The sequence below is a fragment of the Apodemus sylvaticus genome, chromosome 1 (assembly GCF_947179515.1).
Source record: "Apodemus sylvaticus chromosome 1, mApoSyl1.1, whole genome shotgun sequence".
Lineage (NCBI taxonomy): Eukaryota > Metazoa > Chordata > Mammalia > Rodentia > Muridae > Apodemus > Apodemus sylvaticus.
Window position 1 is genome coordinate 66,751,296 of NC_067472.1, and position 72,089 is coordinate 66,823,384.

Here is a 72,089-nt window from a genome sequence, read left to right on the forward strand (position 1 = left end):
AGTGTTCCTTCCATTTCTATTTCGTGGAATCGTTTGAAGAGTATTGGTGTTAGGTCTTCTTTGAAGGTCTGATAGAATTCTGCACTGAAACCATCTGGTCCTGTGCTTTTTTTGGTTAGAAGACTTTCTATGACCCCTTCTATTTCTTTAGGGGTTATGGGGGTGTTTAGATGATCTATTTGGTCCTGATTTAATTTTGATATTTTGTATCTGTCTAAGAAATTGTCCATTTCCTCCAGATTCTCCAGTTGTGTTGAGTATAGCCTTTTGTAGTAGGATCTGATGATTTTTTGAATTTCCTCAGTTTCTGTTTTTATATCCCCCTTTTCATTTCTAATTTTGTTAATTTGGATACTTTATCTGTGCCCTTTGGTCAGTCTGGCTAAGGGTTTATCTATCTTGTTGATTTTCTCAAAGAACCAGCTCCTGGATTTTTTGTTTCTTTGTATGGTTTTCTTTGTTTCCACTTGATTGATTTCAGCCCTGAGTTTGATGATTTCCTGTCTTCTATTCCTCCTGGATGAATTAGCTTCTTTTTGTTCCAGAGCATTCACGTGTGCCATTAAGCTGCTAGTGTATGCTCTCTCCTATTTCTTTTTGAGGCACTCAGGACTATGAGTTTTCCTCTTAGCACTGCTTTCATTGTGTCCCAAAGATTTGGGTATGTTGTGCCTTCATTTTCATTAAATTCTAAAAAGTCTCTGATTTCTTTCTTTATTTCTTCTTTGGCCAAGGTGTCATTGAGTAGAGTATTGTTCAGCCTCCATGTGTATGTGAGCTTTCTGTTGTTTTTGTTGCTATTGAAGACCACTCTTACTCCATAGTGATGTGATAGGAGGCATGAGATTAGTTCAATCTTCTTCTATTTGTTGAGGTCTGTCTTATGACCAATTATATGGTCGATTTTGGAGAAGGTACCATGAGGTGCTGAGAAAAAGGTATATTCTTTTGCTTTAGGGTGAAATGTTCTATAAATATCAGTTAAATCCAATTGGTCCAAAGCTTCAATTTGTTTTACTGTGTCCCTGTTTAGTTTCTGTTTTCCTGATCGGTTCATTGAGGAGAGTGGAGTGTTGAAGTTACCCACGATTATTGTGTTAGGTGCAATGTGTGCTTTGAGCTTTAGTAAAGTTTCTTTTACGAATGGGGGTGCCCTTGCATTTGACGCAGAGATGTTCAGAATTGAGAGTTCTTCTTGGTGGATTTTTCCTTTGACCAGCAAGAAGTGTCCTTCCGTGTCTCTTTTGATGACTTAGGTTAAAAGTCAATTTTATCTGATATTAGAATGGCTACTCTGGCTCGTTTCCCGAGACCATTGACTTGTAAGATTGTCTTCCAGCCTTTTACTCTAAGGTAGTTTTTGTCTTTGACACTAAGGTGTGTTTCCTGTATGCAGCAAAATGAAGGGTCCTGTTTCCTTATCCAGTCTGTTAGTCTATGTTTTTTTTATTGGGGAATTGAGTCCATTGATGTTAAGAGATACTAAGGAATAGTGATTATTGCTTCCTGTCATTTTTGCTGTTATTTTTATATTTGAGTGGTTATCTTTTTTTGGGTTTGATGAAAGAAGGTTACTATCTTGCTTTTTCCAGGGTGTAGTTTCCCCTCCTTGTATTGGAGTTTTTCTCCTACTATTCTTTGTAGGGCTGGGTTTGTGGAAAGATATTGTGTAAATTTGGTTTTGTCATGGAATATCTTGGTTTCTCCATCTATGGTGATTGAGAGTTTTGCTGGGTACAGTAGTCTTGGCTGACAATTGTGTTCTCTTAGAGTCTGCATGAGATCTACCCAGGATCTTCTAGCTTTCATGGTCTCTGGTGAGAAGTCTGGTGTGATTCTGATAGGTCTTCCTTTATATGTTACTCGGCCTTTTTCTCATACTGCCTTTAATATTCTTTCTTTGTTTAGTACATTTGGGGTTTTGATAGAACCCAGGTGTATTGAGAGTTTTGCTTTCTTAGAAAACTCAGTTATGTTATATGACTATGTTTTTTTTTCCTCTTTTTTTATTTGATATTTTCTTTATTTACATTTCAAATATTTTCCCATTTCCACGTCTCCCCTTTGGAAATTCCCTATTGCATCTCCCCTCCCTCTGCCTCTATGAGGGTGCTCCCCAACTCACCTACCCACTCCCATCTTTCTTTTCTGGTATTCCCCTACACTAGGGCATTGAACACCCTCAGGTCCAAGGGCCGCTCCTCTCACTGATGTCCAACAAGGCCATCCTCTGCCACATATACCGCCAGAGCCATGGGTTCCTCCATGTGTACTCTTTGATTGGTTGTCTAGTCCCCAAGAGTTCCAGGGACTCTGGCCAGTTGACACTGCTGGGGGGGGGGCTACAAACCCCCTCAGCTCCTTCAGTCCCTTCTCCAATTCTCTATTAGGGACCCCATGCTCAGTCCAATGGTGTACTGGGAGCATCTGCCTCTGTATTTGAAAGATTCTGGCATTGCCTCTAGGAGACAGTTATATCAGGCTCCTGTCAGCAAGCATTTCCCAGCATCCACAATAGTGTCAGGGTTTGGTGACTGTTTATGGGATGGAACCCTGGATGGGGCACTCTCTGGATAGCCTTTCCTTCAGTCTCTGCTCCACACTTTGTGTCCATATTTCCTCTTGTGAGTATTTTATTCCCACTTCTAAGAAGCATTGAAGAGTCCACACTTTGGCCTTCCTTCTTCTTGGACTTCGTATGGTCTGTGAATTGAATCTTGAGTATTCTGAACTTTTGGGCTAATATCCACTTATCAGTGAGTGCATACTGTGTGTGTTCTTTTGTGACTGAGTTACCTCACTCATATATACATCTATAAGATGGAGGGTTGGTAAAGATTTTTTTCCCAATCTGTTGGTTGCCATTTTGTCTTATTGACAGTGTCCTTTGACTTACAGAAACTTTGCAATTTTATGAGGTCCCATTTGTTAATTCTTGATATTAGAGCATAGGCTATTGGTGTTCTGTTCAGGAACTTTTCCCCTGTGCCCATGTGTTCGAGGCTTTCCCCCACTTTCTCTTCTATTAGATTCAGTGTATCTAGTTTTTATGTGGAGGTCCTTGATCCACTTGGTCTTGAGCTTTGTACAGAGAGATAAGGATGGATCAATTTGCATTCTTCTACATGTTGACCACCAGTTGAATCATCATCATTTGTTGAAAATTCTGTCTTTTTTCCCACTGGATGGTTTTAGCTCCTTTGTCAAAGATCAAGTGACCATAGGTGTGTGGATTCATTTCTGGGTCTTTACTTCTATTCCATTGATCTACCTGCCTGTCATTGTACCAATACCATGCATTTTTTTTTTATCACAACTGCTCTATAGTACAGCTTGAGGTCACGGATGGCGATTTCCCCCAGTTCTTTTATTGTTGAGAATAGTTTTCACTATCCTGGGTTTTTTGTTATTCCAAATAAATTTGAGAAATTGCTCTAACTTTATGAAGAATTGAGTTGGAATTTTGATGGGGGATTGCATCGAATCTGTAGATTGCTCTCAGCAAGATGGCCATTTTTACTATATTAATCCTGCCAATCCATGAGCATGAGAGATATTTCCATCTCCTGAGGTCTTCGATTTATTTCTTCAGAGGCCTGAAGTTCTTGAACAGATCTTGCACTTGTTTGGTTAGAGTCACACCAAAATATTTTATATTGTTCGTGGCTATTGTGAAGTGTGTCGTTTCCCTAATTTCTTTCTCAGTCCATTTATCCTTTGAGTATAGGAAGTCTGCTGATTTATGTGAGTTAAATTTTTATCTGGCCACTTTGTCGAAGTTGTTTATCAGCTGTAGGAGTTCATGGTGGAAATTTTGAGGTCACTTAAGTATATGATCATATCATATGCAAATAGTAATATTTTGACTTCTTCCTTTCCAATTTATATCCCTTGGACCTCCTTTTGTTGTCTAATTGCTCTAGCTGGAACTTCAAGTACTATATTTAATAGATAGGGAGAGACTGGGGAGCCTTGTCTATTCCCTGATTTTAGTGGGATTACTTCAAGTTTCTCTCTATTTAATTTGATGTTGGCTACTGGTTTGCTATATATTGCTTTCACTGTGTTTAGGTATGGGCCTTGAATTCATGATCTTTCCAACACTTAACATGAAGGGATGCTGAATTTTGTCAAATGCTTTTTCAGCATCTAATGAAATGATCATGTGGTTTGTTTCTTTGAGTTTGTGTATGTAGTGGATAGCATTGATGGATTTCCATATATTGAATCATGCCTGCATCCTTGGGATGAAGCCTACTTGATGGTGGTCAATGATCATTTTGATGTGTTCTTGGATTTGGTTTGTGAGAATTTTATTGATTATTTTTGCATTGATATTTATAAAGGAAATTGGTCTGAAGTTCTCTTTTTTTGTTGGGTCTTTGCATGGTTTTGGTATCAGCATAACTGTGACTTCATAGAATGAATTGGGTAGTGTTCCTTCTGTTTCTATTTTATGGAATAATTTGAAGAGTGTTGGTATTAGGTCTTCTTTGAAGGTCTGATAGAATTCTCCACTGAACCCATCTGGTTCTGGGTTGTGGTTTTTTTTTTTTTTGGGGGGGGGAGACTTTTAATGACTGCTTCTATTTCTTTAGGGTTTATGGGACTGTTTAGATGGTTTATCCAATCCTGAATAACTTTGATATTTGGTCTGTCTAGAAAATTGTCCATTTCATCCAGATTTTCCAGTTGTGTTGAATATAGGCTTTTGTTGTAGGATCTGATGATTTTTTAAAAATTTCCTCAGTTTCTGTTGTTATATATCTCTTTTCATTTTTGATTTTGTTAATTTGGATACTGTTTCTTTGCCCCATGGATAGTCTGGCTAAGGGTTTGTCTATCTTGTTGATTTTCTCAAAGATTTCTTGTTTTGTTGATTTTTTGTATAGCTTGTTTTGTTTCTACTTGGTTGATTTCAGCCCCGAATTTGATTACTTCCTGCTGTCTACTCCTCTTGGGTGTATTTGCTTCTTTTTGTTCTAGAGTTTTCAGGTGTGCTGTCAAGCTGCTAGTGTATGCTCTCTATAGTTTCTTTTTTGGAGGCACTCAGAGCTATGAGTTTTCCTCTTATCACTGCTTTCATTGTGTCCCATAAGTTTGGGGATGTTGTTACTTCATCTTCATTAAATTCTAAAAAGTTTTTAATTTCTCTATTTCTTCTTTGACCACATTATCATCGAGTAGGGCTTTGTTCAGTTTCCATATGTATGTTGACTTTCTGTTGTTTTTGTTGCTATTGAAGACCACCCTTAGTCCATGGTGATCTGATAGGATGCATGGGATTATTTCAGTCTTTTTATATCCGTTAAGGCCTGTTTTGTGACTGATTATATGGTTGATTTTGGAGAAGGTACCATGAGGTGCTGAGAAGAAGGTATATTATTTTGTTTTAGGATGAAATGTTCTATAGATATCTGTTAAATTCATTTGGTCTGTAACTTCTGTTAGTTTAAATGTGTGTTTGTGTTTCCATGATCTGTGTGCATTGATGGGAGTGAAGTGTTGAATTCTCCTACTATTATTGTATGAGGTACAATGTATACCTTGAGCTTTACTCTGATGTAGTGTCTGCCTTTGACACTGAGGTGCATTTCCTGCATGCAGTAAGATGCTGGCTCCTATTTACATATTCAGTCTATTAGTCTATGTCTTTTTATTGGGGAATTGAGTCCATTGATGTTAAGAGATATTAAGGAATTGTGATTGATGCTTCCTGTTATTTTTGATGTTATTTTTATTTTTATGTTTGTGTGACTCTTTTCCTTTGGGTTTGTTGAAAGGCGATTACTTTCTTGCTTTTTCTAGGGTGTCATTTCCCTCCTTGTGCTGGAATTTTCCATATTTTATCATTTGTAGGGCTGGATTTGTGGAAAGATATTGTGTAAATTTGGTTTTGTCATGGAATATCCTGGTTTCTCTATTGGTAATTGAGAGTTTTGCTGGGTATAGTAGCCTGGGCTGGCATTTATGCTCTCTTATGATCTGTGTGACATCTGCCCAGAATCTTCTAGCTCTCATAGTCTCTGGTGAGAAGTCTGGTGTAATTCTGGTAGGTCTGCCTTTTTATATTACTTGACCTTTTTCCTTTACTGCTTTTAATATTCTTTCTTTGTTTTGTGCATTTGGTGTTTTGACTTTTATGTGATGGGAGGAATTTCTTTTCTGGTCCAATCTATTTGGAGTTCTGTAGGTTTCTTATATTTTTATGAGCATCTCTTTCTTTAGGTTAGGGAAGTTTTCTTCTATAATTTTTTTGGAGATATTTACTGGCCCTTTAAGTTGGGAATCTCCACTCTCTTCTATATCTATAATCCTTAGGTTTGATCTTCTCATTGTGTCCTGGATTTCATGGATGTTTTGTGTTAGGAGCTTTTTGCATTTTGCATTTTCTTTAACTGATGTGTCAATGTTTTCTATGGTATCTTCTTCTGCACCTGAGATTCTCTCTTCTATCTTTTGTATTCTGTTGGTGATGCTTACATCTATGACTCCTGATCTCTTTCCTAGGTGTTCTATCTCCAGAGATGTCTCCCTTTGTGGTTTCTTTATTGCTTCTATTTCCATTTTTAGACCATGAATGGCTTTCTTTGGCTGTGTTTTCCTATAATTCTTTAAGGGATTTTTGTGTTTCCTCTTTGAGGGCTTCTACCTGTTTACCTCCTGTATTTCTCTTCTTTTCTTTTCTTTTCATTTCATTTCTTTTCTTTTCCTTTCCTTTCCTTTCCTTTCCTTTTCTTTTCTTTTTTTTCTTTCTTTCTTTCTTTCTTTCTTTCTTTCTTTCTTTCTTTCTTTCTTTCTTTCTTTCTTTCTTTCTTTCTTTCCTTCCTTCCTTCCTTCCTTCCTTCCTTCCTTCCTTCCTTCCTTCCTTCCTTCCTTCCTTCCTTCTTTCTTTCTTTCTTTCTTTCTTTCTTTCTTTCTTTCTTTCTTTCTTTCTTTCTTCTTTCTTTCTTTCTTTCTTTCTTTCTTTCTTTCTTTCTTTCTTCGAGACATGGTTTCTCTGTATATCCCTGGCTGTCCTGGAACTCACTGTGTAGACCAGGCTGGCCTTGAACTCAGAAAGCCGCCTGCCTCTGCCTCCCAAGTGCTGGGATTAAAGGCATGCATCAACACTGCCCGGCTCCTGTATTTCTTTGAGTTATTTATGTCCTTCTTAAAGTCCTCTATCATCATAATGAAATGTGATTTTAAACCAGAGTCTTGCTTTTCTGGTGTGTTGGGGTATCCAGGGATTGCTGTGGAGGGAGAACTGGATTCTTATGATGCCAAGTAGCTTTGGTTTCTGTTGTTTATGTTCTTGCCCTTGCCTTTCACCATCTGGTGTTAGTTGGTTTTGTTCTCTCTGACTGTAGCTTATCCCTCCTACAAGCCTGTGTGTCAATACTCCTGGGAGACCAGTTCTCTCTGGGAGGAATTTGGGTATGGAGATCTGTGACATAGGGTCAGCTATGGGTTGCAGACAGAAACTGGAAGGATCCTCTCCCAGCCTGCTCCTCAGTTCCTGTGTCCTGAGGGCTCTGGGCAGGTCTCTCTAAGCAGAAGTGGTGATCTTATCCTGTGCTCACATGCGTGTCTGCACTCCTGGGAGACCAGCTCTCTCCTGGTGGTATTTGGGTGTGGAGCTCTATGGCATAGGAACAGCTCCAGGCACCTCTGTTTTTGTTTTAATCCTAGGTGTGGAATAAGAAGCTGCTTCACTTCAGGTGACTATGAGTTGCCTTGTTCACTAGCAGGGCCTTGATTTTTGCCAGCTTCAGATAGTTTAGTTCTGGGCACTCTGGAGAGGGTATAAATGGGAGAGCCTTGAGTGGGCCTGTGGAGGGTGCAGCTCACCCTGCGGCTCCTGAGTCCTATTGTATACTGTCAATTGGTCATGAGCATAGATATGAGAAGAAGAAATTGAAAATCCTGACAACAAAGATTGGACTTGTCCCCAAGGAACCCAATGCTCCTCATCAGCAGGAAGTAGTTGAAAGAGGTCTGCCTTCTTTCCCTACTAACCTTCCTTCTCTCCCACCTAGTGTTGGGGGAGGCATTGAAAGGGATTAAGTTGGAGTAATGGTTGGAAGGGTGGTAGATATAAGAACCAAATAAAACAGCTAAACAAATACACCAATACCCAAGACTACCAACTCAGGGATGGCACCACCCATGAGATGGGCCCTTCCGCACAATCACTAATCAAGAAAATGCCCTATACCTGGATTCTTGTGGAAGAATGTTCTCAACTTCAAAGACATTTCCTCTTTTCAGTTAACCTCAGCTTGTGTCAGGTTTACATAAAATTAGGCAGCATATCTGGTTATTCTGGGACCTAAGGCGAGGCTAAGCAATCATGGTGGTCAGAGCATGTGAGCAGAGCTTCTTGCATCATAGAAGATAGACTGAGGAGGGAGGCAGAGACAGGAAATAAGATATATCTTTCCAGGGCACACTCCAGTGACCCACTTCCTCTAACGAGATCTTTTTGTTATGTCTCAATAATGCCACCAATCACTCCATTTAAGGGTTGCAGCACTTCTCATAAAACCATCAGCTGACAGTGGGGTTTCCAATACATGAGCCGTAGGGGATATATCAGAGTCAAACTGTGACAGTCCCTCACTGTCATTTCCCATGAAGGATCCTGACTTCAGGTTCCACAGCAAACCTACACAGTGGATCAGAATATGAGAAAAAGCATCACAACTGTTTAGTGAAGTTCCCTCAGGGCAGTGGATACTGCAGGACACACCAACTACAGATGCCTAAGTAACTCCTTCATCATGACAACACCAAACCCAGATGTTCCATAGACAGGATAGACTTTAGCACATACATGCTTCACACAGAAGAAAAGATTCTACTTGCTAATGCTATGCCTTCAACAGAGACCTGCTAGAGCCTTTGAAATGGCTATGTGATGGGTAACAGTAGGCAAGGAAGGACAGGTGAGGAGGCACAAGGGTTACATGCACTGTACAACTAACTAATCACCAGGTCATCAGAGATAAAGCAAAACAAAACAAAACTACTGAGAACATTACTGGGAAGTGGGAGACATTTCAACCAGGACCGTGCTTTAGGAACATAACATTTGTGCTATGGTTGTCTCAGAGGTTCAGGTTGGGGAGGTGGAAGTGGACTGTATGGAAGGTCATGATTTCTTTAGTCAGCTCCAAAATATACCTCTGAGCCCTACAGAGGTGTGTGGAGACCCGTGGCTCCCTGGGAGAGCACGTGTGTGTACTCACTTCTACAAGAAACAATATGGAGGTATACTTGGATGCTTGAGCTATTTCCCTCCAGGTTGGATGAACCTAGAAGAAAATTGGTCTTCTGTGTGGTGTTAGGACATGCAGGTCAATGTGCTGGCTCTTCTGATCTTAGGGCTATTAGGGTATGGTGAAAGTATTAGCTAGATGGATGGGACAGTCACACAGCCTCTTTGAACTCAGAGCCACATTTCTGGTGGTTTCCATGAGTCTCTTTTTACTGATGTTGGTAGTGTAGTCCAGGTATTGAGAGGCTTTCTCAAGGTCAGCTGGGCATGGCTGGGTGGCCCAGATAGAGAGTCAAAACAGCCCCTAGCTCTGCCACCGAGACCTGGCTGCCTATGGAGTGGGGCAGATGCTAGGACATCAGCCTACCAGAACTGAGGACTGAAACTCACAGCACACAGGAGACTCTAGTCAAGTGTGTGTAAATGCCAGCCATGGTGGCTCATTCCACTTGGCATCCTTCCCCTTAGCCCTGTCAGTACCTGCCCTCTGGTTTGGAAGTGTCCATTTTCAGCCTGGCCAGGGAAGGAGCTCCTCATGGGGCCACAGCTTGTTCTTGAGTTTTGTTCTCCTGTTTCCTAACTGGATGGATTTGGCCCTGAGGACACGGTCCACCCCATTCCAGGCCTGTGTGACTGGGCAGCAGAATGTAGCCTTTAATCACAAAGCCAGGCAGCTGTCGGGCACTCGATGCTCTGCTGAGCTGAAATGGCCACAGTGAAAAATGCTTATGACTCCTTGTGGGAATAATTCATAAAAGTTTAAAAAACTTTCTCCTGGCACTCTCTATGCTTTCAATTTTATATGACGGCAGACAAAAAAATGACCTCTATTCTGCTTCCGCCCCCATCTAGAGTAGCCTCAATCCTCCATCATGAGTGTGTCCCAACAGAGTCATCTGAAAGACTAAGGAAAGATGGAGGCCTTCTTCCAACTTCTGAACAATTCCCTCTGCGGTTTCATTAACTTAACGGTCAAGGACAAATTCATTAGCAGAAAGTTTCAGACTCAGAGGCCTCAGACTCCACTGTTCATGGGCAGATCTATCAGAATAAACAAATGATAAGGACTTAAGAAAGTACCCTATCCTCAGAGTGAATGCCACTGTCTCCATTGAGGGCAATGTCATGTGGAACAGGGACAAACAGAACAAGGCTGTAGGTAGCATGCGAGAGCCTTATGGTGATTAATGCTCACCCAGAGGGCAGATGGCAGTCATGTCACTTCTGCATTTGCAGTGGAGTCAGATGATGAGGCTCTGCTGGACCACCAAGACCAAAGCTAAAACTGAGTTCACTGGGAGGGGGGGCGCAGTTTTCCCTACAGATATCCAGGTCATAGGGAGATCTGTAGTTGGGGGTGATCTGTAAGAGTCCAGGTGCCTCATCAGCTGAGGTCTAACGTAAGCCATCCTGTAGCTGAGGTTATAGAATGATGTTTTCAAAGAGGCTATGAATGTCCCAGAGCTGTGGCATTCCCTGTTTTACAAGGGAAATAAAAGCTTGTAGGTTGGTTGGTCTCAGCTTAGAGAGCTTGCTCTTCAACATCCAACTTCAGAGGATCATAGAGACTGAAGCTGGACTTGAAGTGTAATCATTTTTAAGGGGAGAGGAAGGGGCTGGTAGCCAGAACACCTGAGAGGTATTGGAGCCTGGAGAGCAAGGGAAGAGTCCCTCATACCTCGCCTAGTGTCCTTAAAGGAGCCAGGCCTGTCACAGTTTCTCTGAGTTCAGTGAGACCCCTTTCCACCCTGGTCCACATGACTCCAGCTTTAAAAAATTGGTCGTTTGCTCCACTGGGTTGGTGTTCATTTGTACAAACCTCATGGTGACCCTGGCAATGGGCTTCCATTGAACATTATCTACATGCTGTGGGATCCTCAAGAGGAGACCTAATGGCCGGCAGCTCACAGAAGCGGAAAGCAGAAAATAAGTGGAGGTTAAAGTCCAACAGGAGCAATAGTTGGGAATGAAGTGCCCTGGGCTCTTAACAGTGTCATTTGTAAGTAACACACCCAAAGTATGGGTACTCAGTGTATATAACCAGTGGGTGGCTGTATGCACATGCCTTTGAGATCATCGTAAGAACCAGGGAAGGATCCACTTGTCACCTCCCAGTGCTACCCTTAACTGTATTAGCTCGAGTAGGAATATTTCATTTGAGAGCTCCTCTCTTAAAATTATATAGTACCATACACAGAGCGTTTCCAGCTACATACAGACAGCTGTAGGTCTGTCTGTACACAGGTGTCTACCGAACCATGTGCTCATATCGATGGCAGCACTGTCCCCAGCACTGTGGATACAGAGGTAAACTGCCTGTGACTTCTGAGAAAGCAACCTAGAGGAGAACCAGCATGAGGCTTGTTGAGACAGTAGGCCATTTCCTGTGTCTCTTACATGTTTTACCCTACAAACAAACCTGCAGTGATATACATATATCACTGCACAATAACACTATATATATATATATATATATGTGTGTGTGTGTGTGTGTGTGTGTGTGTATGTGTGTGTGTGTGTGTGTGTGTGTAAAATCACAATCTCCAGCCTCCAGTATCTTAAGAGATGAGATAGAGATAGAGAATGAGAGAGAGAGAGAGACAAGGAGACAGAGAGAGACGGGAAGACACATACACACAGGTAGGATATATATATATATCCTACCTGTGTGTATGTATCCTTAATATATATATATATATATATATATATATTAAGGAAAGGTCTCTTTAGTGGTTCCTAGGGAGGACTTTGAAGGCAGACAGGGCAGATGTGATCCTTAAATATGGGTGCATCTCAGTCTTGCACTGTGAATGTACTATCTTACATGGGCAGGAGGGAGCTTGCAGAGTTAAGACCTCCGAATGAGATGTCATCTCATATTACATAGGTAGACTCCATGTTACCAGATGATGGAAAAGAGGCCACAGAGATGGGACAGAAAGAAGACTGGGGAAGAGAGGGAGGGAGGGAGGGAGAGGTGGAAGAGGAGGGGATAGACAGGGAGAGAGAGAGCAAGACAGAGAGAAAGGGGGAGGGAGAGACAGAAACAGAGAGAAAGAGAGACAGAGAGAGTGAGAGAGACAAAAAGAGAGTGAGAGAGAAAGAGACAGAGTGGGAGAGAGTTGACAGAATGAGAAAGAGACAGAGAGGAAGAGACAGGAAGACTGAGAGAGTGTGAGAGAGAGATAGTGAGAGGGAGACAAGGAGACGAGAGAGAGAGAGAGAGAGAGAGAGAGAGAGAGAGAGAGGTGTTGTAGGATATTTGATCACCTCAGATTGTGTTATTTACTGATATTTTCTAGTTGTGTAACTCAGTACTTACTGCACATCTTTAATCCCTCTGACTAGAATACAAACAAGATCTCAGTACACACCTTTAATCCCAAACAATGGATGTAAAGTTAGTTTGTAGAAGGAAGTACCAATGTTTGAAAGTGATGTCTAGTTGAGAGGCAGAAAGTGATGAATCAGAGAAAGATTTGACAGAATAGGATCTGCTCAGCTCTCATGAGGAGAGAGGAAAGGGAAGCTACTTGAGTGGCAGTGCAGAGAAGGAGAGAGGGCAGTTTTACTGGGAGAGTTTTACAGAGACAGGTTGAAGAGAGAACAAGTCAGAAGCAGGTAAAGACAGAATAAACCAGACAATGAGGAGGAGCCAGAAAATCGATCAGATTGCTAGAGTTAGTTTGAGGCCAAACTGAGCAACACATCTGAGGCCAAGAGTGAGAAGCCAGACTGCGTGAGTCAGATTGGAGAGGAGTTTGAGCCAGAACAGCTGAGTTGAACGAGCCAGCCAGAGATCAGAAAGAAAAGGAAAGGGTGAGCTTATTCAGCAGTAAGTCTCAGAGTCTGGAAACATTCTAGGCCTAGATAAGATTGTGTAGAGGCTAGAAGCTTCCGGGACCAAGCCAAGGTTAGCAGACCAAGGCAATGAGCCTTGGAGATGACAATTGCATCAGGAGAATAAAAGTTACTTTTACAGAAAGCCAAGTAGGGAGAGTAGAGACACATGGAAGAGGGAGGGGCAGGTGGGTATATTTCCTGTTTGCTCTCTAGATCATAAGGCCATAGGTCAGAGGTGACAAGCTCACAGTGGAACATGATGTTTGGACAAATCTATTTTTCTATATAATCCAAAATCTGTAAGAGCCTGCCTGCTGGGAGTTAGTACGAGGGAAGCCTTAGGACTGGTTTAGGATAACTGTTTACAAGCGTCTCGGTGATGATTCATACATCACAATTCTCTGTTGTTTTGTCCAAATAAGAATCTAATGAGAAAGCCAAACACTGGTAGAGGTGAGAGAGATGTGAAAATTACACAAATCCCCAAAGCGTGCCATGAGTATCAAGCATAGGAGTTTATTTTAAAAGGCAATTGTGTCTATTATTTGTTCAATGTTTATTACCATTTTTAATCTATATTCATTACAGGGTGTGCTTGGAACAATAGTCTCCAGTGTCCTGAGTCCTCATTTCTACCGGGGAGGAGCTGGAGGGAGGACTCTGAGTCAGGTTTAGCCTTTAAAGTATCTCAAAAAAAAAATCCTGGCGTGTTGTATGCAGCCTATTCTTTACCCTGGGCAAATACGATTGTGTCATCAACAAGAAGAGCATCCGGGATGTCCTGCCTGTGGGTCAGGTGGGAGACTAAAAACTAGGTCTTGGATTGGGAACATGGCTCAGGGTTGCAGAGATGTCCCCTTGGCCAGGGCAGTGTGTCTTTATAGTGGGCTGATGTCTGACCCTGACAGTCCTGATGGTTATGACCAGGCCTTCATGGGGTTTGGTGGCTTTGACAGCTCTGTACAGCAGCTGGCTTCTTCCAGAGCATGTTGCTGCCTCCTCTTTGGCTCAGATATTCTGATGAACACACTGCATGAAAACCCACTACCACTCTTCTCTCTGGAGGTCCCACCAGTGAACCATGGTACAGAACCCGGAGAGGGCTCATCTGTGTTTGGTCTTGTCCTGAAGACGTGTATGTTAGTGTTTCCCAAGGATGTGCTGTAGAAAGCCAGAGAGAATGCAGGTTTAGGTAACTTCTGGAGCCCAAACCATGCAGCACTCTACAGAATGGCACTTATTGCTCTAACTTTGTCCTGACTCCAGGCACAGGGTCATTAGAATCTAATACCAGGGCCCAGCATCCAAGGGCAGCCTCAGCAGCTGGGTGGAGCCTGTCTAGGGAAGTCTACAGAAGTTGGCACATGAACCACAGTATTGGGTTGGGAGGTATCTTTTAACATGGCAGCAGTGTTGCCATGAGGTTGCTAGGTCCAGTGGTTCTCAACCTTCCTAATGCTGCAACCTTTTAACACAATTCTTCATGTTGTGGTGACCCCAACCATAAAATTATTTTGTTGCTATTTTATAACTGAAATTGTGCTACTGTTATGAATCATAGTGTAAATATGTGACATGCAGGATATCTGATATGCAAGTCCTCTGAAAGGGTCATTTGACCTCCAAAGGGGTCTCAACCCACAGGTTGAGAAACACTGCTCTAGTCAGATGATTTTTTTTTTGGCATGAGCAGGACCAGATGTCCCAGAGGAAAAATAAAAACAAATTCATTCTGAAATGATTCAGTCCTCCCCAGGAAAGGATTGGAATTTCTGTGCATGCCAATGACCAGTCCAAGCCATCAAATGTGAAATGTTTCCCACAAGCTTAAGTTTTTAATACTTGGTGCCCCAATGGTGGCACTTTTTGAGAAGACTGTGAATAAGAGTTAGAGCCCTGCTGAAGGAAGTGGGTCACTGGGTCGGGGGAGTATGTGTATGGTGTGCGTAGGGGACAGGAGGTTTTGTAGCTGGGCCTCACCCTGTGTTTGCTCTTTGCTTCCTGGGTATGGATGCAGCTTCCTGCTCCTGCCTGGCCTTCCCTCCAGTAACACACTGTATCCCCTCAAACTGTGAGCCAGAATAAGCTGCTTGTTGTCAGGTATTTTGTTATAGTAACAAGAGAAGTAGTCAGCATACATATGCTAAATCCTTCAGGCCTCTGGAAACTCAGTGGCTGAAATTCATAACCAAAGCTAGCAAACTGACATAAGACTATTTGTGAGATTAGGTGCCCAGACAGAGCTACAGACCTGTTGTTATGCTATGCCTCCTCTTTTTGTTTCCTGGAAACCTCCTAAGCTCAGTTCTTGTAGAGCCAGCCCACAGGGCAGGGCAGAAAGTCTTTGACTCAGGTAGGGAAGGGTACTAGAAGACAGTTCAATCCTGGGCTGAGGCTCCTTTCCTAAGCTACTGACCTTCTCTTTGGATCACAAATGTGGGCTGATTTGTGGGAGATTCTTCATGACACCTGAGCATGGCCCTCAGGGCTCCTCTGCCAGGACTTATGAAGAGACCTGACTGATTTGTGAGGAAGAGCACACCGACATGAAGAATGGATAGGAATCTGATAGTGCTTGTCTTTAGTCTAATCCATTATAGTTGCAAAGGTGTATGTACAGAATGGGGTGTGGTTGCCAACTTCTGATATTTCCCAAACCTCTGGTGCCATCCTTAGCAAGTAAGATCTGAATTTTTCCTGGGAATATTTTTAAAATATAAATTGAATCTTCTTCAAAAATGCAGAAACAGGCCAGCCTCCAGGTGCCCCAGAGGCCAAGCCATATTGTCACTTCAGGGCCAGGACAGCATGCAGTATTTGCACAGGAAGAGGGAGAACATCTCCAGCCTGAGAACATGGTTATCTAGAAGTGAAACAAGAGAATACCTGAGATGCATAAGAGCAGGCGGGTATGGATGCCGCTGTCCGTGCCAGGGCTTCTGAGGTCTGTGGTCCTATTGAGAAGGCAGGAAGAGGGATGCTCTGTGACCACATCACATCACGCATTTTAAGAGATGTGTAGTGGAAGGAGGAGTGGGTGGTGGGCAGGGTTAGCCAAAATCTCAAACGTCATAAGAAGGTAGGGCAGAAGAGGGCAGATGTTCCAGTCTGGAGAGAGCCTAATGCCAACAGTGCCCATGGAGGCAGTGAGGCCAAAGACCCTGCAGGACAAGTCTGAGGCCTTGCAGCTCGTGAGAAGAGGAGTGTGAAGCCAGACCTGGTTCAGTCTGTTCTCAGGGGACACTGGCTGGGACTTCCCAGGTCCATGAAGAGTGTTCTCTGAGTGGGCAGAGATACAGCATGCCACTTGCCAATGGAAATAGCAGGAGGAAGAGACAAAAAGGGACAGAGCAAGCAGATATCTCCTGCAGGGAATATTCCAGATTAAGACTGTAGCAGATACCCACTGTAGTAACTTAGGTGCTATGACAACTGGTCTTGGTTGTCAACTTGACTACATTTGGAATGATCTAAAACCCAAGATGCTGGGTACTCCTGAAGGACTATCTTAATCAGATTGATTGGAGCAGGAGGACACACCCTAAATCTTGGTGGCTTCTTTAGATTGTAGTTCAGATACAAGGACACAGAAGAAGAAAACCTCTTTTTGCCTGTTTCTCCTCGCTCTCACTGGCAAGTCTGTCTGCCCTATTGCTAAGACATCTTCACTGAGATTAGGACCCACTTCTTTGGGATTCTAGCATAGAAGATCAACAGTTCTCCAGGAATCCTTCAGGTTTTTGTCACCAGATTGGAATGACTGAGACATCCAGCCTCATGGACTGAATGACTACGAACTCCCGACCTCTCCAAGGCGAGGCAGCCATTGTGGGATTACTCAGATTGCATCTTGTAAACCAATCTAATAACCCATCCTTCTCTCTCAATCCTATTAATTCTGTTCCTTTAGGAAGCCCTTCCTAATGTAGGTTTCATTTATGGTTACACCCTGAGCAGACAGATCTCAGGCCTGTAATATGCAGTGGGAGCGGTACAGCCACTAGCCACTTGTAACCACCTAAATGTAATCTGGTAAGCCATATAAAGGTTGCCTGGCCACCGAGCTGCAGCTGACCTGGGATACCATGGTGGATAATGCACATCTGGCCACTAGAGAAGGAGGTGCAGTTTTGAGGCTCTGGTACAAAGGAGCCAGTACCACGGGCTTGCCGAGTGAGCTGTGATTCTGTATAATTCAATTATGATAAGAGTTGGGATGTAGTGTGATTAAGAATCAGACCGGGGAGGTATAGGAGAAAATTAAAACAGCTGTTAATTTAATTTGAGTCCATATTCTTGGAGAACTGATAGTAAATTGAGAATCCTAATTAATCTCACTTCTCACATTTTTCACATGAGCAGACTGACAGTATTTAATAGTGGCTAGAATCCGGCACTTCCTCTTGGCTGGGGGCCCAATAGCTCTTGCGCTCTAGGTGTGGAGCCTGTAGAGAATTTTGCACAAGTCCAGGCGGGGATATCTCTAGATCTGCTCAGAAGTGTCCCTGTCCCTCCCTCTTGGCAAAATTCCATCCCATGCCCAGACTTTCTAAATTTCAGAGGGACTTTGTGGCTAGTGTACCAGTCTCCAGTGTTTCATCACAAATCTTTTCCCCTTGGCTATTTGGCAGCCTGCATAGTTTTCTTCAAACAGTAGACCATGGCTGTGTACTGTAGCCAATGTGATAAGACAGGAAACAGGAAAGATAATGCCACCAAGTGGGAGAAAAACAACATGCTTGTAGGTACCATGATGGAACACCCAGAGAGCTCTGGGGAATTAGGTGAAAAATCTATCCCAGACCCCAGAGTCACGCTCAGCCTTTTGGCCCAACTCTTTCCTATCTTTCTATCTAGCACTTTTTAGTGGTAGCAAATTCTCCAGCACTGCCTAGAGCTGAGTTTGGGATCCCCTTGGCCATGTATCCTTGGATGCCGTCCCAGGTTCAGGTGCCTGAACAATAGGGTGCCTTGCATCTCCAGAGGCATTTAGTTCTCTCTTGTTCTGGCTTTCCACTCTGCAGTTTGGCTCTATCCCAACCCAGAAGGCAGCTGCTTCTGGTCCCCTCTTCCTATACTGTCCTGTGCCTGTCATGTAAGCAAACCTGAGATAGTTGCCTTTGTCTCTATCCTGCCCCCACTTTCAGTCCCTTCACAAGGCAGGTCAGTGAGGACTTTCCATGCCTGTCCACCCTTTGCTTATCCTTACCTCCCTTGATTGGCCCACAGGAGTAGATCGCACTGACCAGGACCGTCTACCAGTGCCCTAGGTCACAAAGCAATGGACACAGGGCCTGGTCCAGAGTATGGTCTAGATGCCAAACCCCTATAGATGTGACATCCCTGGATACAGAGCCCCATGACTGGAAAGAGACCTTTTAGCTGTTGCTTCCTTTCACAGATGGGGGTTCAGAGGACAGGAGACAGAAGTGTGCATCCTCTGGCTTCTGGCACTTCCCTGGATTAGGGTTGGTTTTGGACATAATGCAAACAATGCAGGCCTGCAGGCATGACATATGAAGACTAGAACCTCCTTAGCTGAAGCCGAAGGATACTTTTCCTGGGATATGCTCTGAAAGAGAAGGATCTGCACTTAGATGAACTAATCAGTTTTTGCATTTTAAACAGGTATCTTCTAAACGCAAGCAGCTGCCTGACCTGGCCATTCTGACACAGGCCCCCACTACTTGCTCACTGTCATCAGAGCCACAGCCACAGCCATAGCCAGAAGATTTAGTAGTATGTGCACCTAAATTACTTTGCTCTTGGAGTGATTCTAGCTTCAGAGCTGTTCTGTCTTCTAGAGCTGCAGGAGTCATTAACAAGTCCCGTAGTTTGTGTGAGTCAATAGCTCATAGCCTTCTTTTTCTTTGTGTTGGGGTGGAGAGGGAAATTTGGTGTAGACATCAATGGAAGAACTCAGACACTGGGCAGGTCTCCCAGCTGGAGCTGCGGCTCTGCCTGTGACTAGCTCGGAGGCTGGCCACAGGTCCTTGAATCACAGAATTGGCTAAATGATTCCTGACTGTTACTCATTGCATTTTAATAGCTTAATATCTTTGTTTAGGCAATGGAGTTCTGAAGGCCAGGGCTGGCTGAGACAGGCCTTGGCTGGATTGAGTGTGTACTCTAGGCAAGGAAACAGAGAAACTGTTTAGAACCTGAGGTCCACAGATGCCTGCTGGTAACTTATCACAAATGGACCAGGCTGAGCTAAGGACTGTAACATTTCTTTCACTCAAAAGCAAGGGAATAGTCAGAAACCACTGAACATTAGAGTAAAACACCATCCAGCTAAACAGCCAACAGGCAAGCTGCTCTCACCTTTGAAACTCATAGCCTCGATTTCTTGTGGTCCTCATGAATTCACTCAGCCTAGCTCCAAAGACATTTTTTCACAGTATGTAATATGTCTCCTGATTTTTCCAAAGCAGCATCCTGAAGTACCTACAACACAGGTTTTTAAGCAGCATCCTAAAGTACACACAACACACATGTTTTTCTGCAACAGTGAATCTTGTTTGCAAATGAGATTTTGCATTTCATGGTGTGCTGTTCAGCACCGTACCCCCTTTTGCCTTCCTTCTTGGCCTGGCCTCCTCCTTGCCCTCCTCCCGGGACACCCACAGTATGAATGGTCAGGCCCTGAGCACTGGGTTCCCTGGCTTCTTTGCATTTTATCAGCACTTTCTTCTGTCCCTTTAAGGAACAAAAGAATCTCCTTCTCAGGTGAAAGATTTGAGATGGTGCACATAGTAACTACAACTATTTTAATCAGAAGCCATAAAAATAATATTGAAAAAAATGGTGCTGAAATTTTCAGCTGACATATGAATGTGCTGGGATCTCAGCACAAGATTTGCCTCCATGTCTTGCCTAGCTTTGGCTGGTGACTGGCATGCCTTGTGGGAGGCTTTGGTTGGGGCCTATCTTTGGGTGCCCTGTGGCTGTCCTTCTTTGGGACCTGGCTTTCTGTCTTCAGTTGCCATGTTCTCCCTCTTGCTGTGTAGATGGAGTACGAGGTCAGTGTCCAGGTCCCTCCTGACAGTGAACTAGTGATTCACTTTCTCTTGCTAAGTAACAGTTTCCAATTCTATTTTGGAATTTCAAAGAGTGAGCAAAGCCCTGAATATTTAGGTGTTGGGACCCACCTGAAGGATTGTTTAGGGAGCCTGGCTCACTTCTTTTAACGGGCCATGCTGGCAGCTAGGTGCGCCATGAGACTTGCATGGAGTGCTTGGCATCTGTGTTCACTGGTGCCACAGCAGCTAGAGCTGAACAGCTACAAGAGGCTGGCATGGATCCCTTTAGGCCCTACCAGCCTGCCTCAGTTTACCACACTTTTAAAATAGTGAGTGAGGATGTATTATTTCATCTGCAGGGAGGAGGTCCTAGCTGGTGGGTGGAGGAGCCCTGTAGGGCACAGGCAGTGTTTGGCTAGAAGGCTAGGAGATGACAGGCAGAGCCATGGCCACAGATCAGGCTGGATGACTTGGTTTGGGAAGCTGGTTCTCGGCATATGCAGTAAGCAGATGGGAAAGGAGCTTTTGCCCCCAAGTAACTGTTGAATGAGAACAGCTGTAATGGCGGGTTAAGGGATGTGCCAATGGGCAGCCCTAGGTGGGAGGACATGGTCGGCATGCTGGTTAAGTGTGCCCCACACCAGGTGTGGTCTGTCTGTCCCCTAGATAATCTGTGAGGATCAGGACACAGATTGGGAGGCAGTTCCCAGAGCATTTCCCACCCCCATCCTCTTTCTGGCTTGCACGGCAGAGTGATGTTCCCTGCCCTGAAATTTCTATTTCCCATCTTCAAGTTCTTATGTTTATACTTTACAACTATGGTAATTAACTTGTAATATTTATAATAGCTGTTTCAGAACCTCATTGCCATAGTTCATTTTAAATTCTTGTCATGTGTACTACACTATGTTTGCCCCATACCCTGTGTACCTGAGGCCCCGTTCTAATGGGAGCACCACCCACTCCACTCCTGTGGGAGTTGTTGGAGCTATAGCATTCTGGTGGGTCTTCAGACTCAGGGGGAACTAGCCATGCACATTCAGCTCTCTCCGCAGCCTGCCTGGATAACCTGCACTCCCGCTGCCTTCCTGATGTTCTACCCTATGCTTCTGTCTGCCCTCCTGATGTTCTATGCTGTGCTTCTGTCTGCGTTCCTGATGTTCTACCCTACGCTTCTGTCTGCGCTGCCTCTTTCAAAGCCAGATGGCTGGACTTGTGTGAGACCCCTTGGCTCTGCTCCCTACAACAGACCCTAGGCTATGAGCTGGGAACTCATAGGCCCCCCACTACAGAGGCTTCCAGCTGTGAGCTGAGGAACCCCAGGGCTCCCCATCACAGCTTTACTTCTTCCTAGGATCACATTGATTTGATACCTGCTGTCCAGTACTTTGAGAGCTGTTATTTCATATATTTAATTGGGTTTTCTTACTGGTTTCCACAAGGAGGTCAGTTCCCATAGCAATTGATCCCTTAAGGCTAAGGAAGAAGCCGAGTGAGGCTTTGTTATTTGGTTTATGACTGCCCACTTTGCTTTTTTGGGGGAAGAGGGGAACAGAAGGATCTCATATAGCTTAGACTGACTGGAACCTGTTATGTCCCTACTATGTGCTGTTCAAAAAAAAAAAACTATGTACAAGGTAAAATCAACCAATCTCATTCAACCTCATGTGTGTGTGTGTGTGTGTGTGTGTGTGTACTTGTCATTTTTTTCTTCTTGTTTTTGGAGATAGGAAGTTATCCCAGGGTGGCTTCAAACTCAATACATAACTGAAGATCTTAAGCTGATTTTCTGCCTCCACCTACCATTACAGACATGTGTTAACATGCCTGGTTTTATGTGATGCTGGGATGGAACCTATAGCTGCAGGAATGTTAGGCAAGCACTGTATTAACTGAGCTATATCCCTAGCCCTACTATGTGCTCATGTTAAAGGACAAAGAACTCAGTGCCAAGGGTACTGGCTTCTACTGAGCTTCTCTTCCTGCAGTAGATAGCCTGCTTCTATCTGTGGAAAAGGTCTTGCACCAGGTGGCCAGACCTCATTGTCATTGCACTAGATCACATTGACTGAGTGACTTCTTGGTGGTACATAAAAGTGTATGAATGCACCTGTGTGTGTGTGTGTACATGAATGTGCATGTATGTGTGTATCTCTGTGTGAGTGGGGTATGATCTAGGGGATAGGTATTTGTTTAGATATACCTAGCCTGATGTAGGACTCACACAGAACAAATATACTACTTGCTGCAAAGCCTCTTCCCTCCCAGGGCATCTCAGCTTAACTCCTAGATGCCCCTCATGCAGCTGAATGTCTGCACAAGCTTTCTGCCCCTTTAGTGTTTTTCAGCAAAGGAGGCCTCTTAGAGGAGGAGATTAGCATCACTGTAGGAACACAAAGCTCTTTATTGGAAGATCACCTTGCCAGTAATGGAGACTTTAAGTTGAGTGGGTTGACCTACATAAGGAAGTCCCAGCTCCTCATTGTGATTGTGCTGCTTCAGGGCTGTGAGAATTGCAAGGGAAGATTAAAGTGGAACCTTCACCTGCAATCACCTCCCACAGACAGGTCGGATTGCAGAGCATGGGCATTTGCAGCCCCTAAACATTAGGGTGATAAGCTGGTAAGCCCAAGGAGCCTGGCAGCATTTGGTGGGGTCGTAGGTGCCTGGGGAGAATCTGGCTGTTCTTAGGCAGGAGAGTGCCAATCACCAGGATAAGTGAGGGGTCAGCATCGACCAGCAATCTCTTAATTTCTATTAGTGTCAAACAAAATGCCGAGATCAGCTTTAGACAGTTGATATAGCCATGTGCATTGTGCATCATGCTGTCTCACAGCCTGGCAGATCAGGGCCGTGCTTAGCCAGGAAAGAGCGCAAAACAGAGACAGATGCTGGTGCCACAGCTCTGAGGAGACTTCTGTTCCCTCCAAGCACTGCCAGCATCCCTAAAGTCACATGGCACATGGCTGGTGGAGTGTTATGGTGAGCTCGCACATGACAGCTGCATGTGGCTTGGGTTGTGGTGGGATACTCCATGTTGACAAGTAAGAGCCTGGGGTCCTTGGGGGCTAGACTTTGGTGAGGTCCTTAGGGTAAGGACAGAGTCCACAGTCATGCTTTAGGTTCTTGGATAAGGGAATCAGTATCCCTGACCTCAAGCAATACTACAGAGCAATAGTGTTAAAAACTGCATGGTATTGGTACAGTGACAGGCAGGAGGATCAATGGAACAGGATTGAAGATCCAGAAATGAACCCACACACCTATGGCCACTTGATCCTCGACAAAGAGGCTGAAAACATCCAATGGAAAAAAGATAGCCTTTTCAACAAATGGTGCTGGTTCAACTGGAGGTCAGCATGCAGAAGAATGCGAATTGATCCATCCTTGTCTCCTTGTACTAAGCTCAAATCCAAATGGATCAAGGACCTCCACATAAAGCCAGACACTCTGAAGCTAATAGAAAAGAAACTGGGGAAGACCCTTGAGGACATCGGTACAGGGAGAAAGTTTCTGAACAGAACACCAATAGCGTATGCTCTAAGAGCAAGAATTGACAAATGGGACCTCATAAGGTTACAGAGTTTCTGTAAGGCAAAGGACACCATCAAGAGGACAGATCGGCAACCAACAAATTGGGAAAAGATCTTCACCAATCCTACATCAGATAGAGGGCTAATATCCAATATATATAAAGAACTCAAGAAGTTAGACTCCAGAAAACCGAACAACCCTATTAAAAAATGGGGTACAGAGTTAAACAAAGAATTCTCACCTGAAGAACTTCGGATGGCGGAGAAGCATCTTAAAAAATGCTCCACTTCATTAGTCATTAGGGAAATGCAAATCAAAACAACCCTAAGATTTCATCTTACACCAGTCAGAATGGCTAAGATTAAAAATTCAGGAGACAGCAGGTGTTGGAGAGGGTGCAGAGAAAGAGGAACACTCCTCCACTGCTGGTGGGGTTGCAAATTGGTACAACCACTCTGGAAATCAGTCTGGCGGTTCCTCCGAAAACTGGGCACCTCACTTCCAGAAGATCCTGCTATACCACTCCTGGGCATATACCCAGAGGATTCCCCACCATGTAATAAGGATACATGCTCTACTATGTTCATAGCAGCCCTATTTATAATTGCCAGATGCTGGAAAGAACCCAGGTATCCCTCAACAGAAGAGTGGATACAAAAAATGTGGTATATCTACACAATGGAGTACTATTCAGCCATTAGAAACAATGAATTCATGAAATTCTTAGGCAAATGGATGGAGCTAGAGAACATCATACTAAGTGAGGTAACCCAGACTCAAAAGGTGAATCATGGTATGCACTCACTAATAAGTGGTTATTAACCTAGAAAACTGGAATACCCAAAACATAATCCACACATCAAATGAGATACAAGAAGAAAGCAGGAGTGGTCCCTGGTTCTGGAAAGACTCAGTGAAACAGTATTTGGCAAAACCAGAACGGGGAACTGGGAAGGGGTGGGAGGGAGGACAGGGGAAGAGAAGGGGGCTTACGGGACTTTCGGGGAGTGGGGGGGGGCTAGAAAAGGGGAAATCATTTGAAATGTAAATAAATTATATCGAATAAAAAAAAACATTTATTGATAAAAAAAAAAAAAAGAAAAGATGGGTATTTAGAGCAGCTGTGAACTTTCCTTGTACTTTGTGTGAAACAAGAGTAAGAGGGATATGAAAATTATATCCATTCATCCATCCACCTACCCACCCATCCATTCACCTACCCATCTATCCATCCATTCACCTACCCATCTATCCATCCACCTACCCATCCATCCACCCACCTACCCATCCATTTATCCATCTATCCATCCATCCTATCTATCCACCCATCTACCCATTTTTCCATCCATCCATCCATCCATCCATCCATCCATCCATCCTCCCACCTACCCACCCATCCATCCATTCACCTATCCATCCATCTATCCTTTCATCCATCCACCCACCTACCCATACATTTATCCATCCATCCATCCTATCTATCCATCCATCTACCCATCTTTCCATCCATCCATCCATCCATCCATCCATCCATCCATCCTCCCACCTACCCACCCACCCATCCATTCACCTATCCATCCATCTATCCTTTCATCCACCCACCCACCTACCCACTCACCCATCCTTCCATTCACTCACCCACATACCCACCCAGTTACTCATGCATCCATCCACCAACCCATTCATTCACCCACTCATCTATTCATCATCCATCCATCAATCTACCTATCCACTCATCTACTTTCTTACCCATCTAGCTACACATCCATCCATTTGCTTACCCATCCATCCACATTGCCATCTATCCCCTTACTATCCTATCTACCTACCCAAGTCCTCACCCATGTACCCATCCTCCCAACAGTCTACCTATTCATCCATCCTCTCACTCATGTACTGATCCACCTACCTACCCATCTACTCATCTCTTCACTTATTCACCAGTCCACCTACCCACCTACTCACCCACCCATACACCTACCCTATACCTATTTATCCATCTTCACTCATCTATCCATCTTCCTACCTACCCACATAGCCATTCACCTCCCCCCATCCATCTATCTATATACATTTACACCTACCTACTCACACCTACTCACACATTCACTAGATTTTCATGATTTTTTTTTTACAATGCTGTGGACTGAGCTAGGGCCTTTCGAAACCCTGTACTCTACCACTGAATCACTCCAGACCTTTTCATGATTCTTCCTGGATCTCTGCACATAGCAAGTGTGTGCTACTCCCCAGGACTAAACATGTAACCAAAAGGAGTTAAACAGGAAAGAGTGGGTTTCTCGCTTCACAAGAGCAATGATTTTTGTCTTTTCACAGCAAATAACAAACAAACACAAAACAATTGTCCAAAGGCCAATGTGATGGGACTAGGCAGGGCCTGAGTAGTAACTAGAGTTAGATGAGTTCAGAAGGTGCTACCTGTGTGTCCTTAAGGAAAGGTACACCAGAGAGCATCTCCTCCCACCCCTACAAGAGGTCAGTGGCATACAGTGGGAAGGTGGGAACTTATAAATCAAGAGAAAGGGTGCCCAGAGTGACAGCTACTTGGTTTTGGACTTACCAAGCCCCAGAGCAGCTAGAAATAAGTGCCTGGTATGTAAGCATACTATTCGTAATTTGTCACCACAGCCAAGACAGAGTGATATGACCAAATCCAGGACAAAATATGAAGGATTTCTGTTTCCTAGAGCAAAAATTAAATGGTGCAGTCTGGCAAAGGCCTTTGTCGACAGGTGAATGCGCAGCTCAGTTTGAAATCAGATTTCAAACAGCATCAAAGAGATAAACCTGTGGCTTTTATCTTGTTAGTGAGCTTTCTAGCTAGTCATTCAAGTACACAGAAGCATGGCCCCATCTTTCATGGAACAGGGCGTCTCTCCAAGAACTCCTGCGTTTATGGCCACCCAGTCCTGTTGTGAAAGTTCTTGAGCCTCATTTCAGAGCCTATCTAACTTCACTTGTCTTTCCATGTGGGTTTTCTCTTTTTGTTTACCATTCACAGATCAGTGGTTTCCTGATGAGGAGAATGGCGTGATCTCACTCTGGATGCTGAAACGACCATCCTCACCCCCCAGATTCTGACAGCACCAGCAACTCCAGCATAGAACTTTAAGCTTCAATACTACTGCTCTGCAGATTCAGGGAGCAGAAAGGCTCACAGAGGTCAGCTAGCCCTGCACCTCCTGTTAGCAGCGAGGAGACAATCTTTGAAGAAGAAGCTTCTCAAGGGACCCTGGAAGGTCTTCTGGCCCTGGAATTCTGCAGGTGGGACACTCCAGGCTTTGACTCAGACCTTTGGTGCTAGGGCATGGGTAGAGGGAAGCAGGGCGTCAGGCCTGGCTCTATTTCTAAGAAAAGAAGTCCTGTGTGGCTCCTGGGTGTTCTAGGGCCAGTGGCTGAACACCTGCAGCCTGTTTGTTGCAGCTCTTTCTGAAGATGCCAGAGGTTCACTTCCGGTGTCTACGCCCATCAAATTGCACTGTGGTAAGGCTGAAGCTCCCTGAAGGTCTCTGTGCTGATGCATCAATGCTGACCCAGAGGATAAAGCACTCACTGAGCCCCACCTGCAGCAGGCTGTTGGCTACAGAAGGGGAGGACACTCTCTGCATTGCCTTTCTTCTAGAAATCACTTAAAGTCATGCAAGATTAAGCCCTGCATTCCATGCTCTAAATAAAACTCCCTTTTAACATTTTCTTCTTCTACGTCTGGCACTAATGATGCCAGAGCCAGGGATTTAAGCATGCCAGTTATCTGCCAACTACATATCTTCCTCTTTATTATTCAATCGTCTGATGACTTCTGAAGATGGATGGCTTACAGGGGGACAAGAAAAAGGCAGAAGGCGAAGCTCCCCATTTCTTCATAGTTACATGCAGTAAAGGGATGGTAGAAATGGTGGCAAAGGTCATGAGAAGTCCCTGAGCTCTAGTGAGGATGATGACTGGGAAAGCATAAAAAGCTGGGCCTACTGAGGCTCTGAGAACATCTCTGGACAGCCAGTGTCTGGACCCCTGGCCCTAGGACTGTCCAGGCGGGGCTCCTGGTTGTTTCATCCTATTAGTTTATTTTGATTTTTTTTTACCCACTGTAGATCTCTGGTGATCCATTAATAGTCTTATTTGTTATTAGTAAATGACACAAGCTGGTATCAGGTCTGCAGACGGGAACTGTGAACACTCATGTACAGGACTGGGTGTGAACACAATTTCTCTGTTTCTCATTGCCCCGGGATAAATATCTCAAGGTACAGTCCCTGGGCTATGGAGTGATGGGAATTGTATTTCTAGGAAATTGTCAGAGTTCCCCTTTCATAGCCATACCAGCAATGGTGAAATGACTTAGTGTCTCAGCATCCTCCCAAGCACTGGTTATTGTTGTAATAACTGGATTTATTTTACTGTGGATTTCATGTGCACCCCTGTGTTAGTCACCCATCTCTACATGCATTATTTGCTCTGTGATCTTTTGGCTGCCACATTCTCTCTCATCTTCATTGGTAAAGTGACCATTCATATCTGAAGCCCTCTGCCAGTGGGGCAGTAAACACTGAACTTGTCCATTTGTCTAGACTATCTGGTGAGCTCTGGGGATCTGTGTGTCTCAGTTTCCCCAGTGTTGGGACTACAGGTGTGCCTTACTTCACCCAGCCTTTTATGTAGGTGCTGGGGATCTTAGATTAGGTCTTCATCCTTGCACAACATGCAGTTTATTAACTAAACCATCTTCCCAGCCCCCTATATTGTGATTTAGATGTAATGTCAAATAGCTGTGCTTGAGCGGCTGGAAAGTTGGCTCAGTAGTTAAGAACATATGCTGTTCTGACAGAGGACCCAAGCTTGGTTCCTAGCACACATATTGGGCAGCTCATAATTGCCTGACAACTCCATTTCCATTAGACTTCAATGCCCTTGTTTGAACTCTGTGACCACCTGTACTTACATATATGCACGTATTCACTCAACATATACACACAATTTAAAAAGAATTCATTGCCTGACTTTAGATACTTTAAAATGTCTTATATGTTTAATATAATTATTGTGTAGTTTTACATCCAGGTTGAGCATGTATTTTTAGTTAAGCCAGAATCTGACTTTGTTTCTGTCTCTGTCTCTGTCTCTCTCTCTCTCCTTCTCATCCCCCTTTGTCAATTTCTCCAGTAGTTTGTTGAAAAGTTCTTTTTTTCATTGACTTGATTTTGGTCCTTTGTTATAAATCAGAAGAACATATACTTGTGGATTGGACTCCATCCTCAGTTCTCTATTTGCTCCTTTGACCTATGCATCAGTCCCTTTGTAGGCACCACAAACTCTGGGCTGCTGTAGCTACACAAAAGTTTAAATATTGGTGGGCTGAGTTCTGTCATTTAATTCAGTTTTCTTTTAAACCTATTTTAGTTCCTTGTATATTTTTTCCGTACATTTCAAATGGATGTGTTTAAATCTACAAAAATAGCTGTGCTTTTTTAAAAATAAAAATTGTGTTAAATGTATTAATTTAAAGAGAAGTGACATATTTATTGCTGAGTGTTTGAATCTCAGAACATGAATGCTTCCTCTTATTTACATCTCCGTTGACTTTTTTTGTAGGTTTTTTTGTTTTATTTTGTTTGTTTTTGTTTGAGACAAGGCCTCTCTGTGTAGCTTTGGCAGTCCTGGAACTTTCTATGTAGACCATGCTGACTTTGAACCTCCTGCCTCTGCCTCCACCACCATGCCAGACAGCATTTTGAAGTTTTTGACACCATGAAGATGTATATGCTTTTGAAGGCATGTTCACTGTAGAGTTTCATTTTTGTAATATTTGAGATATGCAGTAGCCCTGTGATTTTAGTCATGCTGTCCATGGTATCACATGTGTCAGTGGAAATACAATGGAGTTTTGTGTGTCAGCCTTGTATTTTCATTGAATCATCAATTATTCCTGAGAGTTTTTTCCTTTAGTATAATTTGTGACATTTTTTTTTAAATACAAGCAACCATGGCACTGTGCAAGCAGAGATATCTCTATTTCTTCATTTCTACTCTACATTTAAAAAATCATGTTCTTGGGCTGACTAGATGGCCTGGTGGTGAAGGTGCCTGTTGCCAAGCCAGGTGGCCTAAGGTCAAGTCCCAGCCTCCTCCAGGTGGAAGGAGAGAACTGACTCATTCAAGGTGGTCTATGACTTCCACCTGAATGCTCTGACTTGCACACAGCTGTGACTTGGAATGCTGGCACTGTGTGGAGTCCCCATGGTGAGGGGACACAGATTTTGCTCCTCCTATGAGCCTTGACTTGTTAGACGTAGATTTATTTTTACTAGTATTCTTGAAGCTAATTCTTATCTTTAACTTGCTCTTACTGAGAGCTCTCCTCCTTCTCATCTGCACCCCACCCCTTCCGATCTTGGGTGAGTTTTAAATTTTGTCAAATGTTTTTTCTTGTATCAAATGATACAATCATGGTTTTCTGTCTTTATTTTGTCAACACAATATTACATTTACTGATCTCTAAAGTCGGGCCAGTGGTTTTTGCTTTCATTCTGGTTTCTTTTTAGCTCCACCTCTGTGTCAACGAGTGTCACATTCAGTGATAGGGCTGCCCGTTCCGGAGGCAAGTTCTGTCTCCATGCTCTTTTGAATCTGGAATTTTTGTCACTTCTGGTATTGGAAAGCTCTCAGAGTTGGTAACAGGCAACTGTTAGGTGTTCCACTGTGACAGATGAGCCCCTGGTCAAGGGAGGGCCAAAGCCTTTTTGTTTTAGCACTTGAACATCTTTGCCACTATGGGAAACCCAGAAAGGACAGCTCTAGAACCTTCTACCCAGGGAAAATATTATGTATAGTGGAAATGACCTGTCTCCCTTTGGTTCTTTGACACAGACGAATGCACTTACATGTTTCCAGCCCCATTTCGTTCATCCTTGGCCCTAGATCTTGTGAGACTGGAGGAACATCTCCATCCATCTGAAGTGCTGAGCATCATCTTCTAGTCTAAACTGGGTCTATGGAAGCACTGCTCAAGTCTCTGCACTTTGGTGTTCTAGGCTGTTCTCCTGAACATTTTGCCTTGACCATGCCCCTCAGCCTGGTACCTCCCTGGGCATTGGTGGATCTCACATTCTTCTCTGGTTTCTGGTTTTCTACACACTCTGATCCTGTGATTCAGAATGCTACTGTGGTGACCATATCTGGCCATCTCCCTCCCAAGCTTCAGTTTTTTAGCTCAGTGTCAGTATCAACCTCAGGCAGTCCACTTCTATGTAGGTGCCACACTGTAGTCCTGACCTGGGGAGTCCTTGTCACATCCTGGATGCTGGTGCCTCCTTGTCTCTGTGAGTGTATGAGCTGCTGATGTTTTGGGTAAAGTCCTGGAATCTAGTGCATGAGACCCACAGATGGCCTTAGAGGACTAGAGGACGGGGCTATTCATGATTTCCTTATACACGAGCTGAAGTGCCAAGTGGGTTAACCTCTCTTCCTCTCACTAACAGAGGTCACAGTGTTATCTTTATAGAATATTTGAGAGCAAAGCATAACGTGAGTTTCGGGGGCAGTTTAAAAGGAAATTATGTATTAAAAAAGGAAAGTAACTTTTGAGGAGAAACACCCACTGGGGAAAAGCAGTTCTTAAGAGCCTCAGAAGTAATTGAGCCGCAAATTACACCTTCCAGATGGTGTGAGCACACAGCAAATTCAGGGCAGAATCGACCCCAGAAAAGACAAGGAGGCCCTAGCTCGAGAAAGCTACAGAGCTAGACGAGTAATTATCCATAAACATTGTCAGGGGTGACCAGGAAGCTGCAGGTTTCCCTAATCTGAGAAATGTTCAAAACAAGGACCAAGTACTTATCTGCTGTGGTTCTGTTCCCACAAGACATGAATATTCATGGACAAATCTGTTTTTTAAACCAGACCACTTTCCCCAGTCACACATGAGCTAACACAGACACATGTCATCCTGACTGGGCTGGAATGGGGGAGGGGTGGCACGGAGCCCCTCCCCTAGCACATGCAAAGTAGCCTCTGAGAGTGGAGTGTCTAGAGAATGATGTGCTTTGTGATTCCAGGTTACTTTCTGGTGTTTGTCCCTATGTGTGCTAACTGATGACGTGTGCTAACTGCCTGTTTCCTCCTATATAAAACATGAAGTGCTGGGTGCACAAGCTGGACTCCAGGACTCAGGGAGGAAAAACCAACACGTCAATGGTTGGCCAATTTGGGCCTCCTGCTTGACAGATCTTTACATAATCTTGGTCGATATCACATAGCCTTGGTCATTCTGTGTCATTATCCTGAGTGGCCTCTAGCCTGCATTCCCTCTTGTACCCTGGGCATGAGACACAGTGAATTGGTGATTATCACCTGGTGAGAGAAGCCAGGCTGGGAGCAGAAAGGAGAAGCACATACACACAGCATAGTATGCACACACATACACACACACACACATACACACACACACACATCCATACAGCGCACACATATATACACACATATCCACACAGCACGCCACACATACATACACACACATATCCACACAGCATACCACACATACATACACACACATATCCACACAGCACACCACACATACATACACACATATATCCACACAGCACATACATACATACACACACACACACACACACACACACACACATATCCATACAGCGCACACATATATACACACACATATCCACACAGCACACCACACATACATACACACACATATCCACACAGCACACACACACACACACACACACACACACACACAGGGCCTGAGATCTGGGTATCATAAAGGGTCTTGGCTTGCTTGTTTATGATATAGGCTCAGAGATGGGCTCTGTGATGGCGGATCTTGGTTGTCAACTAGATACACATCTGGAAAAAGGGAACCCCAGTTGAAGCATTGCTTCCATCAAATGGCCTGTGAGCATGTCTATGGGACATTTTCTTGATTGATTAACTTGATTGATATAAGTGAGTGGTATCATCCTTAGGGCTGGGGCTTTATAAGAAAGATAGCTGAATGTGGGCCTGAGAACAAGCCAGTTAACAGCCTTTCTCTATGTGTTTCTGCATCAAGCTCTAGCATTGAGTTCCTGCTTTGCTTCTTTCAATGATGGACTGAAACCTGGAAGATGAAATAAACAATTTCCTCCCTGATTCTCTTTTGGTCATGATGTTTGCCACAGCAACAGAAAGCAAATGAGGACACAGTTGGCACATGAAAGCACACAGGTCTGCAGAGCATGTAGAGCTTTAGCTAGAGAGCTGGGTACCACAGTGCCCCGACCCCAGGGACTCAGCCCAGTAAGGGAGAAAGCATTTCATGTGAGGGGCTAATGCTGTGCCTCCCCCTGCCCTGCTTCTTCTCCAAGAAACTGAGCTCAGTTGACCCTCAGAACATTTGCATGAAGTGGCTTCCCAAAGTCATCACCTGGTTCGGTTTAGACTGAAATGGTTCTGGCCTGCATTTCGTGGTTCCCCTGTGTCTGGCCTCTCTAGGCAGCAGTCATAAAACATGGATACCTGCCTTGGTTTTCCAGCCTCTTGGACTCTCTTCCCTGAGAGCAACAGCTCAGGTGAAGAAGTGTTCATGTGCAGTTCCCTGTAATGATCATAGAGCCCAGGGACAGCATGTCCTCTGCTGACTTCCTGCTTCTATATCCCTGTGTGCTCTAGAATTCCTGGGACCACAGCCTCAGCACAGCTCCACCACCCTAGGGATGGTATGAGAGGTCCAAGAGAGAAAGTGGATGGTGTCTCAGAACAGTGTGATGGGGCATTGCAGCTAGGGCTTTCTACCTCTCCACTGGCTTGGTTCTTTCCTGAAGCCTGCAGTCCCCACTGACCACAATGATTGGCTCACTCTCCCACCAGGTTCCCGTGCAGCTGAGTCTGATAAGAGCAATGGGGCTCAGACTGTGAACTTCCAGTGGATTCTGATGAGAGCTGTGCATGTGCTTATGAGCATGTGTGGGTGCTGTTTGCAGAAGCATGTGCATGCTCTGGTGGGTGTGTATGTGTTGTGCTGATGTATGTTTGTAAGCATTATCTACACCAGCATATGCATGCTCCAGTGGGCACATATGGGTTATGAAGGTATGTGTGTGTATGTTGGTGTGAGTTCTGTGTGTGCAAGTACTTTTGTGTGTGTGTATGCTATGCTGTGTTTATATGCCATGTGCAAAAGTGTGGGTATATTTGCTTTTGTGTGTGTGTGTGCACACGCTGTATGTCTTTGGGTGTTTGCTCCTCTATGAGGGACTATGCATGTGCTTGTTGTGTCTGTGCTGTGTGCATCATTAGCAGGCCTCTCTGTGTGAAAGGGTATGATCACTGTAGCAGCTGGAGTCCCTGGTCTACTTATAGACCTCTGATATGGCCATTGCACTGTAGACTGGGGGTCCCAGGATGATGCTGTTTAGGGAGGGATTGTAGTCAGCTTGGCATCTCCACATGCACTGGTGTGTGCATGTCTATTATCTCATCTGAGTACAAAATCTAGAACACATAATCTTTGCCAGAACACATGTAATCACCATTTCATAGATTATAAAGGGTACCTGGAAAGACCAGCAAATGTGATCAAACAAGACACCCACTGAATACCTGATACCCAATGCCTATTAACTGGTCTCCTTAATGGGAGGTTGAAAGTTAATTTCATGTCATCCTCAGTTAAAATAAAGTCAGTGTAAAAGAGCTGGATCCTCTGAATTCAAAGTCTGACCCTGTCCAGGCTCTCTTCTGGCATTCACTGATCTGAGCAAGGCTTTCAATCACTTCTTGATCCAGGCCCCAGGTACTCATGATGCAAGGCTCAGCTGCAACAATTTAGGCATAGGTATCACAATGACTCCTGCGGATGACCTTTTAAGAGTTCCAAGGCTTGCTTGTTCAGGATTTGACACACCTCAGCTCCTTAGGTCTACAGTAGTCTAATCCATGGGTGGCACAGGGTCCCTCTACATGGGTCAAGTTTCAGACCTGAAGTCATCTTGCTGAGAAATGAAGTTTCAGGACCCAAGAAGTGACTGAAAGCCTTGCTTGGATCAGTGGATGCCAGAGGGAGCCTGGCATCCCTCCGGCTAACTGGTGAATGCTGGGCTCTGCTTTGGAAGACAGGGCCTCAGATGCTGCCCTTGCTCTGATGTCAATGGGGGTGGGAGGACTCTGGGCTTCTTAGCACACTGTCTGGAATGAGACAGGCAAGTGCTCACATCCACTTTCTGGAGTAGATGAGAAACAACATGCAAATTGAGATGTGGCTGTGCTCCTGAAAACTAGGCAGTTTATCTCTGAGTGGGGAGGTGTGTAAGTGGAGCAGACAGTCTGAGCCTTGGGATTACGGTCAGACTGACTCCAAGAAGTTGGCACCCGCCATTGCTGTCACTGTCTTTACTGTCAGACACTGGATTCCAACTATGAAAATGAACAGACCTCTCTCCCTGTGTTGGTAAGCTGCTTTTCAGGTATTTGTGCCCCAAGGCACCCTGAAGTCATTCCTTGAACCTGGGTCCCTCAAGGCTTCCTCCCCCAAAGGCTGATTCTCCATACAGCTGCCTTCTCCTCAGAGCTTCACAAAGGCAGTTTCCACCACTTGGGTTTATAGAAGCCTAAATGAGGGCCCGGGTAATAGACAGGGAGGAGCACAGAATGAACCTTGAACCTTGTTTTCAAAGTTGGGATTCAAATCAGGCTGAATTTGAAGGGCATTGTGCATGGCGTCATAACTCCAAATTAGTGATGAAGGGAGAACAGGCAGGGAGATGGATGCCCCTGCAGTCAAAGTAAAGCATGCTGATTGGCCCAGCTGAGAAGAATAGGGGTTTTTATCTCCTCCTTACAGCAAACAGCCCATTAATAGAGAAGCGTTTACTGTCACTTCCTGAGGAATAAAGACATTAAAGATGCTTGATACTTAAAATTATGTTTACGTTGTCTGTGAAAATGTGATAAGTACACCCCATAAAAGCAGCAGAGAACTCGCCTTCCACTAAGTTGCAAATTCAGAGCTTCATCTGGAAGGAGCCCCTCCTGTGTTGTCAAGATGTGTTTCCTGGGAGATGGCCCCAGCCAGATTGTAGAGCTGGCGTCCCTGGCAGGGGCACCAGGATCACTGCCCTATGATGACTGGCTGGCTACTGTCCATGTAGAGTGGACCCTGTCTTCAATTCTGCCTCCATCACCAGTGTGTGTTCTGGTCAGCAGAGTAGAAGAAGAATCTTGCCTTGTCTTATGTTGCCAGCTGCAGCCTAATTACTGGGTCTAATTTGGTAACAGGCAAGTGCAAATTGATGCCAGGCAGCGACAAGGGTCAGGAAGGAGGCACTGATGGTAGCTGGGAGCACAAGCTGGAGGTGGCTTTGCCATCTGTATGCAGATTTGCTGATGCAGATGAGTCAGAGGGAGAGAAGGGACCTTGGCTGTCTCCTTTGAGTCTCCTTCAAGTCTCAAGTGATCAAAATGCAAATTGCTATAAACAAGGAGATAGAAGTGCCCCCTCCCCCCCTGCACTTTCCTGCTGCAGGAGCCAAGACAGTGCATTGGGTCCTCTCTGTTCCAGGCTATCAGGAAGGCTATCCAGAGTGCAGCTGGAGAGAAGTAGCGATCTAGGCTGTCACTGAAAGGGGACACAGGCTCTGAGATACCACTCATGGTCACAGGTTCTGTAAGCTAACTATACTTTTCCACTGTTCACTCGCTTTTTTATTCCTAAGAGGCTTAGCCAAGCTTCTCTTTAGAGTGATGACATTGACAGTCCTCTGTATTTGCTCATTCCCCCTTAAGTGAGGCTATCAAATTATGAAACAAGATGGCATGTGGTCTGGGCTGCTAGGGTGGACACAGCATCCTGTCTGAGCGCTTGGCATGCCCGTTTGCATAGGATTGGGGTTAAGGCATACCATCATTTACCAGTCTGATATTGCCTTGCACCTGCCATCTGCTCCCATGCCCATAGTGTGTGAGGATGGAGGGAATTCACTCCTTTTTGAAGCATTTGAAGATGCCGTGGACCTTGGCCTTTCTCTGAGGTCTGATGGGTATTTGTTCTCTGAGATGCTACCCCATGACCCTGGCTGAGGGTTGGCCGATGATGCCGAGAAGCCACTGAAAGTCTGGTGGTCCTGAAATCTGTGGGGATTGGGAACATGTTAAAGAACTCTCTAGACCTCTGGTAAACAGCGAACCCTCAGGGGAGGCAGGTCTGGAAACAGGTGTTATATACCACCTGTGAGCACTGGCTTGCTGAGACACAGCAGCCGGATAGGGCAGCTGTCACTTGAGGCTTGCTCCTGTGGGTTCTGGGAGCCCAGGTCTCAGCATCCCCATAGGGTGCAGACTCAGTCCCTGATAAAGTATAGGCACTGGGGTAGAGGCCCAGAAAGGAGGCTTCATCTAGCTTTAGAACACGCTGGGGAGGCAAGGCTCAAGGAGAAAGGAACGGGGTGAGGTGCTCACTGACAGTCCAGCGGAACCCACCAACTTTTGACCCCTTGCTTCCTGGAAGCAGGCACCTCCGAGACCCAGGGGCAGGGCAAAGTTGGAGATATGCTTCCTTTGGGCATCACATTCTTTGTAAGGCTACTAGGGTGTGACTTATTGATCTTTTCCTTGAATTAATCTTTACAAAGACAATATTTAAATAAAAATCCTAAATGTACAATGACAAGTGATAAAGCTAATTGAGCATAATAAGAAGGCCTTTTATTAGCCACTGAGACGGTCTGGGGTAACTTCTCAGATAGGAAAATAATGAAAGATCAATACTGCTGGTGGACGGAACCCGATGTGACTATATAAATCAAGGGGACTTCCTGAAAGGAGGGTATTTTACACGTGTGAGGTGAATTAATCTAAGTGTCAATAAGGAAAACAATTACAAAATGGAAGCTAGCCAGCCCATCCTGCAGGAGAGGGGTGCACACAGGCCTTGAGGAGTCTCTTTTCTCCTTGTGCAGGTACAAGTGTCTCAAAGTGCATATCCCAGCCAAGGTCTGTAGCAGTAGCAAAGTAATTATTGCATATGCTCAGGAAACTTACCCCCATCTTAGTCATTGTCACTGTCCCTAACAAATGACAGTGTGTGGGAAGTTTAAAAATCCCTGTGGTTTTCCATGTAAATGGCTGATAATTAGTGCTCACTTAGAGATTTCAAAGATGTTTCAAGTGGTAATTATTCGAGATCTGGGCTACTTGACATGCGGTCATATGTTACTCTGTTGATTTATCGTTTACTAGCACTTATGTTGTATTAATATTCCAAGTATGAGAGTCATCAAGCATATACAAATCCTAATTTGTAATGTGTAGAAAGGAAAACACCACCCAAGAGGCTCAGCAATAACCCAGATGTGGCATCCAGGCTTAGAGAAATACTGTGGGCAGAGAGGTCTACCCCGTGCCATGGGGCTGAAAAATCAGACCTGAAATCGATGACCAGAATGGGAGACAGCTAGGGACCCTTCAGGATGATCTTGCAGTGGGCAACAGAGAGCCGGAGCCACTTTCTTGGATGGTCAAATGCTGCTCCTGTTTCAGAGGGAAAGACATTCAGAAAGTCTCCAATGTCATTCCCGATGCAGCTCAGTTGATGATAGCTGGCCAGGCAGTGGTCATCAGGGCATTTCCAACACGTTTCTTGCCTTTGTGAAAGTAGAGCAGTCTTAATAGTAGGATCCTGGGCTTAATCTAATAAAAACAAAAATTGCCTGGGTGTACCTCTCTGATTAGTCTTTTCTAATTTCTCTACTTGATTTTAAGAGACCATTAAGGGCAGGAAAGCATGACCTGGAGAGGAGAACTCTGTCCTGACACTGGTAGCCTGTGGATGCTCAGTGCCCAGGTTTTCTTGTTACTGTGATAAAAACACCTTAATGGAAGTCACCTAAGGAAGAAAGGGTTTATTTTGGCTCTTAGGTCTAGGTTATAGTGTGCTCCCATAGTGTGCTCCTGTGGAGAAGTCGGAGCAGCAGGAGTCTGAAGAGGCTAATCACGTTCTACCCACAGTCAAGAAGCCGAGTGATGAATGCATGCTGCTGCTCGATTCTTCTCTAGTCAGGGATCTCAGCCAGGACCTGGGGCTGCTTGTGGTGAGCATATCTTCTCATGCCAGTTCACTTGGTTAAGACAATCCACCTCAGTCCCTAGGCACCCAGAGAGGACCATCTCCCAGGAGATTCTAGAGCTGACAGCTAATGTTAACCATCTGAACGTGTGTACACATTCACATGCATGCTAACACTGAGGTGTCTTCCTATGCAAGCACGGGGGTATTTGTTGCAGATAGATGTCATCCACTTGTGTGTGGGCAGCTTACACAAGGAGAGGACAGGGACAGAAGCAGATTCACAGCTATTGCACATGACATAGACGCCCTGCCTCAAGTCCCTACAAGGACAAACTGTCCTTTATGCCACCTATCCTTAGAGGACTGATGGTCCACCTCATCACCAAATCCCGAAAGACTCCCCTTGGATTCTCTCTGTCTCCACCTCCTTGAGCTGTCGCCATCTTACATCAAGCTGTCTATCAAATGCCAAGGACACTACATTTTGAGATGGACAGTTGATAAAGTTACACAAAGATACAGAAACAGCCACTGTGTCTCCATGGGCTAGAGAACTGTGATATTTGAATATTGCGTTTATTCTGTGAAAGTTTTGCAGTGCGGGCGTGTTTTATGAAGGTGTAGGGTGCTGCTGAGGATATAGTTTAGTCAAATGTAAGCAGATGATTTGTTTTCCCCTTATTCTTACTCCCCTCAAGCATTTATTACATGTCAGTGAGATCCTTCAAAGTCCCTGCCTTGGAAAATAAATAGAAAGTTGTTCTCTGCTTTTCTGGGGGAATGTATCGGTCAGTGTGGACAAGGGTATAGCTGTGATACTGGCCGTGAGATACCCAAGAAGATATGCAGGGAAGGCACTTGGCAGAGGCTCACTGCCTCCTCCAAGGGAGACTTCAGGAAGAAGCTTTCCAGATGACCATTGCTCCCTGGCACACCTTGGAGGTGGTGGAGTCCCAAGGCGGCAAGGCAAGATAAAAGTAGTTCCCATGTCCATCTGAGTTCATGGGCCTCACGGACAACAGGTCTGTGCATAGGGTGCTCATCCATGGGAAGGAAACCATCTTAAAATTACAGTTGAATTGTTACTCCGTATATTCCTCTGTAGTCTGTGGAAACCTCAGGCTCATGAATTTACATGGTCTTGTCATTTTGAGTGATTATACAGTTGTCTCCAGATAGATGAACACTTCTGTCATTGAAAACATTGTATGTAATATGTAGGACTCCTTTTATTTTTTTAAAATTTGAGAAAGGGTCTAACTATATATGTTGGACTTGTGGCCATCTTCTGCCTCAACCTCCTGAGTGCAGACATTATAGGTGTATACCATGATGCTGGGGTCTGCTCTGGAAATTTCAAACATATTGAAAGCTGCCAGGGACCCTGGGTCTTCTTATTAGTAACAGCCTGGTTGACCTCTGGAACATTCCAGAAATTCCAGCTCACTTTCAGGGCAGAATATGGAAGGAAATACTTCAAATGCAAGGCACACTTATGTCTTACCCCAAAGACACTGTCATATCAGGGTCAAGGGGAATGCTCCTATTGACACGCCCAGTTGGATCAGAGCCCAGTGTTAGACTGTTCTATCCACTGCTAATCTCAAATGGTTCGGTGTAAAAGCTAGGATAGACCCATCTGAGATAAGTCCTGCCGCACGGGTCTTCTGATGTTTAACTAGGCAGAACAAACTATCAGCCAAGTCGGTGATCATGCAGTTCCCTTCCTGTCAGGGCATGGGATGGGCACCTAATAGCAAAGCAGCTTCCTCTCTGTCCTTGCTGCTTACCTCAGCCCCACCCTGTCAAAGTTACCAGGGTCGAATAATCATTTGTTCAATGCAAGTGACAGATACCACCAGGCCATGAAAGTATGTGCCATAGATGCTCTGCCTCTAAACCCTACAAGGACATGCCACCCCTTACCCCACCCCTCAAAACAAAACAACACCCATCCTTAGAGGACAGGATTCTGTATAGAACAAGGCATTCCATTTCTCACAAACCCTATGCTCCCGATTGCCTCCACCAAGGTCAAGCTGCCATCATCACAAGCTGAAGAGGTATGTGTTTACTGATCTCAGGAGTGGAATGTGTGGAATCCTACCTGCCTTGTGAAATGAATGCCCTCTGATTTCTCTTTTCAAACAGCCTTACAAGTAGAGATGTTGTGACTGTAGCTGGCTAAAGCATGAAATGTGTGCTTTGTAAAGCAACAGCATCAAGGATGGTCTGAAGAGGAAAGTAGGTTCCAGACCCATTAGAGAGATAGATGAGGACCAAATGGCTTCCTTCTTCCCATTGCAGTCCATGGGTATAGTCCACAGGTGTAGTCCACAGGTGCAGTCAATGGGTACAGTCCACAGGTGTAATTCCCAGGTGTAGTCCATGGGTGCAGTTCCCAGGTGTGATCTACTGGTGCAGTCCACAGGTGCAATCCACCGGTGCAGTCCACAGGTACAATCCATGAGTGCTGTCTACAAACGTAGTTCTCTGGTAAAGTCTTTAGTGTCCAATTTTGCACAGTCTGCATATCTGCTTCCAGTGTTCTGATGTTCCCTCCCACATGCAGCCTTTTCAGTGGGGGCGGTCAGTGGGAATTGTCAAGTGAGGATGTGTATAGAAGACTTCATGCCTAGGGGCTGATTTAGCTTTGTGGCTGTGTTCAACTAAAGTGTTTAGAATAAGTCACCTTCGCTTTTATTTTATAAAATGTTCCACCTCTTCTACATGGCATGCACTTACTTTCTCCTAAGAACACAGTGCAGTCCCTAAGCAGGCCTCCTTCACTCCTGAGGCCCTGTGGAGTCCATAGAGGTCAATGTATCTATCTCCTGCTGTGGTTCTTATGAGAAGGTCTGGACACCAAAAGGGTGAAGCCCAGGAAAAAGTGCAACAACAAGGCTTTGCAAGTGGGTCTGGCGTTTGCTGGGCTGGGGCTCAGGGTCTTTTGAGGACACTGTTAGCTTCACTCTGAAGGCAGGCATGACTCAGGGGTGGCAAGAAGAGTGAGGCCAGAGGTAGGAGGAGCTGTTCAGGGTGATCAAATTTACTTGTATTATTTTAGAGCAGTCCAACCTTCCAGAAGTTTTCCAGCCTCTCATCCCTTTAACACACAGGCCTGGCTGGAGGGCCAGGAGCAATGACTTGTCTCTGCTAAGCATGCAGAAATGCTAAGCCATGTATGCCGGAGGTTCACCACTCATCTAGATCAGCACTGCCCACCCTCTGTCTCGGGTGGGTTGGTGGACCGTGACCAGTTTAGCCACTGGAACCCGTCAGACCCATGGCTCTGTCCACTCAGAACACCCCCAAAAGAAAGATCCTACACAGCCTGCTTCCTGAAACATAGCTGTACCACTGTACTCTGTATAAGACTGTATCATGCTGTCAGAGCCTAAAATACAACACAATGCCAAGTATAATAAGAGAATTATGCAGATGACTGAAGGAGCACCAGCACACACTGTATAGCTAAGGAGGAGGGCCACATGGCTATGTCTCCATTGGCATGGAGAGTCAACCTCCACTTCAGGGGAAACCAGCCATGGTAGGGAGCATCTGTAAATAGTACTCAGGAGACAGAAGGGAAAGGAACTTAAGTTCCAGACCAGCCTGGTCTTCAAGATTCTGTTTTTTAAAAATGAAATTTAGTTTACTATTATTATCTGTGTGGGGTTTGTCTGCATGTATGTCTGTGTATCCTGTGCATGGTTGTTGCCTGTAAAGGTCAGGAGAGGCTGTTAGATCCACTGGAACTAGAATTATAAGCTGTTGTAAGCTGCCAGTTGAACCTAAGTTCACTAGAAGAGTAGTCAATGTTTGTGACTATGGATACACACACACACACACACACACTCATACATGTACACACATATACACACATATACACTCATACACACACATACACATACATGCACAGTCACACACAGACACACACATGCACTCATACATGAACACACACACAAACACACACACAAACACACAAAAATCAATTGAATAAAATGTTTCTGTATTCCTAATATTGTAAGTTCTCCATTGGGAAAAAATTTTAGGCCAGTCTTTATGTGGGACAGCAGCCTGGTTTATTTCTTATTTTATAACAGAACAGGTAAAATTATCCAATAAATACTCACTGAATTGAATCAAAGGATACCCAAGCATCACCACCCAGCCTCTGTATCCTGAATACAATTTTAAAAATTATCCAGTCAACAGATTTTTGTGAAAAATACACACATCACATGCGCCCTTTACAATTCCCAAAATAGCTTAGTCAGCAAACACTGAAGCGTCCACAGAGTAGGGGATACAGTGTGTTTCCTCCACTTTCAGCTCTGCGTACTGAGGCATCCTTGCTGACTGGTTTAAGGCAAGAGACTGTTTCAGTCCCTCATGGTGGGGGTCTCCTAGTGGTAGGTGCATCAGTCTGGCACCGTAGACAAATGGACAGGTGATCTTACTTGTACAGTGAGATTGTGTTGTGGGCTGTAAGGGGTCTGAGCGGCTGTGACAAAGTCAGGGTGTTCCAAGCAAAATCCCTCATGCATGCCTGGTCCGGGAAGACCTGTCTGTGATTGCTGTTCTCTTTAGCACAGCAAACAAAATGTTCACAATTCATAAATGGTGACAAGAAAATAAATTATTGCATATTTCTATTTTCTGGGCAGACTTATTTTTGATTTTTTTGAGAGCACGTTTTGTTTGTTTGTTTGTTTGCTTGCTTTTTCCTCTATGAAGACATGTATAGAAGTGCACTCCTTTCATCTCTATGGGAACATAAGCTATTGTGAGAAAATGTAGGAGAACAAGCAGACTCATTCTATCTAGAGCTACAAGCAGGCTGTGATGATTCTAACAAACCCATTGGATGTGGTCTCGAGGAGATGCTCTTAAGCTTCTAGTGAGCCTTGCAGGAGCCTTTGAAGGATACTGAGGGCGATATTGTACTCCAGGCATAGGTTACACATTTCAAGTGCTAGTGGTATTTGGAGAGTGACAGCTGTTCAGCAACTGCAGGGCAAAGGAAGCTAGAGCCTTGAGGAAATAAGGAAATAGGTATGTCTGCAGAACGTTGATGTGGACATCCCCTACCCCTGTGCTGTGCAGGAAAATAGGAGATGCTTGTGGAGTGGTGGATGGTGGTGTTTGAAAGGTGAAGGTGGTGTGTAGGGCCCTTTAGGGTACCTGGCCACACAGGATCCTGGGACTCCTTATGGAGTTGTTAAGATTGATGCAGGCATTCACTTTCTAAGGCACATGTTCATGCCATTACTTCAGTTCTCATGAAACTGCTTTTCTGCATAGACAGGTAAGTTCAGGTCTTTGGTTTTCACCTCTGGATTGAATCTAGGTCTACCTCCTGCTTGTCTCCAGCTGCTTTTTATCCCAGCCTGTCTGGGCAGTATCCATGACTGATTCTTTGTTTGTTCTCACATGGGTTGTGACTTTTTGCAACATTATTAACACAGTTTATTGGAAAGCAGTTGTGGTGCTGAGGGCCATTGAATGTTTGATAGTGAGGGTGGGTTTCTATGTCGGCAGCAAGTTTGATTTACCTCCAGTCAGTCAATGCTGCTGTTTTTGCCTACTTGCCTGGGAGTCACAGGGTCACAGGCATGCTCTGAGGACTGAGTCAGTTCAACCATCTTCTATGTTAGGAAAACCAACTGGAGACTCCAAGTGTATGTGTGAGCTGAGAGGGCTTGCCTGCACAGAATGAACTGTACACCTTGTACTGCATATGTGATCCCCAAAGAGGATGAGAACTCTCCTACTACCCTGATGGGTACCATGCTTCAAGGATCTATAGGAAGCCAGGTTAGAGAAGGCAAAGGGACTCACCTGAGTTCTGTGTTCCTAGATTGTGCTAGACCTATGAACTACCCTGAGAGAAACTCCTGTGTTGTGTCAGCATGATCCAGGGAGGATGCAGCATGATCCAGGGGGACCTGGTGTGATTAAAGCCTGTGTTCTCATCCCATGAGTCTTCCTTGGGCATTGAGTACTTGACCAGCCTCTTAGAAACATGACATCACAATTGTTCTTTCCATGCATGATTGGCAGTCTCAACAGCCAGTGGGAAGCCTTTCCTCTTGCAACTCCTCTTCTCTGGTTTTCAGAGCTTTCCATGCTGAGGGGACAGAGAAAATTGGATGCTGAAGATAAGGTAGTTGTACTCCTTCTTGGTAAAAAGCTGTGTTTTCAAAGACTGATGGATTAGAATCATAGTGAGGTTTGTGTGTGTGTGTGTGTGTGTGTGTGTGTAGGGGGATTTGGAATGTTTCAGGTCCAGAGGCTAATTATCTTTAACCACCTCCCCTGCCAATAGCCAGCCAGTCCTGTTCACCTCTGTGTCAGAATTGACATACTGTAGCTAATAGATAAAAACCTTTTTGGAATCTATTAACTTAGCAGACCACTCGTTTCCATTAATCCCAACGCTAAGAATGTCAATATATAGCATCTGAGGTCTATAGGTTTTGCAGTAACTGCCTCTTTGATGATTTTTCTGATATATTTTAAAACTGCCTTGATTATGACTTTATGTGGCCCTTTACAATAAAACTTCATTAAACTGCTTCCATGTAGGACATGGAACCTTGGATAACCCAGTTCTGTCTCCTAGGCCACAGTCACCCACGACTGGCTTCATAATTAAGTATCTTTTATTCTCTCTGGGACAAGAGCCATGTTTTTTGTGTTGACACTTGAAACACTGCCCCCAGCTGCTACAGGGAAAACAGAAACACTGGCCAGTGGTAAGACATAGCCATATCAGGTTTCCATATTCATAGTTTCTATAAATGGTATGTAGGATTGACATAGTTGATTGTAAAAGAAGTGATTATCCAAATGATTAATATTTCAAAATGTCACAAACACTCTCTAAAATAAAATAAGCAAATCTGTTAAGTTCCAATTTATAATTTTTTGGGAAAGCTTCCTCTGTCATCTAGCATCAGATCTTTGGTAGTAGGTGGTCAGGAGGCAGTGATGGAGACAGGCTAGAGCTGGGCACTGGGTCGGCATGTGGTTTTTTTTTTCTTTCTTTCTTTTTATTTATTTATTTTTCAGATCTTTGAACCACAGAAAACAGGTCTCTCAGTAAGTGGTAACGTGCATTGTTTTCTCCTCCAGCTCTGCCTTTTGGAAAGAGACTCTAGAGCTCCCGCCCCCACCCCCACCCCCTCAGACTGGCTTAGCCAAGCTCTGCCATTGTGACTGTTTCTGTGACTGTTTACGGTGCTCACTGTCCAAAGAGATTAATTAAAAATGTGCAGACTTCACATCTCCCACACTGGGAAGGCATTTTTGCATTCACTGTCTGTTCCCTTTCAGCGCTTGCCCAAGGCCTCCTGCTCCACATGTGTCTGAGGTGAGGTGGGAGTGGGAGGGTGGGGGGGTCACTCACAAGCAGGAGGGGAGCAGCAGGATGAGTAGCTTCTGTTTTCACCCCAAGCAGTGGACTGAGGCTCTCTTAGCACCACCCACTAAACCTGCCTGAATAGGTGTGTGGTTGTTGTCGTTGGCAGCCACAGGAACACAATGATTCCTTCATAGGCCTGGGTGAGCACTCCATTACTATTCTGTAGCTGTTAGGAGAACTTTGTGTCCAGTGTGGCAGCACATATTTTTAATCCTAGTATTAGGGAAGCAGGGGCAAGTGGATCTCTGAGTTCAAGGTTAGCATGGTCTACGTAGCTAGTTCTAGGTCAGCCAAAATGAGACCCCGGGGAGGGGAACTTCGTGCTATGGACTGCATGTAGCCCAGGAATGCCAAGAAATTACTACTTATAAAAAGTAAAAGTGTCCTGTGCTTTGCATACACTGACTGTGCATTTTAAGTGTTGGCCCCATGAAAATGTTCATCGTTGACAATAAGGAGAGCCCTGTTTCTAGCAGTTTCCCCGGGCAGCTTTACCGAGCTGATCCCTACCTGGGTTGCAAGGCTTCACCTTTCCCTGTAGGAGCAGGCAGCCCCTGTCCTGGACTCTGAATAGCCTCCCTGTGTTTCATGACCTTGCCTGGATATTTGGAGGGATCTCATCTTTACTAATAGCCTGCGGTCTGTGGTAAACAGATTCTACGGAGCCCTGAACTCATCTTGTGGTGCTCATCCTTCTTGTCATTGGTCCTCTCTCCCTACCCCATGACCTGCTTCCAGCCTACAGAGTTTGGTGGGGTTGTTGGGAAGGGCTGCACAAAAGGTCTGCCTGCCTACTCCTGCAGCACAGGTTACCTGTCTGCCTGCCGCGTGCGCAGGTTGCGCAGGCTGCGGGGATGCAGTGGAGATGGGGGCCGCAATGAGATACACCAGGCCAAACAGTTCCACGTGGGACTTTATTTAAGATGGGAAAGGGGTAGTGGGCAGGAAGGAAGAAGAGAAAGAAAGAAAAGAGGTAGGGGGAAAAACGCTGCCATGTTATATACGGGTGATAACATAATTACAGGTAAATGTGGGCCATTGAATTCTGGGTATACGCATGCGAGGCCTTGGCAACAGACCTATACATTGTCTTAATTGTCGCTTGTATGACGTCACAGGCCTCGCAGGTCTCAGTACCTACATGCACAGTTATCATATTGTGTGAGGGGCCCTCTGATAGAAGCTCTGAGATTTTCCCATGGACTTGGTGACAGTGGGCATGGAGGGAACCAATGGTGGGGACCTAAGGAGAGATTTGGGGACATGGGACTGGCTTCAGCCAGCAGGGTTGGATGTAGAAGGTCTTGGTGAGGAAGTAGGAACTTGGGCACTCCGAGTCTGGAAGGCCATTCCTCTGACAAGTCTGGAGAACGCTTGCCTGCCCCAGGTTAACTCCAGCAAGACCTGAGTGGAGAGCCAGACATGCTGAGTGAGACCAGGCTCCTGGCCAACTCCTGGCAGAAGCTGGTTCAGGCTGCCAAGTGTGGTGATTCTGTTTGGCCTGGAAAGCCAGCACTCCTCCCTGAGGGAGCATTAATACAGACAGGGGACAGTGCACCTTGCAACCAGACTGAGGTATTGAGCAGGCTTTTTGTTCATCCACTAGACAATGGAGCTGTCCCAGTGCCACATGGGCAGGCCTCTGGGTCCCAGCTTCACTGCTTTGGAAGAGTCACTGCATCTCCTCCATAGCTCCGTTCATTGTCATGTAATTGAGCTGCTGAGACCCTGAGCCACAGAAAGAGGCACCTGAAGCTCCCAGTACCTCGCTGCCATTACTTGTCTCAGGTATCTCTGGAATCTGCTGGGCAGCATGGTAAGGTAAGTGCAGGGAAAATGTCCCTCCCTGCAAGAGAGCAAGCCACAGGGTTCTTCAACCACGCCCTGCTCTTCTAGGCTTGCTCAGTCCTGACTATGGGGGAGGGGTTATCCTTCCTCACTGGTCACTCTCTGCATCCAAGCTGATTTCCCAGCAGGCCTTTCACTAGGCTAAGGTGACTTGAGGCAATGGAATTGTGGACTTAGATGTTTAGCTCACACTGAGGAGTCTCATGCCAAACATTGGTTAACATTTCTCTGCATGGAACGCAAATTGAGAGTCAGTGTCCCTGCATGACAGACCACCTTCTGCCTTTCCTCACATCCCAAACTTTAGGCTGACCTCTGAGGACATCATTGAGGGTGGGTTTGAAGGATTTTCTCACTGTGGATTCAGATATCAACATCATGGCTTCTGCATGGCACTGTAGTGATTGGTATTGACCAAGCATAAGGCTCACAAGTGCTACTTTGGATATTGTAGACCCTACATCCGATAGAGGGCTAATATCCAATATATACAAAGAACACAAGAAGTTAGACCCCAGGGAACCAAATAACCTTATTAAAAATGGGGTACAGACCTAAACAAAGAATTTTTGCCTGAAGAGATTTGGATGGCCGAGAAGCACCTTAAGAAATGCTCAACCTCATTAGCCATTAGGGAAATGCAAATCAAAACAGCTTTGAGATTTCACCTCACACCAGTCAGAATGGCTAAGGTTAAAAACTCAGGAGACAGCAGGTGTTGGTGAGGATGTGGAGAAAGAGGAATACTCCTTCACTGCTAGTGGGATTGTAAGATGGTACAACCACTATGGAAATCAGTCTGGCGGTTCCTAAGAAAACTGGACATGATACTTACAGAGGACCCTGCTATACCTCTCCTGGGCATATACCCAGAGGATTCCCCAGCATGCAATAAGGACACATGCTCCACTATGTTCATAGCAGCCTTATTTATAATAGCCAGAAGCTGGAAAGAACCCAGATATCCTTCAGTGGAGGAATGGATACAGAAAATGTGGTATATATACACAATGGAATACTATTCAGCAATTAAAAACAATGAATTCATGAATTTTTTAGGCAAATGGATGGAATTGGAAAATATCATCCTAAGTGAGGTAACACAATCACAAAAGAATACACATGGAATGCAATCATTGATAAGTGGATATTAATTAGCCCTGAAGCTCTGAATACTGAAGATACAATTAGCATATCAAATGATTCCCATGAAGAAGGAAGGAGAGGGCACTAATCCTGGAAAGGCTTGATCCAGCATTGTAGGGGAGTACCAGGACAGAGAAAAGGGAGGGGGAAAGATAGGAGAATGGGTGGAGAGAAGAGGACTTATGGGTCATATGGGGGGGGACTTGGAAAGGGGAAAGCTTTTAGAATGCAAACAAAGAATATAGAAAAATTTTTAAAAAAGAACAAATGGGAAAGGCAAATGGCTCTTGGCCTGGACAGAGATGAAGGTCGCAGGAGTTGGGACTTATTTGTAAGTGTGTGGCATTCTAGGGACATGGGGACAGATTTTGTGTGCAAACACTAGCCTGTGAAATCAGGGCCAGCAGTTCACAGTAACCAATGTCTAAGACCCTTGCTTAGCAGCATGTGGGGCTCATGCAGGCCTGGTAGAGCTGGGTGAATGCACATGTGTTTGCTAAATGTCCATGTCACAGTGAACTTAGGACACCATCACTAGACTCACCCCTGTGACAGTAGCTTCCATTCTGCTTGACTCTTGGGAACATGGTTCTTGATGTTGCTGAGGTGACAAGGGCGTTCATTATACCTGGCTTCTGACTCCCAGAGGAGTGACTCACATTCTGTATGCAGCCCCCTCCCCTTGCATCCACTGCTTGCTAGAGACAGGAAAGCTTCCCATGGCACAGTCCTGTGGACTCCTTGATCACTGGTAATGCAGGGACATGTACTTCCTGCACAGTCCTTTCAGTTATCACCCAACTCTTAGTGACAGAGAAAAGTCATACTAGAAATCCACCTCTCAAAACATTTCAAAGCAAGGACCCTTTATCCTTCACCATAATCCTCACTGGTGGTGACTAGAGTGGAGAAAGAGACATACAGCTCTAACTGGTTCTCCTTCAACACCGTGGGATACACACAGAATGGGTACTATGTATTAAGTCAACAATCATCCCCCAAAATAGTGTCCAAAAGGAACAGTGTAGAGTACCTCTCTCTGTATGGCTTCTTACTGGTAACCAAACCCCATGGGTGAAGACCTGAGCTGGGATGGAAGTGGGGCATGGCCATCCTGGCAGGGAGGCTGATCTGGGATGTAATTGTTCTGATTGGGTGACTGGACTAGTAGTGAGTGTACTGGTGTTATAGGGATGAGGTGAGGGCATCCTGGTAGAATGACAGGGATGGGTCTGTCCCTGTTACAGCCATATGTCTTATTAGATTCAACATTCTTCTGTTCCTAGGATTGTCTCTTCCAAGAGTGGGAGCCATTGCCAGGAAGGCTTCTCATGTGATATCTTTAGGTAGCTGGTGTCCCATTAATAGCTATTTCAGGAGCCAGCTGTGAAGATGAACTGCAGATCTGATGACAACTCAGAAGGTATATTCTTCCCCTAGGCAGCTACCAAGAGGAGTCTTTCTGGGCATGCATAACAAACGCCCATACCCACGGAGCAGGCTCCTCTCACTCACTTGCTGACTCTTATACCTCTTGAAAGAAGTGAAGTCACAGTGGGCAGCAGTTGATGTCCTCCATCCCCACCCAAAAGGTGCTGGACCCAATTTTCTAGTTCTCAAGCATCCAGAAGGTGGCTGAGGGTTCATGCTACCTCCTGAGCTGGGGGTATGAATTTCTGGGATGCGAGTGCTCCAAGAGAGCTAGTGGATGTCCACTGGAAAGTTTTGGATACAGTCTTTGTGTTGGGGAGTTGGTCCAACTTGAGGATTTTCAAGTACTGCTCAGGAGCACACAACTCATTATTTTCCTTTTACCAGTCAATTTGTGGTCAGTGGCCAGTCCAGCAAATTCTCTCCACCTTGCACTACAGTATCTTATCTAACTGTGGGGAAGGAAGGGCAGCTAGTAGGTCCAGGGTCTCCAAGTAAAAAAAAAAAGCTGAGATCTAGAAAGACCAAGGCACAGGTGGTCCCAGGCAGGATACTGGAGAGGAAATAGTCAACCACAGAAAAATGTCAGAGGCTTCTAGAGGAGACCCTCAGGTCTTTAGCTGACTATCAACCAATGTTCATATATACCAGAAAACCACCCAGGCCAGAGAACTGCAACAAAGGGAGAGACTCTCATTACACTGTAGTATCCATCCTTTCCCTCCAGAACAGATCCCTTCTTGTTGCACAAGGCATCTTGGTACCTCAGGGTTTGGCAAATCAGTGTTAGGCAGAATGCTGCTGTTGCTGCCTGGCAAGACTTAAAATCAAGAATTGAAAGGACAAAATTGTTTCTAAGCAGCTGAGCTTTCTCTCTCACCAGGCAGCTAGGTTATCTGGAAGAACACAGGCACACGCCGACCCAAGAAATGAAAGCACAATGTTCCATATGCAGTAAGGATTGTCATCCATACACAGAAACAGGAAAAATGGCCCTACGTGATGAAGAAGACATCAACAAAAATGCTGTCTCATAAATGACACATGGTATAATTGGCAGACAGACATTAAAATAGCCACTACAACTCTGCTTTGTGTCTGTGAAGCTAGGGGAAGTTTGAACACATTAAGTAAGGGCAGAAAGACATGAAATGTCCCAATACAAACCTCTAGAGTGAAGACTGCAGGTTCATGTAAAAATTAGTGGTGAGTGTTAGGGAAGAATAGCAAGTACCCTGCATAGTAAGACACTGTGTCCCAGATAGTCATTAGTTAAGAGACACCAGTGTCTAGTAGTAGCAATCAGTACATTTCTGAACTTGAATTTTATCAATAGAAATTATAAAAAATGACACAGATTAGAGCATGACAAACAATCTAATGAACTTGTAATTAGAATGACAATGGAGTGGAGAGGCACGGCAAAGGGGTAAGGAAATGTGGGTGATAACCATCCAATTGTGGAAACTAACAGATCCAAGAAAGTCAACAAACTGCAACCACAAGAGATAACAAAGAGACACAGAAAATGCATGATAGTAGGTATGCAGTAATAAAATTGTACAAATCAGTGATGAGTAAACTTAAAAGCGAACAAAGGAACAATCTAAGAGCAACAGCAGAGTTCTCACCAGAAACAATGGAAGCAGAAAACAGTGGAAGAAAAAGTTAAAGTACTAAGTAAAAGAGAAATGCTGACCTAGAATTCTTCACTAATGGATACGACAAATAATTTTCCAGATGCAAAAGTTGGCTGTTCATCATTACCAGAAGAGACAGGCAATGATAAACAGTAAAAGGAATAAAGATAATAATGCCAGAAGGAAACCTCAGTTTCCAGAGTCCTGAAGATGGATAAAAATGCAAAGACATTTTATGCATTTTAGTTAAATACCTTTAAAGGACAGTTGATTGCTTAAAGCAAAAGACACACACTGCAGAAGTTACAGGCTATATAGGAACAATAACAACAACAACAACAGCACACACACACACACACACACACACACTGAGGCATAGGCCATAAAAAGTGTGCTGTTTGTACTGTGGCTGTACTTGACACAGGTTGGAGTTATCACAGAGAAAGGAGCTTCAGTTGGAGAAGTGCCTCCATGAGATCCAGGTGTGGGGCACTTTCTCAATTAGTGATCAAGTGGGGAGGGCCCCTTGTGGGTGGTACCACCTTTGGGCTGGTGTTCCTGGGTTCAATAAGAGAGCAGGCTGAGCAAGCCAGGGGAAGCAAGCCAGTAAGGAACATCCCTCCATGCCCTCTGCATCAGCTCCTGCTTCCTGACCTGAGTTCCAGTCCTGACTTCCTTTAGTGATGAACTGCAATGTGGAAGTGTAAGCTCAATAAACCCTTTCCTCCCCAACTTGTTTCTTGGTCATGATGTTTGTGCAGGAATAGAAACCCTGACTAAGACACTGTTATTCATGGCTTGCTCTCCATGGCTTGCTCAATCTGCTTTCTTAGAGAACTCATGATGATCAGCCTAGAAAAGGCTCCTCCCAACATGGCCTGGGCATTCCCTCAACAATCACTAAGCAAGAAAATGCCCTACACCTTGATCTTATGGAGACAATTTCTTAATTGATGTTTGCTGTCAAAGAAAACAGTGAATCCAAAACAACATCACATCCCTGAGGAATTTGCAGAAATTAGTGGTACCATCAAGGACTTGAAAGATGTAGGAGTGGTGGTTCCTGCCACATCTCCCCTTATCTCTCCTATTTGGCCAGTGCAGAAGACAGATGGATCTTGGAGAATGAGAGCTGACTATTGAAAACTCAATCAGATAGTGACTGCAGCTGCTATACCAGATGTAGTGCCTTTACTTGAACTAATTAATACATCTCCTGGTATACGTACTGAATATCTCTCTCTCTCTCTCTCTCTCTCTCTCTCTCTCTCTCTCTCTCTCTCTCTCTCTCTCTCTCTCTGTCTCTCTCTCTCACACACACTCTCTCTTACACATACACTCTCTCTCATACACACACACACACACAAGCACTTAAAATAATCAAGAAGTGATTTAAAACAATTTAAAAATCACTTAAAAATAAAGAAGTAAAATCTAGAAGGGACACTTGCTTTGAGGTAGGATGGCCATCTCCCTCATGTTGATTTTGGTGTGGTGGGTCTATAAACATTTGAAAGCTTATTAAATCGTACCTTTAAGTGTGAGCAATTCTTGGACTGCCAATTATACTACAGGACACCAGGGACTTGTGAGGCTTGCTTATTAATTTATAAAAAAAATGGAAATCAATATGTGGCCAGTTCCTTCCAACACATAAATTCTTCTATCCAAACTGTTTACATATCCCAGAGGTGAAGGAACAGAGGACTTGGGACTCTGCTCTCTCTTGGAGCAGCCGAGGACAGTGGAGTGGTAGGGATGTGTCTTGAGTAAGAGGGCATCTGGCTGGTCACAGTGTGGCACAGCCTTAAGACTGGTCAGAAGCATGCTTGGATACCTATTGTTCTTGCTGTTCTGTGATCCACTAATGGTGAAGGCCATCCTGGCCTGTCCATCACTGCATAGGTCACCCTGGAACTGAAGGGAGAAATAGGAAGGCTCGCCAGACAATTTACGTAGAAATTGCTGTCTGTGATTTATGGTTTTAATTAAGAGCTTTTTAAGCTTTAATTAAAAAGGTACATGAGCACTCAGTATTTAAGAAAAATGCCTTTGTGTTTGGGTCGATAGAAAAACATAAAATAAAATGAGATACATATTTCTAGTCAGAAGCTTCACATAAGAAAGCTATGTACATAATTAAGAAGTAAATTTAAACTGATTTGGGCATAAAGGCCTTATAATGGGAGAAGGTGGCTGAGGGGATATTTTATCCTTTATTGCAATATAGCTGGATATCAGATTCCACGCATTAGTGAGGTTACTTCCCAGGATGGGATCAAATTGAACACATGACCAGCACATGAGGATATTATCAATGACAACCTGTAAGCCCTTGGTAGGTGTAGCTCTCCATATGCTGGGGCCCAGTGACTTTGCATTGCCCTCATCTTTGTTTTCCTTTACTTTAGCTGGCTTCTCAGGTAGGAGAGTTCCAGTGAGCACATCAGGGTAAAGTCTACCTTTACATAGAGTCATGCGTATCTACTCTGCAGACAAGCTCATGGATGTGGGGTTCAGGAAGAAGAAGCAGCAATGCTGGGGAAAGGCACTCATCATGCACTTAGCCATTGGCGAACTTTGCAGAGGTCAGATCTCTAGGCCTAAAGGATGCCACAACCTTGCTTGATATGGAGCGAGGTGTGCCACCATGGGGCCACATGCCCTAGATTGCAGAGTGCAGAATCCTGGGACAATAGCATGAGACAGGGAGATTCTGTTTGTGGAAATACCTGTACTCTGGACTATAGGCATACATTTTTTGTAGGCATATATTTTATACTTTAATAAACGTTCAACCTCTCCTCTTGCCTACCACCCATCAGAGGTAGTGGAAGAGAAAAGTTATTTGGATATGGGGGAAGTAGACCTGTTTAGCAATAGTTCTTTGGGGGCTGAGCTCAATCTTTTTGTTAGCAGTTCAGTTCTGTAGCAAACATCAAATACAAATCAGTAGCCACAATCCAGTCCTCTTGGCAGACAGACACCACAAATGAACCAGCAGTTTCAGTCCAGTCCTCTTGGCAGGCAAGGCTTGCCAACCAGCCTGAGGTCACAGAAGCAGCAAGAAACCACAAGACCCTTATGAGCAGTCCTTTGGTAAGTTTCTTTCAATGGAAGTATTTCCACAAGTGGAGCTCAATAATGCTATGTAAGATGAACCAATGCATGTATGTTGTTAGTAAAGACGAGTGAGGTGGAGCGAACCTAACTAGTGCTCCCTCTTCTGCTGTCTGTGGGGTCATGTTTATACTCCTCCATCACGTGTCCTTTCACGCATTTGTTCTAGCAAAACATCCTTTCACCTGTGTCTGCTTCAGGAAAACGTTCTTTCACATGTCTACTTTAGCAATGTTTTTTTTTTTTTTTCTGGAAGGGCTCAGACTCTCAGCCTATCCACTCCACCATGATACTTTGTCATGCTAAAACAACATGAGAAAAGAGAAAAATATGACCAGACCCCATGTATCCTCAAGATCTGTCCAAATATCTCTTTGCAGGCTAGTTTCTGAGATCTCACCCTGGCACCTAGCCTCACCGTGGGACCTTGCCTCAATACAGGGCCATTTGAAACATAGCATAGCTGATTCTTGAATCGTTCATTTCTTGAATCTGTATTACAGTGTAAGTCACTTAAGAGGGGTTGCCATGTAACTCAGTGGTCATTTGGGGGTGTTCATCCCAAATTCCTCCCAATGGTATCTCTGATGAAAACTCAAAAGCATCCTGAGGAGGCAGAGGACATCATCCAGTTCAGAAATGTGGAAGGACATATTTGTTGCAGTTATCGACTCCCAGGCCACGCATCGAACGGGAGACATAAACTGTCAGGCGCTTTAATCACGGAGCAGCTGGGAACTCAGTTTGTTTTTCAAATCACATTTGTGATGATGGGTAGACGATAAACAGCAGCTCCTAAACAGAAATGTGGTGTTTCCACAGCTAAGGGGGGAAAAGATGGCAACAGCAGACATATCCGTGTTCTTCTGTGTTTGATGCTATAGCACACCAGACACTCTGGGTTTTAACAATTTCAGCTATTCCTCATCTGTCTGATGGGATGGAAACCACAGAGCCTTCCTCTCATGGGTGTTCTAGGGCAGTGGGAGCAGATACTGGGCTGGTCACCATGTTTAGTCATCTCAGGAATGTGGCTTCATGTGTTAGCATGATCCCCAATCTCTCTCCCTTTTCCTTGTTAAGACCTGAAACATCAAACCTAGTGGAACCCGTCCCTGACTCAGGACACGGGAGAGAGAATCCTCATGCCGTGCAAACCAGCTGACCATCAGCCACATGTTCCTATTTGGATCAAACTGAACATGATCACAGCCTCAGCCAGTCGCTTCCCTCACCATGTGGGAATCCTGATTTCCTTCATGCTGGAGTCCCTGGGGTTACTGAGACTTAGAGTCTCACAGCAAGTGATCTGCCTGCCATGGTCTGTTTTCAGAGACTAACAGGACAAGGGTTCATGAAGGTGGTGGCCAGGGGGGTGAGGCCTGAGGTAGGCTTTTCATTCAGAGCTTTACCTCACTGGAGCATAGAAAGGCTAGACACATTGGTTTCTCAACCTTGAGACCCCTTGGAATTTACATATCAGATTTCCCATAAATCAGATATTTACATGACAAGTTTTAATGATAGCAAAAATCACAGTTGTGAGGTATCAATGAAATAATTTTATGGTTGTGGATCACCACATCATGAGAAGGCATATTAAAGGATCACAGCACTGGGAAGGTTGAGAACCACTGGGCTAGAGAGACAAGCCTGACCCTATGACCCACAAGGCACTACAGCTCTTTTATGAACCATGTGTGTAAGATCTCATTTGTGTTCACAGTTAGGTCACATGCTGCCCACGAGAGTGACAAACTTTTGTGAGGTTGGTTACAATGCTGCACAGGTGGCCCCAGGTATGGCATTTTCTTACGTCCCAAGTCTTAGACCTGTGAGCTCATGACATGAATACCTACCCTGTGGCAGGCAGAAATGCACTGCCTGAGGATTTTTGGCTGCTGGTCACCTCTCCAGCATGTTCCACCCAGATCTTCTTGTCAGCAGCATCCTGTGTGTCTCCACCCCCAGGCAGGAGTCTCATTCACTTCCAGATCTTAGCTTACCAGGCTCCACATCAGGGAAGTGAGACCCCTACTGATTCCTTGTCTCCCTTCCCTGGAGATGTCCTGCCTGCTTGCCCATACTCATGCTGTAACTGTCCACCATAGAAGATGGGTCCCCATGCACAGAGCCTTAGCTCTTCCTTCTTGTGTCCCAAACTCTGAGGGGTCTGGCTCTGGCTTTTTCTCTTCTTTCAAATCTGCTCCAGACTTCTTCATGTCCACCACAATCTAGTCATTAGATGTTGCTTTCTGGTTCTTTTAGTGTCTTTCTCTGTCTAGAATGTGTCTTCCCCAGAATCCCCACCCTCTGCTTCTTTCCAGACTGGCCCTGCCCAGCCTGTACTCTCTAAGAGGACAAATTCCTTCCTCCTGTGAACTTAGAGGTTTTCACTCAGCCTACAGGAAATAGCTTCTGCCTGGACAAGAAGCATTCACTGGTCAAGGTCATGGAAAGTCTCCTATAGTCAGCATAGAATTTTCTAGACGTGGGAATTAAGAACCCAGGTAACAGAAGAAGAAAAAAAAGGGCCTTTGTTCCTCTGCTGCTGTCTGATACCCAGTTCCCATGGCAACAACAATAGTTGAGGAAGAGATGGATATGAGAGCTGGTGACTGTACCCCTACCCATCACAGGACACAATGCAGCAGTTTCTACATTTGGAAGAGGGACCCTCCTCTTTAGAAGCAATGCAAACCCGCTCATAAATAAAAGTTTTAATTTCTAAGATAGCAGTGGTAACATTATACTTTAATTTAAAATGTACCAGGCTCTTTGCCTAGTTCTCTGATTGAATGTGGAATGTGCCTGATGTTCAGAAAGGAACCCTGCACCCTGCTCCCGTGAGTCCCTGCAGGACAAAGCTCTGCACTTTACAGGATGTGCTCAAGCTCTTGAGTCATCTTTCCAGTCCTTGCTCTGTCTGTTTTGCTTTTTTTTCTATTGCCTAACAGTGTGCTCTCTGATTACCTGCATTCATCCTCTGGCTTCCTGACTTCTCTGTTTTCTCCTTCATATGCCCTTGCCTCTCCCCCTTTTTAGAGGAGGAAAGAGATGACAGAGGACATATGTTTTCAGGTGGGCACAGCTGTGCGAGCAGGAGTGTCCCTTGCAGCTCATGCAGGAAACCTGATCTTTCTAAGGAATGGACATCTCCATTTTTGTCCAGCTTTGTGTCCAGTTTGTGCCGGTCCATCTGGCTGATTGCCTCCTGTGTGGTAATGGGATGAGGGGGTGGGTAAGAGATCAAGAAACCCAAGGGGCTAGGGGACCTCTTCCCCCAGTGGCTTCAGACCCTGAGGATGCCCGTCTAAGCTCTCACCAGGTGTCATGAGGAGGTGTGCCCATGCAGAGAAATGATGGCAACTAGGGCGGCTAATAACCGTTGATTCTTCTGAAAGATGCCCCTTCACACCTCTAATTATAGAATACATCACACATGATGAAATGGTTACCTTTAACTGTTGTAACATATTTTACACATGTGTGAAGCATTTCTCCATTTCTAAAGACTTCTACTGTGAAACAGGTAGAGGTCATGTTATCCTGACTGGAGCCTGTTACCTTTCCCCAGATTTTCTACCTCTTTATTCATATCTGTTCTTCATTTGTAGATTTCTCTGGCTTTTATTTTCTAAGTTCATGGAGTCTTCCTTCAGCAGTGTCAAATTCACCACTTCACTGGTCTTGTGAACTCCATTTGGAGCTCATTTTTCATGTGTTGAATTCATACCTAAGCTTTTTTAGACTTGGTTTGATTTTTTTCCTCTTTGCATTTGATCATTTCCTATTTTCATATCACTGGCTCTTTTCAGAGAAAGCAGTCAAGATGATTTTGAGGAATAGTGTAGATTGTATTTCTATACTAGACGCGGAACATCCATGTTCACCATCCCAAGAACAAATATATCAGCAGATGGATCATGGAGCAAACTTCCTTGACCTGAAATCAACCCATGCTTACATTAGAATTTGTCTGTAGTAACCAGTGGATGAAAGACAGTGTCATCCAGGCAGTTTTTTTCAGTGGTCAGGTTAGGGGAGAGGGAATTAGTGATTTACACAAACAAAGCAGACCCTTATTTCACTTTGCAAGGCTGAAAGAAATCATTACACTCTAAACATGAAAGTGCCATGCTACAAGACTGTCTTGAGGGCACAGTGTTGAGAAAAGCACAAAGAATTTGAGAAATATGAATGTCTCCTCTACCCACCCATCCTCAGCCCACACCAACTAAACCACAGAGGGGTGGAGAAAGGAAAACATTTCTGAATGGAAAAATCATAATGCATACTGTGCATGTGTAATGGCTGACAAACAGTAGAGACCACAGGAGAAAGGTCTTTTGCAAGGATAAAACACACAAACCCATGAGTGATTTTTACCACATTGTGGAATCAGGGGCTGGAGATCAAGAGACATCTAGAAACTGTGGACGGGTGAGACCTGCCAGGGTTCTGAAGGGAATTCTGAAGGTATAGCATCCATGTTTGCTTATGTACCCCTCCCAGGTATCACCCAAGGTTCTGCCGAGATGTGTGACTCAAGACTCTTATCATGTAGTCCCAAGATTCTAAGCAGGTGAGGCCCACCACCAATACTCTGCTCAGGCTATGATCCACTTCACTGGGGCCCAGAACTATTTGGTCAGTGTTGTCTGGGGTTCTACCACATGAAGGTCAGGGCTTTGCATAGTTGATGACAGGGCTCCACAATGTGTGGTTCAGCTCCTTCTCTAGGGCATGACCAGGGATTCACAGGAGTATAGAAAAACAGAGTTTTGGAAGAAATGAAGGCCAAGGACACTTTGTGTCTGTGTCTGCTTAGATGAGATACCTTCAAGTGCCTGGGGCATGGTGTCAGCCTTTGTGGATAATCTCGAGTTGAGTTGAAAATTGATATGGAAATATAAGGACCTAGAAGGGCCAAAACAATTTTGAAAAAGAGCAAATTTGATGAGTTACAGTGGCTGAAATCAAACTTAATATGAAACTTATCAGTAGTGTGGGTGGTATTAGCATAAGAATAGACACAGAAGCATGGAATAAGATGAAGGGTCCGGAAATAGAATTACACATGTATGGCTTTGTGGCTTTCCTACAAAGGCACCAAGACAATTCAATGGAGAAAGAATGTTCTTTTTAACAATTGCTTTTGAAAAATCGGAATATCTGTATGAAAATGGAAACTCAACGCTTACCTTATACTGTATATAAAATTTAACTCAAAATAGATCATAGATTAAATTAAAACTTCTCGAAAAATCTGTAAAAAAATAATTGCCATATTTGGGTTAGGAAATGATTTCTTATGTCGAACAAGTAAAGACTAAACCAGAAATGCAAAAGAAATAGAAAAATTAGACTTCCTGAACAATAAAGTGTTCACTACTTAAAATATTCTAGGAAGAACAATAGCAAGGCCAGCCATGACTGGGGCGAGGCTACATCAGAACATGTGTCTGATAAGGAGACAGCATACAGGGTCAATGAAGAGCTCTTGCAAGTCAGTAATAATGACAGAAATGCACTGATAAAGTTGGAAAAGGACTTGAACAGACCTGTGCACATGTAGCTGGCAAGTGTGCGGGTGATGCCTGGTGTCATCACACGAGCTCGAATTAATGCAAATTATTCATGAATACAAATTAGTGATGCCGTTTACTCATCCACATCAGTGGATCAACAGACAGATGAAATGAACCGACTGTACTTCACATTCCGTGCAGCAGCAGTGGAGGTGAGGGTCACCCCAGTTGACTGCTGAGTGTAATGGCTGACTTCATGCCCTCAGGCTAAGGTGAAAGGGACACTAATAAATACACAGTGGTGTTTGTTAGCAAGTAGAAAAGGTTTGAATGTGTTTTATGGAGATGTACAAATGAAAAATATATGTGGGCTGGGGAGATGACTCCACTGGTAAAATGCTTAGCCTTACAGGCACAAGAAGCCAAGTTGGATCACCAGAACCCACATAATGAAACCCAGGTGCAGTGACACATGCTTGTCAACCCAGAGCCAGGGAGATGTTGATGAGAAATCTCTGGGGCTCCTGGCCAGACAGTTTACCTTGTTTGCTCAGCTCCATGCCAGTGAGAGACCCTCTCTTAAAATAACCAAGTGAGCAGGGTCTGAGGAATGCTAGCTGAGGTTACCTTCTGTTCTCTATGGGCACATGTGCACACACATATACACTCACCGGCACACATACATGTACCTGGGTGCACACACACACATGTACTGACATAAGCACACACACACACACACACACACACACACACAGAGAGAGAGAGAGAGAGAGAGAGAGAGAGAGAGAGAGAGAGAGAGGGATAACATTAGTAATGTCTCTTTCTTTGAGACAAATAAAAAAAGCCATAGAATATTTGTTGACTGAAGACAACAAAGAAAAGGCCTCGGTAGTGGAGAAACCTGATGGATTCCACTGTGACCAAGGAGCAAAGCACAGGTTCAGGTAGCCATCATGTGCCATGTGCTTCTCATTAGTGTACACTAAGGGCACATGGCACTTCCTGGTATCTCTTCCAAAATTACACTGCACGGGAGACATGGAATGGACTCTAACTGGGCAAGGGTATCTTACAAAATAAATGGACTGTACTTTCGCAAAACGTCAAGGTCAAGAGAACAAAACAAATGGTGAGGGAGCCTTCATTAATGAAACCAGATCGATGCATCGGTAAACACATCTCACGATGCAGGGTTAGATGCTGGGAGGATTTTCTTATGGTATATAACATTAATGTGAGAATCAGTAGATTTTGAGTAAGATCTGGAAATTAGATAATAATACAGTAGCAATGTCAGTTTCCTGATCCCGATCATTGTGCTGTGGTTACACAAGCAGATATGCTTTTACTTCAGGAAATACACACTGAGTTATTAACGGCTGAAAAGACTTTATTCAAAAAAATCTATTCTCTTACAGGTGAGGAAAAATATCGTGAGAGAGAACAACGAGGCAAATATGGTAATTTGGAACATTTGGGGAGATTTGAATGAAGGCAAACAGGAAGAATCTTTATTGATTGGGCAACTAAGTTTGGAGCTATTTCAAAAGAAAATATAAATAAGATAAAAAAATGTAGACAGATCAAAGTGTACAGATGTATCCTCCCTTCTGCATTTATCTTTTAAAAGGCCCTTTGTTGCTGCTGCAGATGAGGCTGAGGGTAGAGCTGTCCTGCTGTGACCATCAGTTCCGTTCTGTGGGGACCGTGCTCCACAAGCCTTCTGAACACACATATGAGATGTGTCAAGACTGTTTTGGATCATGTTTCATAACAGCAAAGACTTGGTGGTAATTAAGTGTCCAGTTGGGTGAGGTCACACATACAGTGTGCTAGGTTTTAACAGCTCACTAACACATACATCAGAGAAAGTGGATGGTTACAAACTACATCCACTAAGACACAGAATTACACATAATCCCATGGAGTTGCAATAGTTCCAGAACATTCTGTGTGACATAAAAGACAGGATGTAGACATTTTCTAAGTGCTTGTGAATTCACATCTTTCTATGGAATGGGACAGGGTGGGTAGGAGTGACACTGCTTTTAGTACAGTTAAAAGGAAATAGGAGTGAGTGGAAAGGAGATTTTGAGAACCTGGATATTTCATGGCAAATAATATTAATTCAATGATTGACAACCTGAAATAATGGGGCAGATATTGAGATAGTGAGATGCGTCACTCTGTGTGGAGAGTATGCAAGCCCCAGTTCTTCTGATGGCTCTACTTTTCAGTGTGTTAGGGCCATTTGCTGAGTCTCAAGGACAGCTTTGTTTGGCCTGTGCCTTCCATCTGGTTCATATGCTGAGGTCCTCTGTTTTTACTGGGGTCAGCTCAGCTGCAGGAGGAGGCCAGGCAAGTTATCATCCAGTGTCCTGAATAGAGGGGCTTCATGAGGCTCAAAACTTTCAGTTACAGCATTGGAAAGTCCCAGCAAATTAGGGTGAGCCAGTCATTCCCAGAAGACCATGAAACTCAATGTCAGGTGATAAAACACCTCAACAGCAGCTCAGAGAAGAAAGGGTCCGTTTGGCTTATACTTCCTCATCACAGTCCATCACTACAGGAAGTCAGGGCAATAACTCAAGGCAGGAACCTAGAGACAGGAGCTGGAGCAGAGGTCATGGAGGAGTGCTGCTTACTGCCTTGTTCTTCATGACTCACACAGTTTGCTTTCTTATACAACTCAGAACCACCTGCCCAGGGCTGGCACTACCCACCAGGGGCTGCCCCTTCCTCCTTCTCCCTTCCCCCTCCCCCATCAACCATTAATCAAGAAAATGCCCTACAGATACAGACATGCCTAGAGGGACTCTGATGGAGGTACTGTTTTTCCTTAAATGAGATTTCTCTTCCAAGATAATGTCTAGGTCTATACCAAGTTGACAAAACCCAATAGTCAGTGTCCTTGGTCTTCCTCCTTTCTCAAGCAGATATGCTTTAAGCTGGTTGTGACACCTCACTGGAGAAAGCAGCCCTCAGCACACCTGCCTTCCTAGTTCCTCTTTCTCCTGCTCAGCCCTCGGGCCTCGAGTGACAAAGCAGTCTAGCTGTAGCTTGCCCAGGCCACAGGCCCATCTCTGAATGTCCTGTGATTACTTAGCTGGCAAATAGCACCAGCTCCCTGCTTCTTTTGAGTGTGCTGGTTTGTGCTGTGAGTTCTGAGCCTAAGGTACCATCAGCTCTGGCATGCTAAGGATGGTGCTGCCAGCTGCATCAACTTGGTTGATGATTCTTTTGTATACAGGGACCAGAATAGAGTGTTGTGGGGGAGGGGTTGGGATGGGGGAGGAGGAGGAAAGAGGAGAGGGAGGGAGGGGGGAGGAAGCTCTCTGCTTAGACATGTGCCTCATTATCCAAGGATGAAGGGCCAAGACACCCAACTTTCACATAAGGGTCTGCCCTGGAGGGCATACTTTGCCTGGTCTTGGAGGGAAATATTTCCAGTTGTCTAAAGGAACAACAGGAAGCAGGGTTCTGCCTTATGCCCTGAGCATGCCAGCTGGAAATATTCGTGACCATCATTTGTTGTTTGTCCCTACCTTGATATTACACCAAGAGAACATGTCCCCCTTCCTTGGTGCTGAGGCTTGTGGATGCTGGTACTTCTCTGCATGAGAGTGAGGGTGGGGGTGGGGTAGAAATGGCTTATTTCCTGTTAAGAAAGAACTCCGAGTTAGCTTGCTCAGGAAGGGTTTGGCATGTTCCATTACAAAGAACAGTAAGCACAGCTTGAGACATTTTATGAAAACCTCTCACTAAAGTGCAGTAAATATTTCTGTTCAGAGCATTTCATTTGTCTGAGAGTGCTTTGTATTCATCGATGACCCAGGGAGCCCGTACTTCAATGCTATCAGGTTTAATAGGTTGTAAACTAAAGACAGCAAAACTAAGGCTACATGAAACAATTGGGAATGAGCCAAGCAGGTGTGTAATTGACCTTGGCATGACTTTGAACACCTAACTTTCATTCAGAAGAGCATCTTTGGTTGTTGCTCTGTGTGTGGCTAGCTATAGGTAATGCTGCTGCATCTGCTGGAAGACACTCGGTTAACAGTGTCATTTCCATGATTAGGGTAAGCCGCTTGCCAGCCATTTCTAAGTAATGAAATACATGGGGTTCAAAATAAATTTTACCAAAACATCCATGGTGCCATAAGTTCCACTCAACAAAGGCCCATAGGAGATAAAGGAGGGACACAATTCAGGGATGAAACTGTGATTGTAACCTTAAGGGTAGAAACTTTATTTTTCAAGACATGGCTGAGATGACAGGTTGCTGCTTGTTTCCTTCTATAGATATATGTATAAATGTCCACTTACCATTAAAAACCCCTTAAAACATGCAGGGTTCTCAATTCCACAGACTCAGTCATAATGGGATTGGGAACTTAGAGTGGATCATAAATCCACTCTTAGAAAGGACATCAACTTGCTTGGTATGTGCGACTGTTTTCCCTGAGACACTGGTCCCAGCCCCCCACCCACCCAAGGAAGCCATCCTCCCTTCATATATGGCCTTTGGAGGAGGCAGAGGCCACAGGAAGGAAAGTCATCAGCATGGTCAGAATCTCCAGCTGAGCTGATCCACTTTTAGTCTTATTTTTTTTAAAGATTTATTATTATATGTAAGTACACTGTAACTGTCTTTAGATATACCAAAAGAGGGTGTTAGATCTCATTACAGATGGTTATGAGCCACCATGTGGTTGCTGGGATTTGAACTCAGGACCTTCAGGAGAGCAGTCAGTGCTCTTAACCTCTGAGCCATCTCACCAGCCTTCAGTCTTTTTGTTTTTAATTTTTTAATTTTTTAATTTTTTAAATTTTCTATATTCTTTGTTTACATTCTAAAAGCTTTCCCCTTTCCCAGTCCCCCCCCCCTTGTCCCCATATGTCCCATAAGTCCTCTTCTCTCCATCCATTCTCCTATCTTTCCCCCCCTCCCTTTCCTCTGTCCTGCTACTCCCCTACAATGCTGGATCAAGCCTTTCCAGGATTAGACCAGCCCTCAGTCTTATTTTTAAAGTGTATTGTCCTAGTTTGATTTTTGTTGTGAAAGACATGCTGACAAACAGCAACACAGGGGAGGAAAGGGTTTATTTGGCTTATGATTCCATGTTATGGTCCATTCTGTGAAGTAAAGGCAAGAACTTAAGTAGCTAGTCACACCACACCCAAGAGCAGACAGCAAAGTGCACACACATGCAACCTGCTTGTTTGTTAGTATCTTTTACTTTTACACAGTTTAGGGTGACACCAATAGTAGCCTAGGGGCTCCTATATCAATTAACAGTGAAGATAATTCCCTACAGGTATGCCCATTACATAATTTCTTTTTTTAAATTTTGTATAATTTATTTTTATTTTATGTACATTGGTGCTTTGACTGCATGTATGTATGTATGAGGGTGTCGGATCCCCTGGAACAGGCATTAAAGATAGTAGTGAACTGCTTTGCAGGTGCTGGGAATTGAACCTGGGTCCTCTGGAACAGCAGCAGCCAGTGCTCTTGACTGTTGAGTTATATCTCTCTAGCACCCCCATTACATAATTTTCCATTGATAGTTTTCTTCCTATAATCATATAGTTGTGCCAAGTTCACTTCAAAACTAAGCAGCATACCCATGTTGGCAACTTTCAGTAAGTTTTAAAACTTTACTGGGCTCCGAACTGAGATGTTAATGTATTCAAAATTCCTCTCTGCCAATGCCTTGTTTTAAAACATATTGCTTTTTCAAGGTGTGTGTGTGTGTGTGTGTGTGTTGTTCTTGTTCCCTCACAGAAATATTACAACTACAACTGAGAGAGATGGCTTGTTGGAGTTCCAGAAACCAGCCGAACACCTGCAGCAACCAAACAAGTGTTCAATCTACAAAATTCCACACAGGAAACAGCAGGAAGACCTGGGAATTTCTACCTCCGTTTGCCCTCATCTCTCTCCATCTTAAGTAGATAGCAGGGAGGAAGCTACTCAAGTTCCACTTGCTATGGTTTGCATGTGAAATAGCCCCCAAAGGCTCATTCTGGAACACGTGGTCCCCAGCTATTGGCAATGTTGATAGGGTATTGGATCATGAAGGCTCCAACTTCATCAATGAGTTAACCCACTGATAGGTAATGGGCTCGCAGGAGGTGGGGCCTGTTTAGAGGAAGTAAGTCACTGCCTTTGAAGGGTGCATCTTGTTCCTGTTCCTGCCTCTTCCTGTGCCTCTGCCTTCCCATCTGCCATATGGTGACCAGCATTATTTGAGCATGGTTCTTCTCAACAGAGTTCTCCCTTAAGAGCACAAGTCTGGAAGCAATGGAGCCAGGACTGAAAGTTGTGGAATCATGAAACAAGATGAATAAACCACACCTCCTCTCAGTTGTCATTTTGTCAGGCATTGGCCACAGAGGTAGGAGATCACCAATGTACAAGCCCATGGACTGGAAGAGAAGTGTGGAGGTTATTGGTAATTCTCACCCTACCTGGTCTTCCAAGGGACTGCTTCTGTAGTCCCCCACTTGGAGCTCAGAATGGGACAGATGTATATTCTGGGTCTCTGCCTAGAAGCCTTAAATGGCAGCAGAAGACAATGACAGAAACCTATGTAGAGCCTAAAGGTCACAGATGCTGGAGGGCCAGAGATGGTAGGCAAAGGATCCAGCCTCTGGAAAAAAAGCAGAGTTAAACTCTCATGGAAAATTAAAATAAGTAAAAGCAGCTATGTATAAGAAAACAAATTTAAAAATGCATATACATGCCTGGGAATGAGCATGCCTAGAAAAAATTGGGCACATTTCTCTAACATTCGACCTTCCAGGGCTCAGTGAGAATCTCCCCATACACAGCCAGACCCTAGAGGCCAAGGAATGGCATTGCCTTTTCAGATGCTCAATGCTCAACAAAAGATCTATCTACATACTATCCCCCAAAAAACTATCTGTAGGTAAGAACTTGCCTACTTTCCTTCCATGTAGAGACAGCTGCACTGACAGAGGAAGAGGCCTCTCAGGAGACCACGGAAAGATCAGAGACAGCAACAGCTCTCATTCCAGTGGGACGTAAAGTAGGGTGGACTGACATTCAGGGCTCAAAATAGATTCAGGTCTGAGTCTCAGGAAGATATCCAAACCTTTGCCATGTGACCCTATACAAAGTACTGGAGGATAATCTGGCAGGGATGAGATAAACACTGGGGCCTTGGCCTCCCAGGCCTAATCTTTGTCCATCACTTCTTATCCCCATAGTTGACAGAACAGCTTATCATCCAGTGCATCCTTCACTTGGCCCCACGGTGTATCTACCACTCTTGGCCACTTAGTATCTATGTGGACATCCTTCTTACCCTGCAGCCTCTGGATTTGGGAGCCTCTATTCACCTTGAGTTTTAGTTACTTTTCTAATATTTGTGACCAAATATCTGACAAAACCAACTAAATGGAAGAAGATATTATTTGAGAGGATAGTCCGTCATGGTGGGGTGAGCATCGCAGCAGGAGAGTGTGAGGTGGCCAATCACATTGCATCTGCAGTTAAGAAACAAGAGAGAAGGTAGGGTGGGAAGGGGAGGACTACTGATATTCATCGTACTTTCTCCTTTTTGCTTTTCTATGCAGCCTTGGGCCCCAGGCCGTAGCATTATGCAACCCATATGCCAAGTGTATCTTCCCTCACAAACACCCAGGGGTGTATCTCTGAATCTAGTCACACTGGTAGTAAAGACTATCCATCAAAACCCTATATTGGTCATGATTCTTTATAGGAGTAGGTGGTCCTACCTTAGGGGTGTGCTTGGCTAGAAACTCAGCGGGGCTGAATTGGAAAGCCCCCTCTCAGAAGTGGGCAAGCTGGGGAGTCTCAGGATAGCCATAGTCTCTGCTTAAGGCTACCAGAGGAGTGCAGGCCAGTCTTTGGTTCTCTTTCAGCCTTCATCTGATTGGTGGCTTCAGTCTATAGATGTGTATCTCATGAGGCACACTTTTTTTTTCATATCTTAACACATGTTCAAAATGGTGGGCTTAGGGGAGAGGAGCACACAATAACTAGTAACAGTAAAGCTGGAAGAGGCTTTCGGTTCTCTTCAGCTCTAAGCAGAGGCTGTTCCCAGATGTGCAAGAATTCATAATACTGATAATACTCAGCCCAGACCCAGCACAGGGCACAGACATGTGGTCGGTCATCAGGTCCTTTGCACAGCAGGAGATACAGCAGGATCCCAAGAGGCATCTGGACAGTCCACAGCTGGAAGACAGCTGCACTTCCACACAGAACCCCCGCTAAAAGGTGTTTGTTATACAGTCACACTTTCCCCATTCTTCCCACTTTGTTAGGTCAGCAATGCTAGATGGTGTTTAGCAGAGTCTGTCTTCCAGGAATGAGTGCAGAAGGGGAACACACGGTTTAGGTACATCCCTTCAGTGAACAGACAGAAGAACTGCCCAAGCCTCACAGAGTGACTTCCCCTCTGCCAGATGAGGCACATGCTTTGGTGTTAAGTCTGGGCACTATGACTCCAGCAAGTTCACACAGAGAATGAATCCTCCACGCCTAGTATCCTGAACCTTACTATTAGCTGCATCTCCCCTCTCCCATCTCTATCCTCCAATCTTGTTCTCTAGACCCCATGGGACACTTTCCTGACTATTTCACCACTCAGCTCTGCCCTTGGCTCCTCCATGTCCTCTCTATCCAGTGTCCATGATATAATGGGCTCAGCCTCTTCTAGGAGCCCAGTGTTGAAGAATCTGTTTCTTCATCCCTTGCCTGAAAAGACCCAGGCAGGGGTACCTTATCTCAGTCTCAGAAATAGCTTAGCTTCCTTGATCTGTTCTGGAGTCTTCCTACACAGAGACCAGGTAAGTTCCTCCATGCTCCTGTCTGTCATATCTGCCTTGTCAATTTCTCAGAATCTTCTTGCTCTCTGCTCAGGGGATCTTTCCTTTCGGCACCACACAAACAGAAAGCTCAATGCCTTTGAGTTCTGTACCCAGCTGAGCCTGGCTGCTTCTCTGGACCATTCTAATTACACCAGTAATTCATAGCCTTAATTGTTAGGACTTTATAGCCACCCTCATTACAGGCTGGGGCAAGACAACACATTGTCTGAGGCTTCCTATTCCTTTACTCTTACAAAAATCATTAAACAAGATTATGGCTAAGGCCAAGTAAAAATTGAAAACCAATAAAATGGAACAAAAGGAACAAAAGGAGAAGGCACAAGCAGGATGTCTTATTCATGAAGCTAGAGTCAATGTTATGAGCAGCACTAATAACCACCCAGGCCCTAGATGCTGTGCGCTCCCAAACTAAACTCAGTGCAACAGATTCTTAAGAGAAAATGAAGACAACAGCGGAATTCGCGAGAGGACTTTTCATGTCACTCTCTAAGCAATGTATGGGACTTATAGTGTTCCATAAAGAAGATTGTAGTGGCATTAAACAAACTAGTGGTATTTTATTTTGAAACAACAGCTTAGCTCTTGCTGGGTTCCCTCCACTTAATCCTAACCCTGAGGGAAGACTCCTCTGTGAGTGGCTTCTTTGAGATGGGGCTGAAAATAATTCCAGAGTTCAAGGAAAGCAACATAGGGAGGGGAGAAGCCAGTCTGGAGTTCATGCCAGACAGGCGCTGGCTCGCTTGACTATGGCGTCTGAGAGGTCCAGGAACCTTCAGGAAACCCAGGAGAGCCAGTGGTATAAGTTCCTCAGTTCCCCTCTGTGGCAATAGAGGTGGGGGTGGTGCCTCCACTTCAGCGGGTAGGATGGGGATGATGGTGATGTAGGGCCTGCAGACAAGGAGCATTCTACTTAGGTACTCAAAGGCCTCTGCCCTTGGGAGGCTGTGTTCTGGACTCAGGCTGATGGTTTCAGTACTAATCTCTTGTTGACCATGGCTTCTGGGTTAATTTGTAAGGATGTGATCAACTTTACCCTCAGAGTTCACCATCCAGGATCTGAGTTGCAGGCAGCTAGGACTCAGTAGCACTGCAGCCTCTTGGATGCTGAGAATCTCCCTCTAACTGACTGAACAAAGCAGTGCTGAGATGTTATAGGCCTTGCTTAAGTGCCTAAGGGCTGAGCTTGGGATATGGCCACATCATCCCTCCAGCTACAACTCTAGCTGAACTGAGGAATGTGGGGAGCATGGAAGACCTGGAAGACTTGGGGTGTGGGGAGACTGAGAAAGTTTAGTGGGGCATGGTGAACCTTGGTAGGCATGGTGGATCTCGGTGGAATGAAATGGACATGGTGGGTATCTCAGGGCAGGGTGGGGAATGATGGCATGGTGATGGTGAGCCATGGGAGATGGAGCATGGGAGGGCATGGTGGGTTGGTAGGGCATGGTGTCACAGCAGAGTGTAGTGGGCATGGAGGTAGCATGGTAGAGAATGGCAGGAATGGTAGGGCTTGGAAATGGAGCCTGGTAAGAACAGTGGGCATGGCACAGGATAGTGAACATGGCGGATCTTGGTGGAGCAAAGCACACTTGACGCGTGTGGTAGCAAATGGTGGGCAGCTAGGACATGGTGCCACTGTGTAGTGTGCTGGTGTCAACATGGTGGGTATGATGTCAAAGCAAGCAGAGCTTGCCTCATCTGATGGAGAACGGAGAGCCAAAAACTTTACAGCTGTACCAACCCAGGGATGCAGCCCCTAACTCAGCCCAGACAGGATAGGTCCTGAATCATTAATGCCCTAAAGTAGGTGGGTCATGACCCCTATTTTGCTTTCACAGGAATAGCATATCAGCTATTTACATTAGGATTCATAACAATAACAAAAGCATAGTTAGGAAATAGCAACAAAATAATTTTATGGTTGGGGGTCACTACAACATGAGGAACTGTTAACAGGCTGCAGTGTTAGGAAGGTTTAGAATCATTGCTCTAAGGAAAACACTTTGAGCAGATTGGTGATCATTATAAGCAAGTTTGGATTGTGTAATATGGTAGGCAAGATTAAGCACCCTTGGAATGTTAGTGAAGAGGACTTAAATGTATTGCGAAGAGATGGAGTTGAAGCATCCATGGCACTACACTTAGACCTGAGTCCTGGCTCCGCAGCAGCAAGGGCATAGGTGTTTCATTCAGTGACAGTGCTTGGTGATGCTACCCATGTGATGCGGGTCAGTGCTGCTTCCCTTGGTCATTATGCTTATGTGATGGAGTCGGTGTTCTGCTTCCCTTGGTGACAATGTGCCTATACTATTTTTAACAAG